Below are 72,089 nucleotides of genomic sequence, written 5' to 3' on the forward strand. Positions count from 1 at the left end.
ATTTGACTCGTCAGACATGAAAATAAACATGCTGTTACCCCGAGGATGGAACACAGGAAACTTTCAGAGGTTGCTCCCTGGGCATGGACATTGGCCTACATAGCAAAAAAGGGACTTCACCAAGCAATTTTGCAGGCAGTGGATGTGGGTTGTGGCAGCAACAGTTGTCAACAGTGGTGAAAAGGAGCACCTAACATCTAGTAAGCTCTACTCTGTATTAGGTATCATGCTAGCTGTCTTATAAATATTATTTCACTGTATCTTCAAAATTGGCATATTGTTCCAGGTTTCACAGATGAAGAAATGAAAGCTGAAGATGGTTAAGTAACTTGCATAGGCCTTACAGCTGGTACATGTTGGAGCCAGGATTGGGTGCAGTCAGTCTGCCTCTAGAACCCATGGTCCCAGAGAAAGGTGGACAGCCTGGGGAGGGGAGTGGATTCATGTGGCACTGAAGCTGGCAGGCAGTTGGATAAGAAGGTTTGTGGCCTCCCTTGAAAACTCTCAGGAACAAGGAGAGGGTACTCTGAAGAAAGAGGGGAAAGTCCCACTATTATGCAGACGTGGGCTATCCAACCTAGCAAGCATCAATTCTAACAGAAAGTTTCAGATGTATGCTATGGTCTGAATGTCTGTGTCACCCCAAATTTCATATGTTAAAACCAAATCACCAATGTGATGGTGTTAGAGGTGGCACCTGTAGGAAGTGATTAGGTCATGAGGGTGGAACACTCATGATTGGGATTAGTTTCCTTATAGAAGAGGCCTCAGAAAGCTGCCTTTGTCCTTCTACCAGGTGAGGAAACACCAAGAATGTGCCATCTATGAACCCTCGCCAGACACCAAATCTGCCAGAGCTTTGATCTTGCACTTCCCAGCCTCCAGAACTGGAGAAACAAATTTGTGTTATTTATAAGCCACCGGGCCTAGGGTATTTTGCTATAATGGCCTGAACCAACTAAGATACCACAGAACTGTGTCCACTGGGGTTTATACCTTATGAAACCATGTCAAGACTTTTAAAGATGTTTGAGGTGGAAGGTTCAGCTCAGCCAGTTATCAATGTTCCAGAAAACAGACATGCAAATATATTAATCTCAGGTAGGCTAGCACAAGAGGGGCACTGGCTGAAGTGCAGTAACTGCGAGCATGTTCATGCACAGCTGATTGAAGAAGGCAGCTACCTGAGCCTGTCTGAACTGAACGCAAGGCAGGATAGGAGTTATCAAAAGCTCATTTCCTGAAAAGGATCTCTTTAACCGTAGGAGCCACTACCTCCCAGAGAGATTTGAAGGTTTGGGTGGCTACAGATTACTTTGAGGCCTGCAAAGAAATCTGCCTCTGGCCTGAGAGTTTTTCCAGCTTCAAGTCCCGACTTCAGGCTCAAGGAGGAAGCAGGCAATTAGGCTTTGCCAAGACCCAGGACTGAGCCCCTTCCACTCCCCAATGCTTGCCCTCACTGCTCCTGCTCTCAGCTGGGAATGCCCCCGCCCCCTTGTCTACCCAGCGGGCATCGGCTCATTTTTGAAGACACAATTAAGCACCTTCTCGGAAAAGCCTCTCTGACACTCTCCTTTGTGCCTCACTATCCCCAGCCCGTGGTTCCCTTAGAGCTCCTCTAACAATGGAGCGGATTAATTTGTTCTCAAGCCTGCCTCCTCACTCTAGGCAGAAAGTCTCTTAAAGGCAGGCAAGAACCCTGTATTTTTCATCTCCAGCTCAGCACAGGATGCATTTCTTTTTTCTTCTTTTCAGAATGAAGGATGACAATAGGAGTAGGTAGAAACTTCAGCAAAGAAAATCTGGCTTGTTAGAAATCTTCAGCTCTTTTCTGATTTTCTGTACCTTCCCCTAGGCCAGAATTGCTCCTCCCTAACTACAGGGTTTATTTAGGAAAACTGGTAATAATATATGACAGATGGACATTGTCCTCAGAACATCTTCTGCAAGCCCTGGGCCTCAAAGGCACCCAATTGACAGCTCCCATGATGGATGAGATTGCTGGAAAAGGAGGGGCTGGCCAGAGCTGGCAGGGTTGGAGTTGATGCAAAGGGACCAGGACCAATGGGAAATTTAGGGATGTCAGAAAAGGGATCATCACTGTAGTCCCCATCCCTGTCTAATATGCCATGAAACAGGCAAGAACCATGTTCAGAGATGATTTCAAATTTGAGATATAAAGATAAGGTTCTCTTGAAAATAAAAGTAGGTGCCATAGCACTGTCGTTGTGATCACCAAGAGCTTGGGCATTCTTCTGGCATGAAGACATATCTTTCAAGAACAGCTTTCTTCATCTCTTTCCTAAGGATAGGGTGACGGAGGTGTCACAAGAAGAGGATTTGTTTTGGAATATTTATCCTGGCATCTTTTAATTTTGTTCTCTCTGCTTCGCTAGAGCCCTGTCCATGGTAGTAAGAGCTGTAACTTTCTAATCATTCAACGTATAGGTCCATCACAGCCTGGGCCACCTCTGTAGAGCTTCTAGCTTTTAGAAATATTTAATAAAATGTAAAATACAGTAAAAACAAAACTAATGTTAATTATATTAAGATTTTCTTTTAAAGAGAGTATAGGCCTTCCTGAGGCTTAATTATACCTAAAAAGGATTTTGTTGTGGAGGGGGTAGGGGATGTTAATTCACTATATTGATTCCTCAGAGACATCCCTTGAGCTATAAATTGACATTAAGTATTCATGGCCCAAAGAGGTCCTATATTGGGAGAAAAATTTTCCATTAAGACCTAATTCACTAGCTCAACATTTTAAAAAGTTGATTCCTGGGGTATCAGAGGTACAAATGTGTTCTAATCATGGCAGCGTGGGGGTGAGTCAGGCAAGCCTGCCACATCATGAGGGAAAATAGAGTGCAATTGACTATAAAGAGAGAAACAAACCAACAAAAATCTCTCTTTTGCCTACATTATTTACAGAGAGAATCATTATCATTATCACCATCCAGAAAAAAAGACTCTTGGCTGAGACCCCAAGATCATCTTCCTCGATAATAAAGGACTTTGTTCCCTCTCCTCAGATATCTTTTGTGCTCACCCTTCTTGTTTTTATTATTTCCCTACTAGGACAAATGTGCTTACAAAAATATTGCCCAATCTGGTTCCTCAGTAGGGAATTGACCACAGGTCGTGGACCATGGAATGACATACTACATTATCATCCAATCAAACAAAAAATAATAAACAAGAGGAACTAGCTACGAGGTCTTGAAAGCATAGACCTCATAGCCAGCTCTGCCTTTGATGTTTCACTTTTTTATTCAATACTGATGTGGTGTTGTTCTTAGCCTATGACCTGCATGCGGTCCCCTGCAGATGGCGGAGATCTGAGGTCCATTGTTGTAGAGCGTGTTCATTAGTATGAAAAAAGAGACTGTGAATGAATGAAACAAAATGTCAAATCCCTTCAGATTCTTTAAGAATAAAAGCAAACACACCAGATACTGAATACTGCTAGGTTTTATATGTGTTAGGGACCTGAATTTATGTTATCTATTAAATGTATTCTATCAAAGGGGGAAAAATCCGGGAACTGATCACCAAATTGAGTTTTTTATGATGTTTGCCAAATCTAGGTGATACTGTTACATCCTTTTAAAATAAAATACCATGTGTGCCATGTGCAGAGTATATACCAAGGCCTCCTCATGTGACTTTGAAAGGAGATGAAATTCCTCAACAGATGGAAGAAGAATGGATGCCACAGACAGAGATAATCCATATGCTAGAGAATGTTGCTAAATAGCTCACTTCATGAAATGGAAAGGTCAGTTGTTTGGATGAAAATTCAAATTTAGCAGGCCCGTCTCTGAGTTTATGTCTTCCTTCATTTATTCTCTCAGATGTTTATAGAGTGCCTGTTGTCTGCCAACACTGTACTCTGCCCTGTAGTTACAGCAACGAGGAAGAACGCATTCCTACCCTCAAGAAGATGACAGTCCAGTCTGGTTCTAACTGCTCATCACATTGTTGTCACCCTAATTATCTAGTTCCTCAAAGAGCGAGGAAAAAAGCAAACCTATTGAGGGTGTACAATAAAGCCTGACCCTAAAAGAACCTGTAGCCTCCATAGTTACAGTGTGCCAAAATTAGGTAGTCTACAGTAATTTTGTTAAGTAAGGTTTTTTGTTTCTTTGTGTGCTTTTAATTACATATAAGGTAGGATTGTTAAATGGTGCAGCCACTTTGAAAAGCAGTTTAGCATTTCTTCAAAATGTTTAACATAGAATTGCCATATGGTCCAGAAATTCTATTCCCAGGTGTATATGCTCCAGAAAATTAGAAAAGAACCTAGGTCTACACAAAAACATGTCCATGAATGTTTGTAGCAGCATTATTCACAATAGCACAGAAGCGGAAACAACCCAAATGCCCATAAACTGAAGAATGGATAGATGAAATGAAATACATCCACACAGTAGAAAATTATTTGGCCATTAAAATGGAATGAAGTACTGATACCTGCTACAACCTGGATGAAATATAAAAACATCATTATGCTCAGTGGAAGAAGCCTGACACAAAGGTCACATATTATATGATTCTCTTTGTATGAAGTGTCAAAAATGGGCAAATCCACAGAAACGAAAAGTAGCTTACCAGTTTCCAGGAATTGCAGCAAGGGAGACGCAGAGGGGATTGCCCATGGGCATGGGATTTCTTTTTGAAGTAATGATGAGACGAGAGAGATCCCTGACCCCTCCATGAGACTTGTGATGGGTGGTGGCTCATTTTGCTTGGCCACTGAGCTCAAGCCCCTTGCAGGAGGGGGAGCATGCAGATGAGCAGGTGCAGGAGCCTGGGTGAGTACCTTTAGGCACCGGCAGGAATAAACCCCATACCAGCCCTCAGCAGAGTCTAGCGGTTGCCTGCAACCTCTGAAACCCCAGAGGGCATGGGTTACAAACAATATTGTTTTAGCATTTGACATCTGCAGATGGCTCAGTGTTGGCCAGCTCAGTGAAGAGGCAGGGAGACATATACCCTGCCTCTTGGTACCCAGCTTCTTGTCTGGCACCCAGGAAGAATCAGGTCACACGGACTTGAAGGATGGTGAATGTGGAGGTTTTATTGAGTGATGGAGGTGGCTCTCAGCGGGATGGGGAGCAGGAAAGGGGATGGAGTTGGACGATAATCTTCCCCAGCAGTTTGGCTGTCCCTGGCTGAACTCTCCAACCATCCAGCTGCCTTTTCAATGTTCAGACACTTCTTTTCTCTCCTTTTCTGCTCTGCCACTCTGCTGCTCTGCCGCTCTTCTGCTCATGGAACCTGGGGTTTGGGGTTCTTGTAGGCACAGGATAGGGGATGGGGTGGGCCAGAGTGGTCTTGGAAAAGGAAACATTTGGGCACAAAAAAAGGAATTCCTGTTCTCATTTAGGGCCGTGGGTCCAGGCTTGAAGGTGGAGCCCTCACCAGGGATCCTGCCCTTCTGCCTCCTGTCTGTATCAATGAGATGTTCTAAAATTAGATATTGGCAATCACTGCACAGCTCAATGAAGATTTTTTTTTTTAAAAAAAGCACTGAGTTGTGCACTTTAAAGGGTGAATTTTTTTGTGATATGTGAATGATATCTCAATAAATCTCTCATGCAAAAATAAATAAGTCTGACCCATACTTTTAAGACTGAATGCTATTCCTTAATTCCTTCATTCACCTTCTACATGACTGCTCATCTCCAATGACCAACTGCTCAGGAAGATTAGTCCTGTGCCCTTTGCTTCTTCCCCTCTCCCATCCATAAGAAGTATCCTAGCAGTCGGGCATGGTGGCTCACACCTGTAATCCCAGCACTTTGGGAGGCCGAGGTAGGTGGATCACTTGAGGTCAGGGGTTGGAGACCAGCCTGCCCAACATGGCGAGACCCCGTCTCTACTAAAAATACAAAAAATTCGCTGGGCGTGGTGGCAGGCACCTGTAGTCCCAGCTACTCAGGAGGCTGAGGCAGGAGAATTGCTTGAACCTGGGAGGCAGAGGTTGCAGTGAGCTGAGATTGCGCCACTGCACTCCAGGCTGGGCGACAGGAGTGAAACTTCATCTCAAAAAAAAAAAAAAAAAAAAGAAGAAGATTCCTAGCTTTTTTGTGAAAAATAATTGAGAGAATGTGTAGAGAGTGACTAGGGGCAGAGAGTGGTCCAGGAAAGGGTGAAGTAGAGAGGAACAAAAGATGAGTGCCTGGTACCACAGCCCAGGGACCAGCTGGAGGCAGATTTGAGTGGGGATGAGAGCATGCATTGCTCTGAAACACCAGCAGCAGGGGAGAGATGTGGATGAGAAACTGAAGGAGAGATTTCAAAATACAGCTGTGGGTTATAACTTAAATTCCACCCAACATTATCTGAGAGATGCAATAACAACTGGAGTAACCTCACTCCTTTCTTTTCTTTACCACATCATGTGGGGACCAAAGGTGTTTAAGTTAATAGTTCTTACTCTCGGCCGGGCGCGGTGGCTCAAGCCTGTAATCCCAGCACTTTGGGAGGCCGAGACGGGCGGATCACGAGGTCAGGAGATCAAGACCATCCTGGCTAACACGGTGAAACCCCGTCTCCACTAAAAATACAAAAAACTAGCCAGGCGAAGTGGCGGGCGCCTGTGGTCCCAGCTACTCGGGAGGCTGAGGCAGGAGAATGGCGTAAACCCGGGAGGCGGAGCTTGCAGTGAGCTGAGATCGGCCGCTGCACTCCAGCCTGGGCGACAGAGCCAGCCTCAGTCTCAAAAAAAAAAAAAAAAAAAAAAATAGTTCTTACTCTCACTTTTCAGTCGAAATACAAAAGGCTCAGAGAAATGGGAAGATTTATAGGGTTGCATAGCTATTTAGGTAAAGGATTCAGGTTGGAATCTGGATCTCTAAACTCAAAGTCTTAGACTTTTTTGACTAAGAGCAGAGACTTGGGAGTCAAACTGCTTGTATTTGAATCACAGACCTGCCACTTACTAACTGTGCCTCAGTTTCCCCAATTATAGTCCCTGCCTCAGAGGATATTTGTGAGGACTAAGTGGGTTAGTATACAAAAACATTTTAGAACAGCTATGGTAAACACTCCATAAATGTTAGGTAGCAGCTGCAATAGAAGTAGTAATTAATAGTAATAGTAATAATAGTGATAGAAATAACAATAGTAGTAATATTAGTAGAAACCATTTGTTCACAAAAAATGTACAAGGATGGTTCTGGCTCCTTATACATAGGAATAGTAAATGCCACGTAGGCCCACTATAGATACACTGTGCTTTTGAAAAATAATTCCTCTGCCTTTGGAAACTGCAGGAACACCTAAACCCCTCAGCCATTGTATCAGAACAGTCTCAAGGAAACAAGGAAAAAGGTCTTTTTAAAACTCCTCCAGGCCAGTTGTAGTGGCTCACACCTGTAATCCCAACACTTTGGGGGACCTAGGTGGGTGGATCATCTGAGGTCAGGAGTTTGAGACCAGTCCGACCAACATGGTGAAACCCTGTCTCCACTAAAAACACAAAATTAACCAGGCTGGTGCAAGCCTGTAATCCCAGCTACTAGACAGGTTGAAGCAGGAGAATCACTCGAACCCGGGATGTGGAGGTTGCAGCAAGCCAAGATCGTGCCATTGCAAAAATAAATAAATAAATAAAAACCTCCTCTTGACAGAATAGATGAGGGGCTCAGTGGTTTGGTTATGTGAAACATAACTTCCCATTCTGCTTTCCTGAATAGGATGATGATTATGTAACCCAGGGTTTGGGGTATACACTGTGAAAAATTATCTGCTTATTACTGTTGTACTTTGAGTTCTTGTTTCCAAACTTTCCAGGAAGAATCTCAGCCCTTGAAAAACAAAAATGGGTCAGATTCAGAGATATCTGAGTTGGAGATGAACTTTGGCAAACTTCCTTTCTCACCATACTAAAATCCCTGCTCTGGAAGGAGCTCATTCTTTATTTCCTATACATGCAATGTATGTAGAAGTGTGGTCAGCAACTGCATCTGCACTGTCTTTATTCCACCTCTATGTACAATGACTAATAAAAGCCCTGGTTCCACCCTTGTTCAGGGAGGCACTGCTTTGGGAACCATCCCCGGTGTCCTCTTTACTCCTTCCTTGTTGCAAGTAATCAAATCCCCTTGTTAAATTCTTCTTGGTTGTGGTTATTGGACTAACACCTCCGAAGCAAGTGAACTCACTCATTTTGTGGGTAACAGTAAGAACTGATGATCTTGATACTTGTGAAAAGCAACACGATTTATATTAATTTTCTGCTAGAAAAAAAAAAAGAGAATTGGCCCCCTTGTTGGAAACCAAGACCTATAGCCAGAGCAAGTCTTACACTGACCAGACTCCCATGATGGTAAATAAGACAAAGAGAAAGCTGTTACTCATCCATCTCTTCCAGCATATGTGTCCCCCAGTTTGAAAAGGTATAAATTATTCCCTTCTTACTATGGCTGCCATCCACAGGCCCTCTGGGAGTAGGGCTCAGACACTACTCCACACCAGCCAATTTCATACATACCATCTCTTAATCCTCACACTGCTATCACATAGGCGTTGCTTATTCATGCTGTAACGTGGAGGAAACTGAGGCTGAAAAAAACATAAGTGCCTACACCAAGGTCAAAAGCCATACTTGGGTTTGTCTAAGATCACAAAGCTGGAAAGTGGCACGGAGTTCAAAACCTGACTCTTATTCAGGCCTCTGTGATACATCATAGCTTCCAAGGATGGAAGTAGAGGCTAGAGCTGGACTCCTACAAAAGAACAAAGATATCATTAGCTTCCAAGCCATCAGAGCTACCCCGAGCTCTGGTGTTTTTGCTAGCCTTCATCAAGTCAATTCTTCACTCTAAACTCTAGGCCTCAAACATCTCTCTCCTAGGTTAACAACGTTTCCCTGCACCCAACCCCTTATTTTACAAGCTATTTGATTAACTAATTTGAGTTTTACACCCTCCTCACATTCCCATCTGGGTAGCATATGTTCATTCAGTTACTGAACATTTATTGAACAATATCATGTAGAAACATCTTTGCTAGGTATCGATAGTATAGAGAATAAAAATGGATAAAGCAAGATCCCTATCCTAATGGTATTTACAGTCTGGTAAGGAAGAAAAGATGAACAGAAATGATTACAGCAGAAAGCACAAAGTGCGGAGTTCCTAAGGAGCATGACAAATATAAAAGCATGTGAACAGTGACCTTTCTGGAAAGAATGCTGCTCTAACATTTTAAGGCTCAGAGTCAGGGACACCCACAGATCAAGTCGAAAGCAAGTCAATAAAAAGTCAATAAAAATCTGCAATTATGCAAAAAAGGCAGGACAGACACAGAAAATCTACTGAACGTGTGCAAGGCACATTGCTACGGGAGCTGCACTCTTTCCAGAGATAGAGCTTTTACTGGGGAGAAAAAGGAAACATACAAAAAAACAGAGCTTGATATTGATCTAGCAACACGGGCCATCCAGGAACAGCAGGTTATTTTGTTCTAAAAATCTATAACACAATCAATTCCTGATGAAGATTTTATTATTCTTATAGAGATAATTTAGCATTTCTATAGCCATACTAACCAACTAATTTTCACTTATTCAATTTAAAAAGAGATGTCAACTATAGATGTCTCAAGAATAAAGAATGTACAGAGATGAAGCTGAGGTGCTTTTGAACCGGTGTAGTGCTCTTTTGTTATGAAAGCATATTGCTCCAGTGCCTAAATTTCATCTTTCCTTTTTTAACCTACCACACTTGAAAAAGTCTACAGAAATGTGAATCTATTTCCATGATCGTGAAGAATTTTTCTTTAGGCCAATTAGGGGAAACTGATGAAGGACATTAGATACAATGATGCAGGCGTAATCACTGAATTATGGATCTCCTCTTCTACCTGCTAATTCATTCCTGCTGATAGTCAGGGTTCTCCAGGTCTTAACTTTTTTTCAGGTCCTAATTACTCAATGTAAACAAATGAAGAGGAAGTATGGGTATTCAATGTGATTCATTTGAACAGAAGGTAGGAAACATTAGTATCGATGTATTCCAGGACTTGCAAGCAAAGCACAACTAAATTTAGCAGCCAGTGATATTGATTTGATTAAAAATGGTTTAAGACTTGTAAATGTCACCGGAACTTAGCAAAATGAATATTATTAAATCCTTCTGGTGATGGGGAAAACTAACAAAGGGATTTGCAGTGGTTTCTGTAATTAATTGCTCTGTCATGATTTATACTAACTTACAGTACAACTCCATTAGCTCAGACCTGTCATCTCTGCTCAAGGAACCACCAAGTAATCACTAGCACATTAAAGAATAAATTAGTTTTTGGCTTGGAGCCTAGTTGTAGAATGTTTCATTTGTGTCTGCTGTAGACATATGTACCTAATAAAGTTGGGACGAATGAGTTAAAGTACATATATATCAATGTCAGCGGGTTACATTTGAGAGACAATATGCTCAGCATTGTTCATTAGGGCTAATGAATCATGGTATTTCAGCTACATCACCTTGTGTTTAGCAAATGCCTTCAGGTAAGCTGAGATGCAAAAGATTCCTTGAAAATAGGTATGTCTCCAGAGAGTTTACCCTCTTAGCAGTCTGTGGCCTGTGGTTGTAATAATAGCTTCATGTGGTTTTTGTTAACACTTCATTACCCTAAAGTTGGATAAATTATCCTCCTGCTTCTGCCCTACGTGCAAAGGCAGAGCCAAAGCCTTAGCTACTACTACTTACCATAGATTATGAGGATTTGTAAGGTTCTATCAAATCATCTTTGACTTTGATAGTTGGATGATGCCTTAAGCAGTGCTTGATAGAGAACTGTTTTACATTTCAAAGAAAGCTACAATTGCCTTGAGGGTTTGTAAACTAAAACTTGAACCACTTCCTTTTCATTTCAGGCCAATGAAAGCTCAATTGGCACTCCCAGGATGATAACTGACACAAGAGGACCTGTGGGCAATGTCCTATGGAGGCTGTGTACAAGAAAGCTTGTGGCCCCAAGAGTTCACCAAATCTGCAAGGCTCCAAGGGCAAAGTCATTTCAGCTCAAGATCTCTGGGCACTACCCAGACGTTCATAATTTGTCCTGGATCATTTCTGCAATTGGAATCATCAGATGTCAGTAGCTCCTTCACAGATGCTATGCCTGCAGTGCAAGGAGCTTGCTACACAGGGGCTTCTCCTGCCTGGCTGAAGAGAGTGACAAATGTCCAAAATGCAGAAAGATTGCAGTTTTAGCCAGCTGGAAAATGCATACATTATTGAGGATAAAATATGTAGAGTGTGAGTCAATTTGTGAAATATGGGGAAGCTTACTTTTGCTCTTCTAATATGCTAAGTGATTAGATTTCATATTTGCAATGATTGGTGCTAATGGTTTTGTATTTAATTGGGGAGAAATCTGGAAACACCCCCAAAATTCTTCCATTTGTTTTCTGCATATTATTACATAGTCCTGACTTCATTTTAAGTAACTAACCATCTAAAAAAGAAACATTTGCTCCTGAAATAAAAGAAATTCATAAGAAAAAAAAAAAAAGGCAGTGGCAGGGGAGGAAGTGAAGAGAGACAAGACATCAGAAAGGAGGGGGATGATGACAGGGGATATGGTAACAGAGAGGCAACGGTTCAAGGAGAATATACAAGGATTTTGTAAAATAGAAACATATTTCTAAATACCGATTTCAGCTAACCAATAAGCAAAGAAGGAAATAAAACTAGGCTTTCCATGAAGTTTTTTCCATTTATTCATGTTGATATGATGCACTAACTAAAATCATCCCAGGTATGGGGACAAGATTTAAAATAATGTCTGTGAAATAACTTCTCAGCTCCACAGTCTCATATTTATTTTTATGGAGTATTTTTGATGATTTACCTTTGATCTTAACATATCAGCAATTAGATATAAAAATATGTCCCAAACTAGACTTCAATAGTAAAATAGCCAGCATTTAATATTTGTTCAGCAGTGAGTGAATCATTTCATCAAAATAAGAATAAAGTGCAAAGAGGGGAAGCCAAGAAGAAAAAAATAAAATCAATTAATCAGTCAAAATGATTAGATTGGCTGGTTACTTTTTATGAAATTGCCCCTTTGTTTTTTGGTCCCTCTTATTTTCAGTTGCTCTTGGAGAAAAGCCTCTGCGCTCAGAGAATTCGCAGGCTGGTGGGCAGATAGAATTAAGAGGGACTACGTGGAACACAAAGAGAATCTTTTCCTTAGGCGGTGCTTTGTGATTCCTGCCCTTTTGTTTATGTGTTTCCCAAAGGATTTGGAAATATCAAATATAGATTCTAAATCTATTAGAACAGTAGATTCCCTATGCACACAAAAAAAGAAGCACATGCAGATCAAACATCCGCATTTTTCTAATCTTTCCTTGATGGCTAACATAGAAGCAACTAGATTATCCAGTTATAAAACTGGGGTGATTCAGAAAGCATTAACGATTCCCATTTTCATAGTCTTTTGTTTTCAGCCAACTAATAATCTAGAAAGATAAATTAAAATATCTTTTTTTTTCTTGTTTCTCGCATCTGTTGGCCAGTTTTTTTGTGTGTGTGTGCTTGACAACTTCAAACAAATTATATCGCTTTCTCCCTTTTTCTCCCTCCACTTTGAGCTCTGGCGGAAGTTTCACATGCCGGGTTGAGCCCCAAGTCCTTCAGTAAAGCAAATGTTTCATTTTCAGCAGAGCCAACATATTCCATTCAGACTCCTTTCTTTCACTTCTAGATATAAAGAGCAGCTGTGTCTCCCTAGTTGCTAAAGAAGATCCTATGTACAAAGTTAACAAAACATAGCTCGGACAATGGATTTGATCTCTACAGCAGGGAAGCCGTACTTTTCAAATTCATCTCTTTCTGGCTCCAACAAATTACAGGTCCCTGAAAAGATCTGGTGACCCTTTTTAAGTGTGCTTGTTGAACAAGCTCAGAGGTGACCATATGATTTAGTGCAGCATGTTAACACTTTGCAAAGCACTATGGTCCAGGATAGACCATCTGTGGAGTACAGGCTCCCTCAGTTGGTGACATTAGGGGATCCATTAACTCTGCACAAACTGTTTATTCAACCACTTTCTACTGATTGATAGAAATGTTTACCTCTCTACAGACAGGACTGGATGCTAATATGGGTACCTCCTTTGACTCCCCACAAGATGCTCTTTTACCTCCTCAAAATGGTGTTGTTTAAACATTTGTTCTCCATTTATTTGATGGGACTGGGCAAGGCATACATTTGTTAGCAAACTTACATAGCCCTGTATTTACACACTTGGAAGACATATTCAAGCACTTGGAATATAAATAAGAAATAGGTCATTCCTCTGGAAGAGCACTGTGCTATATATTAAGTCTATTTCGAGTTTTCCACTCACTTCAGATAATGTGCAGCCTATGGTCTCAGAGTTAGAGGTGAAGTCTATGCAACTTGCATATGGACCTCACCAAGGATATTCAACAAAGTTAGGGCAAGGCTAGAAAAAAGGTATCACTTGAGTACGTAGCAGAAACAGTAGTGATTCCATCTATTTTTTTTTTCCAATAAGGAAGTGTATATGGAAACACAAATTGAAAGGGGCTGTGTTTCTGATTGAGTGCACTGATTTTTTTTAAGTCTCTTAAACAGTGGTGCTCTGATCAGCTGGTTGGGCAACCCAGTCCTTAATCTAGCTCTGCCTTTCTGTCTTCGAATCCAACCAAAGTTGCTCATCTTCTCCTGGGTTGGACTTTTTCTGACTGGCAGAAAAGGCACATTCCTCCCTCTTGAAGAAATAATTCCTGTTGCACAATTATTTCCACATCTTACTATCTGTAGATATACGTTTTTAATTATTTTTGAGAACTCATAAGAGATTGGATTCTGAGGTCTCTATTCTCTCTCTGTTCCTAGCCTAGGCTCTTGAATTCTACTATGTAAGAACCCTCTGGACATAAAATAAAGATTAATTACAATGATAATTCAACAAAGACCAAATTAGAATATTGTGACAAACAAAGGTCCTACCTCTATTCCATCTTTACTCACATTTCTACATGTTCTGTGAAGCCATATTTACATGTCTGATAATTATATGCTGGCTAAGATGATGTCCAAAAAGTGGCACCTAGTTGACATCAAATTTGACTCAGGTGGTGTAATGCCAGGGCAAATGTTTGCCCCCATTTAGGATTTAAAAAGAATCTATTCATGAGGATTATTTATGATCTGCACAATGAAAAATTGGTGCCCTTTGTCGAGAATTAATAGTAATTTGATGGCCTTAGACTCAGAAAATGTCAAATCGAACAGGAGATGTTTCAAAATACTGATTCATGAAGGCAGGTACTAAATTTACTTATATAATAACAAAATAAAATTCAGAAAAGACTCTGTCTATATTTAACTAATTAATCCTATAGAGAGCTTGACATGCATCAAAAAGAAAAAGTGCAAGAGCGGAATGTTCTGATTTAATAAGCATATTAGAGCATGCTCTCTCTCACTATCTCTTTGTTCTCTAAAGAAGCTGTATATGGTAAATATAAAAGATCCATTGTCTGGATTCATTTAGACAAAGGGCTGAGAAAAACAAAGTCATGAGTTTAAAATTTAATGCAGGTCAATCAGCTTCTTCAGCTCCCATGACTCAGAAGGTGCCCTTACCCCAGAGGATCAAAGTATGGCCTACTGGCCAAATAAGAATGTCAATAGAAGAATATGAGTGAATCAGCACAACAATGTTTATTCCCACATTTTACCTTAAATCAATATATGATTTTAATTCTTTTTATGAGCTCATAACTAAAAGGAGAAAAACACCTTTAAAGCACATGTCCTCTAACAATGATAAATCCTACATTAAATGCAAAGGCAACAAACATATCCTACAGGGATTTGGTGTAACTTGGCATGGACTTTGGTGTTTATTCAACGTAAGACTGTAGCTACATGACTTTGTGTTACAGTCTCCCAAAGCTTAAGTAGAAAATCTAATACCTCCTAGTGTTTTTAAAGAATTATTCAATAAGTAGTAATTACAGGTATAGGTATAGATTTAAATTCTATTTTAAAAAGGAATACATTGGAGATGCTCTCAACACAAGGCTTCATGTCTGTCTTGTTGCTCCATTGAGTTAATTCTCCATATAAACAAACAGCAAGGTGATTCTTGCCTAAGATTTCATTTTGTCTATTAATGTTTGGAAGAGCATTTTTGTTATGCACCACTTCAAAGACATAAAATATCAAATACAGGATATTACAACAGGTACATATCTTCCCGATAATGACTCCTCACTTCAAGTCAGTCATTTGCTGTTTGGGATAACTGCCTACATAGGGTCATTTTTGAACCTTAATCAAAAAACTTCTCCCACGTAATTTTACTAGGATGACTAAAGATTCCAGAATTATAACCATTCATCAACTACACAAAAGATTTCTTAAGCAACTAAAATGTTCTAGGGAATACAGATTTGATAATAAATGACATGGTTTGTTCCTGCCTTCAAGGACTATACAATCTAGCGATAGAGACAGACATATAAATTGCTATGCATTGTACAAGGCAGAATAAACATGGTTTATTATAGAAGAATAAGCTAAATGCTATTGAGTCACAGACAGTAGAGGGATGAATGATAAAAGAAAGTTCAGGAAAGGTTTCACAGAAGAGGCAAAATGTGGACTTCAATAGTGAGTAGAACTTGAAAAGTCAAAGAAAGGGATTTCTACAATGAGCAAAGATCTGGGGCATCAGTCACAGACAGCAATTTGGTATGGTGACAACAAAACCTGAATGGATAGATGCCAGGGTCAATGAGGCAGGTCATTAAGTTAATAAGAAAGGGTGCTGGGCCCCATGCTAAGGAGCCAAGAATCGAAGGAGTAAATGTAATCAAAAGTTTTAGAGAGGAGTCATAGAGACAAATCTACATTTTGCAAAAGAAAACCCTTCAGCACAGAGCTGGATTGGAGAGGAAAGAGCCTGGAAGAATAGGGAATGTTAGGAGTGAATACCTAGAAAAAGAGACAAGCCAGTGAAGCTAGGAAATATGGTATGCATTGGTAGGTAGAAATTAAGAACTCTTAGCAATTTGTTTGGCTGTGGGCTGGAGAAGCTGAGGTGTGGAGTGACAGGGATTCCAGCCTGAATGTGGCCATTACCCAGGGAAACCGCAAAGGAAGAGCAGGTTTGGGAAAAGGGAAATCACCAAGGTTGGCTTTAGACATTGAGGACAAAAGGATAGAAGAAAAAGAAAGAGGAAGAAAAGGAAAGAGGAGGAGGACAGAAAGAAAAGGAAAATAGCAAAACAAAGATAAATTAGACAGAGAAGGAGATTCATGTCCCAAAACAGAGTCAGTGTTTCAAAAAGCCAAATTCTTTGATATCACAAAGAGAGGAAAACCAGGTGATTTAATTTATCAATTGTATTTAAATGGTCAATTATAGGATTTATCACTATCTTTCTTGCAGTTTTATTCATCCATCACTAAACTAGTTAAATTTCAGATTACTCATTCAAAACCATAATGTAATGGGTCAACTATAAATGCATTCATTCATTTATTTATCTAACAAATATTAATTGAGTGTCTACTATACACCAGGCACTGTTGTAGTAAATCAAAAATCCTTGCTTTCACAGATTCTATCATTCTATCAAATGGGATTTTTGAATCCTTTGAAAAGCAAGTTGCTGGAAAATAAGAGTTGTCAAATTAAGGCCTTATTTCTCATTTTCACATGAAAGGAAATTAGAAGCACTCATTAATATTTACAATGTAAGTTCAGGGACATGAGATTTTATGGCTGCAGGAACCTTCAGTCCTTTTAAGGAATGTTGTCTTTTGTCAGTCATGGCTCTGTGCCTCGCCTTCACAGTCTCTGTACTCACTCACGAAAATGAGATCATTTAGATTAAAATGAGTGGTTTGCAACTGGCTGCTCATTAGGATTAGGGCGAGTCTGAAACAAACAGGCACCAGACCCCACCCCAGACCAATTAAAGCAGAAATCTTTGGGGGTGGGGAGTTGTCATTTTAAACCTCTCCCAGGTGATTCTAATGGTCATTGCCACGGTTGAGAACCACCAGTTGGACGAGGAATTCTTAGTTTCACAGAAAGGAAAAGAGAGACCCACACCCCTACCTACCACACTCTATAATTCCACTGCTCTACATGACTAATTTTCAGCCTGTTAGGTTTGGACACACTCTTTCTTTGAAGGTGCACTTCATTTTACATTAGTGAGCTGTTCATTCCTAGAAGGCAATGTGGGTAACACAAGCTAAAGTGGGGAGCTGGCAATTCTCCAGGAATTTCGGATAATTGTACAGCCAAACTGGTATAAATCAGAATAAAAGTGCATCACACATCTACTGACAATATATATATATTTTGTTAACCCTTTAAAGAAGAGGAAATACAGATTTTTAATCCTTAAATATTTGAAGAAGCCATTTACATAAATATTTGTTTGGCAGGAGAACATCTTCAAATAAATATTATTGATGACCTAGGGCAAGTATAATATTTCCTAAATGTCTACATATGCAGTTGACTATTGCATTTTCTTAATAATTTATTTGCTTTTACTTCAGTTAATACTGGATGGATCTTTCCAGAAAGAACTGCCCTCTTTAAGTTTTTAACTGAAACCCCATTCAGAAGCCAAAGGTCATATTACCTCACCACTAAAAACTATTTTTTAGGGAAGATATAATAGACAAAGTGACCACGGCCTTAATAAATGTGGAATTCTGTAGAATCCAAAGTAAAACTAAGTTTCCCTGATCACAACGCCAAGTTGATTATGTTACTTTGCAATTCATATAAAACGTCTTCTTTTATTCTTCTTTCAAATTGCCCTCACCGTCATAGGGCCCTAAGAACTCAGTGCCTCAAATGGTTTGATTAAAATTGATTGTTAAAAGTTGAGATCAGAGATTCCTCTTCATGCATTCACTCCCGGCTTCAGTGGCTTCTTGGCTTTACAGGAGGCTCATTAATAGACCAGCTTGCCCAGTTTGTCATCTATTTCATTATGCAAAATATATACTTTTCAATTACTTTTCCTGTGTGGAAATCTCTTAACTCTAACCTGATATAATGATTTCTTTGGGTTTCTTCTCAACCTTTGAATGGCACAGCTTTCCTAAAATCTCAACTGGGGGTAGAATACTTGGAAACCCTGATGAGAATTAATTTTAATGTAATGATCTTTATGTGCCCATTAAAATAGGAGTGAAATAGCTTGCAAAGCTGACCACTGGGCAAACCTAGTATTGACCTCAAAGGAAGAAAAAAAATGTTTAAAGCTTTCTGATCATTTTGTTTAATCTATTTAACATGGAATGTAAAGAAACTATTCCTAAAATAAAGCTTTGGTTTGCATCACTAATTTTATTTCAGTTCTGTGAATAAAGTGGAAAAAGTTAGAATGGGGATCTTCTTATCTTCTGATGGTCTTATCTAAAGTTAAATATTTTACAACAGTAGCAATCACGCACACACACACACACACACACACACACACACACACACACGGAGCCAGAACAGTTACTATAATAACAGGTATTTGGTGGAAAACTTTGCACTCACATTCAAAATATAGTTCTTTTATTTACCATATTTTCCTTTTCCTATACAAGAATCTAGATGCCCCAAAAGTTGCCCAAACATAGGTCTTTCTGGCTGTCTTCTAGGTAGACCCTGATGCGCTTACATGCCCACAATGCTTCTTACCAGGCCCCCATAATACATGGGTATATCAACCTGGATATCTTGGTTCACCTGACTCAAAAATATTTTACTTCTCAAGAACTTAGTGCATGATACACTTTTTTTTTTTTTTTTTTTTTTGAGACAATGTCTCGCCCTGTCGCCAGGCTGGAGTGCAGTGGCCCAATCTCAGCTCACTGCAACCTCTGCTACCCGGGTTCAAGCAATTCTTCTGCCCCAGCCTCCCGAGTAGCTGGGACTATAGTCACACGCCACCATGCTCAGCTAATTTTTGTACTTTTAGTAGAGATGGGGTTTCACCATGTTGGCTAGGATGGTCTTGATCTCTTGATTTCATGATCCACCCACCTCAGCCTCCCACATAATACATATTTTAAAAAGTACTAATACCTACCAAAATTATCTAGGTATTAAGAGGAGGCATGGAAAATGAGTCTTAAGATATTCTTTGATTGCCATGATTCTTCAAAACATGCAGGCAGTGCTGGCCCAAATGATACCTTTGTGAGATTTAAAGAAAACTGCAGCTTCCTCAAGACTGTTTACTGCTATCTGCCTCAAAATTGTTGCCAATCAATACATAAAACCTATCATACTATAAATGTGAATAATGTCCCCCTAGAGGTAATACACAACTTGCACAACTGTACATAGCTGCCCTGGAGAAGGAATTCTAAAAAGAAAAAACTGCTTCTAATTTTGCTTCTCTGGGGGTTTATCCTAATTCAGTCAGGTACCAGAAAGGAGCAACTTTCATTACACAAATTGATTATATACATATAGCGTGTGTGTGTATATATGTATACATATTCATCAGGAAGAAATCATACTTCTGAATTTTTTGATTTGGCACTTATAAAAAGGACTAGGGCAAATTTAAGGTGGTTCTTTTCAAGCCAGTAATAACCCAGAAAAATCCACCCTTATACTCCACATTGTCTGAACTGAAACTTGTTTGACAGCAGAATTGACCAAACCATGGAGGGTTTGAAGGGCAGAAAATAAATGTGCAGGGGAAGGAAAATTAAGCTTGGAAGACTCCAGGAGCAAAAAATCTGAAAATCTCAAGCTTGGCAAATATGATCAAGGGATTGCAATGGGAAGGCCAGGCAGGCTATGAGTATCACAGTAAATGCAGAAAGGATCATCTCAGAGACTTCTGGAATTAGGCAGAAGGCAGAGAGGCAGAAGGTAAAGAGCTTTGACACTATACATACATCATTCAAATCCTGTATCTGCCTCTTCCTCCCTGAGTTACTTAGAGAAAATAACTTAATTTCTCTGATTTCAGATTCTCTTCTAAAAAAATAGAAATAAAAGTAACCTTCAGGATACTCAAACTAGGCAAGCAGCAAGTTCCCTTTACCTTTCTGCTTTGCTATGTGAAGTATAACAAGTAATTAAACAGATCTAATGTGTGTGTTTATATATCTGATATTCATAATTTAGAAAGAAAGTGACATTATTTAAAATAAGTGCTTGTCACTAAACCAACTTCATACTTCTGGTGCCTATTCTTGCTTCTTATAAAAAATTCACTTGACACTAGCTATTTTTTAAGTACATGGATTACAGTATTTGACAAAATGTAAGGATAACCACAATAGAAATATTTCCCAGTAATTTATTAATTATATTTAAAACTGAATTACATCCATTTAGTGCTTTTCCTGTCACAGCAGACCAGTGTGCACCGACAAATTTACTGACATAAAGTCACTGCGATCTTACATAAAGAAACAAGGATGTCAAAAATATCCTACAGTTGCAAATGATAAAATAGGCAATGTCTGGAAATGAGAATGCTATTACCAAAAGTGCCTCATCAGTTACCAGAGGAAGCTGGCAGTATGCAGAATGCAATGACTTCACTGTGATTGACTATGACACATAAAAGCTGTCAGAATCAGCACCCACCCAGGAATTAACCCTTTACTTTCCCAGCAAATTACTGATGGCACCTCTAAGCAGAATGAAGCTTTGCCTTACATCGATTTGGCTGGATAATCCAGAAGATCTTAGCTGGGACAAGTCTGGAGGAAGAGTAGAAACTAAGTGTTTTATCAAACCCATTTCACATTGTCCCAGGGTAATTGGCACAGAAAATGTGCAAAATGGTTTGCCAAATCTGGCTGAGATCGACAGACTTTACCCAAATGACAGACAGACTCCTATTACTCTGAGCTAAACAATAATGTTCCTAAATGTACAGATGTTTACAAAGATATAAGTAAAAATGTGCTAAAAAATTTTCAAACCCCAGTACATTAGAGACATTTTGCTGGGATTTGTATAGGATTTAAAGAAACATATTTAGTGCCCTGCCTTCAGAAAGAAATTTTATATGAGCAAACCAACACTTAAATGTATAATCAAAGAAAGAGAATCATCAGTCAGTTTAGGGTAAGCTATGCTGCCTACACTCTTCAGCTGATCTTTTATAAAAGGTCCTAAAGAAAGTGCTTTCCATACCAGCTAGAGAGAGAAGAGGGTGCATCCGTCAGCTCTCGCTTTACAATACAATAAATCCAAGTGTCTTAAAACAACGAGCATTCATTACTTCTCATAAGTCTATGTGTTGACCAGTTGCCTGGATCATTTATCTTATTTTTGTCTTTGCTTATAAGTCTGAATTTGAGGCAGGATATTTCTCTGAACTCTTTGAGTGACTCCTGACAGGGGTGCCTCATTTACCCAGCCGCCGTTTTCAACTCCTGCAGGGAGGGAGAGTGTGAGCAAATGAGGCAGCAACTCGAGTGCGTGAATACCGGAACCAGCTGGCTGTTTCCGGGCTGGCAGGAGCGAACACTCCGCTCACTCAAACCCGCTAGGCTCCACCCCTCATGGGAGGGAGCGTGCAGGTGAGCGGGTGCAGGAGCTGGGGCCAGTGCTTTTGGGCACAGGCAGGAGCAAACTCTGTGTGGGCCCAGTGGCAGCATCTGGGGGGTGTCCACAACCCCTGAAACCCCAGAGGGTGTGTTACAGTGCCTTTTTAGTGTAACGTATTTTAAGTGTTAACAGCTCAGTGGGCCCTTTTGTGTCCTCATTTGTAGCTCCCGAGCTCTTGTCTGGCGTCTAGGAAAACTGAGGTCACACGAAAAATTGAAGGATGGTAAATGTGGGAGATTTTCTTGCCGATGAAAGTGGCTCTCAGGGGGAAAGGGAGCTGAAAAAGGGATGGAGCGGGAAGGTAATCTTCCCCTGAAGTCTGGTCATCTCCGGCCAGATTATTCTTCTCCAAAGTTATGCCACCAAGCTGTCCCTCCAAAGTCAAGTCACTTCTCTTCAACGTCCAGCTGCTTCTCTCTGCTGGCTTAGTCTGGGGTCTTTATAGGCACAGGATGGGGGCAGAGTGGGCCATGGGTGGTTTAGAAAAAGGCAACATTTGAGCCGGTAAACAGGGATGTAAGTTCTTACTTTGGGCTGTGGTCTCAGGCTTTTTGGCTTGAGGGCGGGGCTTTGCCAGGGACCCACCCCTGTGTGCCTAGAATTTCTCTGCCTCCTGACACAAGTGAGCTAAGGACTGATTGGTCTAGGCTAGCTCAGCGAATTGGCTGCAATGCTCAATTCTGTCTCAGGTGGCCTTTCCTCACTCAGCAGGCTATCCCACAGAGAAGGGGTACCATACAGAAAGATGTGTGCAAGGCCTCTTGAAACTTGGGCTTGATACTGGCATAAGGATACATCCACTGCATTCTATTACTAAAGCAAGTCACAAGGTCAGTCCAGATTTAAAGGGTGAGGAAGAGGCTCTGCCTCTTGATGGCAGCAGCTGCAAAGTCACATTGTAAAATATGTGGAAACAGGGAAGGGGGAATAACTGGAGTTCTTTTCACAATCTATCACAGTCTGCTCTCTGGCCACAGTTATTCGTATTCTTCCCATATGTTAAATCTACTTACTCCCTCGTATCAATGAAACACCTGCTCACTGAATTGTCTATTAACTTACACTAAGATCACTTTTTAAGCTTACATTCCAAGAAGCATAATAACATCTGGCACCACAAATAAGTTGGTTTAGGAAGAACTCTGCATGCATATGGAGCTAACTATTCATAGCCCCTAAGTTTGATCTGTCAGTGAATAATATTTGCCAAGGAAAAAATAAAGGAGGAAAAAGCAACACAACCATGGCCAGCAGTCATAGTCCTGTTATTTTTTTTAATATAAGTTTTGGAAGATGATAGAGGATATATATATATATACACATTCCCAGTCCATCCAGCCCATGGTATAATCAAGAAGCTTCCAGGTAACCTGTTGGGAGTGGCTAGGGAACTAAACTATAAATGATCTCTGCCGATCTGTCCTTTCATGTCACTGAAACACTTGGCAAATAATAAAACTATTTTACAATAGTAATTTAACACAAATTGAAAGATTGTGTTTCAATCAGAGAAGTGTAAATGTGGCCAGCTTAAGCAAGTTTAATTTTCTGCCCGAGCATTTGACCACCCAGAGACATGTAATGAAAAGCAATTGAACTTGCTTCTGTAAAACTATTTACTCCCTTCAGTTGCAGGGTTTATGGACCCATTGTTCAATAGTTCTCTCTTGGATTTCAACACATGCTTGAGTGGTTGCTAAGTAAAAATATAAAGAATGCCAAAAAGTATACTAGATATTTGGACAGATTAGGTGATAAAGTACCATAATTATGTAATCAACAATTAAAAGGCCAACTTGAACATCTAAAAGGCCAGGAGCCCAAGCTTTTGTTTGTGCTTATCATTCCAGTATATGCTTGGAAAAATGTACACCAACAAATGTTGGCAGCCAATTTAAATCTTTCAAACAGTGCCACCACTGTATTTTTCCTGTCTAGAATGCACTAAAATGTAATGCATTCTAATGCAATTTAATAAAATATATATCATAGAGGAGAGCTACTACTAATTCCAGGTTTATATGCAAATTTATGGCTGGTGAAAATGAACTTTCACAAACATTACTGAGAAGGTAGTGAGAGGTGCTACTACATAAGACATAATTTGTTGCACTCAAATTTTAGCTATATTAATTCCAAGTCCTAGGAAGTCTCTGGGAAGTAGAAGCAACAATCAACAAAACTTTTGTCACACAATATAACAGCTGTGGAAGATTGGCATAGTAATGATCCTTAATGAATGATACCTCTTTCATCTAGACCCTTGTATCATTCCCTCCCACACTGATTCTGAGCTTGGCCATGGGTCTTGCTTTGGCCAATGGAACATTAGCCAAATGACATAACCAAAGACTTGAAAAGTGCCTGTGCACTAGGGCTTGTTCCCTGGTAATGCAGGCATCACGTGAAAATGCCTGAGTTAGCCTGCTAAACACGCTCGGATGAGAAAACAGGCAGCAACAATTGCTAGGCATGTAGTGAGGCCATTTAGACCATCCAGCTCCAGTTGAGCCATCAGATGACTGTAGTCACATGAGTGACCCCAGCCAGAGTTGCAAAAGAACTGCCCAGCTGTACTCAGCCAATGTGATTAACGTATAGAATTGTGAGCAAATATAATAGTTGTTGTTTATGTGACTATATTTGGTGTGGTTTGTAACACAGGAGAGAGCTGATACAGCAGCAAAGTCTCACGTCCTCCCTTTGTTCTCTTGAGGTCTGATCATGCCTTTGCTCATATCCTGCCAGTTTCTTCAGCTTCCTAGACTGGCCCGTCCATCCTGTCATGTCTGTCCTTAGTCTCTAAGCTGGTATCAATTCAATTCAATCCAATTCAACAAGACTTTATTGAGCACCCATTCTTTCTTCAGCCTTCTAATAAATTACTAAAAATAATATCAGTTTCACATTCACTAGATGAGCTTCTATTCTGGGATAGCCTCTTTGTGCAAATATGTGTTGGATAAAACAAGTATTACAGAGTTAGGTTATTTGAAAAACAGTTGATTTTTACAAGAGTTTTAGCGTGTCAAGGGAGCTTAATATGAAAGTGAGTGTTGGAGAACAGGATACGCAGTGAGTGCATGAATGCGTAACTGTGGGTGGTGGGACTGAGAGAAGGATGGTTGGAAGGAAAATGAAGAATCTGCCAGAGAGCCATGGGAATCAATCAATAGCAACAAATGACATGCCTTTGCTTTATGTGTCCAGAAGTCCTCCTTCCTGACCTCTCTTCTTTATACCTCCTTTTTCTTCAAAGCACACTCTAAATATCATGCAGCTTTGGCATAAATGGAAAAGTTTGTAAAATTTATTATTTTTTTAAATGCTCACAGGAAAAAGCACAGTAGTCCACTGGCATCTCCCCTACCATAGTGTTTATATCATCATTAACCACAAAATCTGGTTGAAAGTGCAACAAAAATAAAGTGGTGGGTGAGGATGAGACACATGGCTGGACATGCTTTCAACAGCAGGCATCTGGCCAGCCATGTCAACAAATGTGGTCCACATGGCACAGAGTAGTGTGGTAAGAATGGGCCATGTAGTAAAGAGAGGAGAAAGAGCCAGTCCCTTCCCAATGTACAGGCTGCCCCCAAACACACACCCTTCTATTTAGTCAGCACCACCACATTACTCAATTCCAGGCAGACTCATCTGGAACTTTGCCATGTGACAGCTCTATTCTGCCTTAGGAATGAAAATTTAAACATGTTTCTTATATTTTATGCCTATTTATTTGCTTGACTGGCCATGTCGAGGTAGAACCTAACTTACATTGGGTCTTGGACGGCAGCACAATAATTCAGGATGAAGGAGGGCATTGCCATTTTGGAGATGGGGCAACAGAAACATGCCACCAAATTTTATTGGGCTTCTATATATCTAAGCAAGGAGAGCCACAATAACCAAAATCAATGCCGGACATGGTTAGATTGTCTCAGCACAGCAAATGAAGGACATTTTGTTTAGAAATTCTCAAGTGAAATGAAAAAAAAAGTTACAATTTAAAATACAGTATCTTAATCACTTTTTTTTTTTTTTTTTTTTAGACAGGGTATCCCTTTGTTGCCCAGGCTGGAGCACACTGGTGGGCTCACTGCAGCCTCAACCTCCCAGGCTCAAGTGGTCCTCCCACCTCAGCCTGTTGAGTAGCTTTTGGTAGAAAAGTATGAAAATATTCCCAAGTAGTTCTTCCTTTATGCAAGAATAAACAAGAAGTAATCTTATTCAAGAAAATTTATTGAATTGAATGATAAATCTAAATCTATAATGAACTCTACACTATGCTTTGTCTAAAAGAAAACTAAACCCACATGTGTTTATGAACTGAAATTATGTCAAAAATCACTTTAATTTAAAAATGGTTTACCTTCTCTAATTTTATTTTTTATTTGCTATTCTTTCCTTCACTTTTCTCTTTAGCTCCTTTGTTACAGTTAAGATTTTCTAGTAACACTTTGCTTACATTTTGCCCGTTATAGTTAGGCAAACAATTTCTGAAGTAATTTCTTATTTAATAAACACGGACCTTTAGGACCTGTTAGATATTCAACGCATTGTTCAGAGGAGGAAACTAAGATTTGGTCCATTTCATTGATTTGGCCAGACCCATGGGGAAAACGGTGGGCATGGTGGGCCCCTATCCAGGCTAGATTCCTGCTCTTCCTTCTGCACCATGCCTCTGCCCTGGAAAATCACCAGGTTTTTCCCCAGCCTGGTGATAGGACTGCTTCATGTAACAGAAGCAGACAATGTTTGCCCACAGGTATTGTCTTCAGAGGATATCTTTTTATTTGCTCAAGTTCTATTTTTGTTGTTTCTACTTATTTGTATTTACTGCAATCTGTTTCTCCAATTATAAATAAGTTGTATTTGAAATGTTCAGGTATGGGGACCTTTGTAAGAGAAAGACTTTTGTGGCTTATGTCAAATTTGACATGTAAACCATTGTGGACTATCTTTTCACTTTAGTATTTTATGATTTTCCTGGAAATTGAATAAATCAGCAATTCCAGTGTCTAAAAGAAAATGTGAAGAGAATGTGCTTTTTATCATTATAACTGTACCCCAAATTCCCAGAATGGAAACTTGAAAAATACCTTAAAACATAATTTGGGATTACATATTTGAATTACTTTTTTAAAATGTCCTATTTTAAAAGAAAGTAACATATTTAAAAGAAAAAATTCCTATAAAGTTCTCTTTATATTTAAAAACACATTTTTTCCATAAAACTAGTGGCTTTATAGGTCATCACATTATTAAATAAAAATAGTTGGGCAATAGTAAAAGTCTAAATTATCAAGGAATTTGGATTAAAAGATCAAAACAACCTTTCTACACTTAAAAATTATTTTCCTTTAAGAACATTTTTGCTTACCTATTCATAATATGGAATTAAAGTATATATTTCTTATCTAACATACAATTATATGTGTTAGAATGATTAAGTATGTTATATCTAATATAACTATTAAGTATTCTCCTTGTACTCTTTGTTATCCTTTAGAGATTTTAAATCCATAGTAATATTTAAATCAAAAAATCAAGCTAAAGATATTAGGATTTGCTTGTCAAATTTTTCCTTGAGAGTATACTACTTAAAACCTACACATTTTTCAAGACTTTAAATGGTAACACGAAGATATTTTCATATACAAACTTGAATTGGATTATATCATTTAAGCCCTATTTAATACTAATATGTGACATTCTCATAGTACTTTATCACTTACAAAGTAGTAACTTTTTTAAAAAGCTTGTTTTTAATTTCAAATCAAAACAAATATTTAATTCCAAATTATTATTTTTTCTTCTTAGTGAAAAAACCTACACAGAAACATTTGAACTGTTTTCAGCAGAGGTGACAGCTAAATGAAGACAGCAGAGAAAATAAATGAAAATGAAAACAGAGATCATAGAAGAAAGAAAGAATACTTTTAAAAGATGGAGAAATAAGGAAAGAGGTTTAATGTAAATGTGATACAGTCATGTTGATTTAACTCATACATAAGTGCACCAGGCAAAAAAAAAAAAAAATGGCAACATAAATGTGCTGGGTAAACTTTAAGGATCCAGAAAGGAGCCATTTATTGCTCTGTAACCTCAGCGGCAAGCTAAAATTATTTCCTAAATAACAGATTTCCAGTCTTGCTGAATTATTGTGTAACTGAGGGGCAATAACTTTCACGTAATCTCTCCCCTGGCTACCTGTAAAATGAACAACATGAACTAGATCCAGGTAATCTTAGATGCCATTTTCAGAAAATTCAATCTTGGAAACTTTTCTATGGAAAATCGAGTCACCCAACAATTCAGGTTTTGGGAGTTTTAATTAACAAAGTGGTTAACATCTAAAGAACAAGAGAAAATAGTATATTAATTTTGAAGTTTAAATAGCATATGTTATTTTCTTTTTCAGGCCCCATTATCAAGAAGAAGTAAGTTAAGTTTGGCCAGATATTTTTGAGAACTTCAATTGCTAGAAAAGTTTAACTCAGATGTCACATAAAAGTTTCTCTTGTGATACTGAGATTTCCAAATAATGCTTACATTTTCTAACAAAGTCATAAGTCAATTTTAAAATTTGCTTGTCTCTTAACTGGAACAAGGAGTAGAAAATGACAAATTCATATTGCTTCTTATATGCATTCATTCATACATGTACTTAATAGGTATTTTACCTAACTCAGATAGGTAGATTTGGCCAATGGAGCTTTTTTCTTTTAGTATTTATCCAGTTTCAAATTTAATACAACCTACCATTATGATTTCACCAGTTGATGATAATTTTGTCAAGCATTACAATTCTTACATGAGAATTCTTATGAAAATAAACTAGATATAGATTTAAATAAGTTCAGGTTATGCTTATTGATGTATAGGGCTTGAAAAATCTAATCAATATTTTTTCTCTGTAAAGATTTCAACTTGTTTTACAGATCCATATTGATGCATTGTAGTTTTTAAATAATGTTTCACAAAGCTGCAGAAAATGAAAAAAGATTGTTTTGATCCTGTATCTTGTAAATATGAGATTAAAAAATTAGAGTTCTTCAACCTGGTAACAATTTTGTAATTTAGGTGACTAAGTTGAGCCATCCTTTAAAGAACTGGGTAAGTGTTAAAATTTTCAACCCTTAAGTCTAGTTCTAGTTCAAGAAGGTAAATTGGGCACACACTGTGGTCAACTATATTCCCTGAGAATATATTGTCATATAACCTAGACTTTAAAAAAAAAAAAAAAATGAAACAATGGAGAAACACTATACCCAAAACTGTTCTATCTTCAAATCTGTGGAGAAGGTGGATGCTGAGCTGTTGAAATAATAGACAGACTTCTATTATAATAGTTCAGAATTGCAAAAATTCTATGGAGGGAAGGAGTTATAAACGAGGTGAAACATTGAGAATTAATTGAAGGCATCTTTATTGCATCAAGCAGTTGGCATTTACTCCCAGGCCGAAAAACAAAAAAGGTTATCGGCGGGTGGGGAGGGCAGGGTGGGAAAGGGGTCCTGTAAATAAGTGGCAGAAAATGCCAGTAGAAAGCTGAGGAGTCAAGTGAAGATATTGGTTCTTGGAGCAGCTGTAGTTCTAGAATTTGGAGAGTTCTTAACTTGTCAATAAGAGTTTTTACCCACTCATTCTAAAGTGAAGTTTTCTAAAGGACATGACTCACCCTATTCCACTTTACTTCACATAGAATCACCAGTTACTAGAGGGACTTAATGGGAAAACTGTCTTACATATAGAACAGTAGAGGAAACTCACACCATTCTATATATAGTATTTCTTCTTAAAATATAAGTGGGCAAAACAAGATATTTGAGAAGAATCAGTAGCATGGAAGAAAAAGACTAAGATGAACAGAGATAATTCAGGGAATGGAAGAAAACATATAACACCTAGCAAATATTCAAGGAGACCAAAGAGATGTTACATCCATGAAACAAGAATGGTTTGCAATAAAAAAGCCTTCATCAGAGACCAAGGCAGAACTCTCAGAAATGAAAACTAACTGGAGAAATTTAAAATTTTAATTAGAAAATTAATACAGTTAAGAAAATATTACAGAATGTAGAACAAAGAAACAAACAGAAAACAAATTAGTGAAAAATATTACACACACATACACACACACGCACACACATACCTCTCTCTATATATATTTAGTTCAGTACTTGCAATATAGGCATCCTAGAGATAAATAGTGGGCAAAGTAGAAGTAAAAATGATCAAGGAACTAATAAAGGAGATTTTCCCAGACTAAATGCAGTCATAAGTCTGCAGTTGGAGTTTGCTTAAGTGTCCAGCACATTAAATTATAAAAGGCTCACCACCTAAACAGATTTTTGAGACATTTGAACATCCAAATGAAAAAACAGAAAATCCTAAAAGCTTTCAGAGACAATAAATAACTACAAAGGAAGAAAAATATGATAAGCAATAGACTTTCAGCAGCAACATGGAGGCTAGAAGGCAATGAAGCGATGCCTTTAAAATTCCAAAGGAAAATTATTTCCAACCTAGAATTCCATACCCAACTAAAGTACCAACCAAGTATGAGGGGAAGTTATAGACATATACATATATGCATGGGCTTACAAAATTTAAACCCTTTCATTTTTCTCAGAAAGTTAGCTGAACATATACTTCTGTATATTAAAGAGGTAAGCTATAGATTCATCCCAGAATAGTAGACAAATCCTGAGGAATGGCAATACAGCATGTCGTAGAGAGAAACCCTGCCAAAGGAGAGTAGGAGGAGAAAGGATAAGCTTCATAAAATGAAAAGAGTAGCTCTCAGATAAAAATAATTAATAAGAGCATACATAAGCCTCAGGATTCAAAGTAAATTACGTAGAAACGATAAGTCAAAACTTTATGAAATGTCAGAACATTTTTATCAGAAAGTCTCAGACTAAATATAATGCAAACAAAAATGTGGTTAATGCAGGGGTCCCAGGCCCCCTGCCCGCACAGTGGTGGGCAAGCATTACTGACTGATCCCCACCTCCTGTAAATCAGCAGTGGCATTACATTCTTATAGGAGAAGGAACCCTGTTGTGGACTGTGCATGTGAGGGATCTAGGTTGCATGCTTCTTGTGAGAATCTAATGCCTGACGATCTGAGGTGGAATAGTTTCATCCCCAAATCACCCTCCTCCACCACCCCACCGCCACCCTCATCTGTGGAAAAATTATCTTTCGTGAAACTGGTCCCTGATGCCAAAAGGTTGGAGATGGCTGGTCTAATTGATTACAAGAAAAGAAAATTCACTTGATCTTCATGCTAGCAATAGTCTCCTTCTACTGGCTTGGGACATTGGACCTGACCTGGCCCAAGAGGGAATAACATTTACAAACTCACAGATAATATATATATAAAGATATTATATTAATATATGAATATATATTAATATAGAAATATATATTAATATAGAAATATATATTTATATATAATTATTTTATGCATGTATATGTTTAACTATTCATTTTTTAATTTTTAGGTGAACATAGAAAAGCTTGGAATAAGAATTCTCAGCTGTGATTGCAGGATAAACTGTAAACATTACCAACCCCAAGAATATAAAAGCAAAAGTGCAGCTGACAATATGGGATGTGGCAGATCGGGGCAAAATTACTCCCACCATTAAGTTTGCAGAGTGAGGAAATATTGTCAAAATTTAGTGAAACAAGAAATAGAAGTTTAAGTGTATTTTTAAAGTTATAAATATAACAAACTAAAGAATATAAGTATATAATGATATATAATGAAAATCTAATTAACAAATATTGAGAACAGGATTGAGAGAGGTCAACATGCAGTGAGCGACATATGCACCTTTCACAGAAGGTGTTCAATAATGTGGCATAAGGTTGTTGAATCTAGAAATTTTAAAAAGTAAAAAAAAAAATTATCTAGAGATATGAAGATAGTCAATAGGGAACTTAAAAATGAAAATGGTTGACTTTCTCTCTGTGCAAGCAGCCTGGGGAAAGCTGTGACTATTGCTCTGAATTGTATGTCCTCCGACAAATACTATGTGTTATTTGTCAAATGAACATTTGTTACTTTGATACAACTATTCCTTTCAAAAATAAATGAATAATTTTAAATCATCAAGATCTTGCTTGGACATGAAAAAGAACAGTCTAGACAACATAATTATGGACTGGTTTATCTACTGGAGAAAATGATCATAGTTGCCATTTCCTGAGCACCTATTTTATATGAGGCAGGATGCTGAGTACTTTCTATACTGAAGATCACAACAAGGTAGAAATTATAATGCTTATCTCAAAGATGTGGAAACTGAGCTTCAGGGAATTTAAATAACTGGTCTGAAGTAATAAAGCAGTTGAGTAGTAGATCCAAACCTATTCCAAAGTCTAAAAATATTTAAAAACCAAATGATAGAGGTCACATTAAATGGTCCCTCAAAGCGTATTTCAAGTCTGACATTCTCTGATTCCAAAGCAAAATAAGATAACATTCTACTCAATTTTTCACGTTAGCCTAAAAATCAATACAGAAACCCAATATAATGTGGGTAACTAGACAGTTTCATTTTCAGGGGTTGCGTGTAAGGGCCAAAGGGTTTATTATCTAGCACAAGTGCCGGAATGTTCACTTGCAGGCCCTTCGTACATCTGGTGTGCCTGCGTCACACTTACACATACTTTATTTGATTAATGTTTTCTTGAGCCTACAACATTTCTGCATGCAAAAATATTACACTGTTATAGGAAAACAGTAAATCAAACAAAAAGGGGTCCCTTTATCAAAGCCTAGTTTATGTTTATTTTAAGAGTGTTCAAAAATCCACTCCATGCAGTTACGTTTTACGGCTCATGAAAACAAGCTCCAAATGTACAGATATTTCATAACATTCCTATCAGCATATAAGAGCTTCTTTCACAGCTGGCACAGAGTGTCCTTTCTTCTGTCTCTTCTAAATCGGTAGGAAGCTCCTTAGATCTCCTTTTGCGAACATTTTCTCTCCTGGCAGTGGGGAATCACAAAGGGGACGCTATTGATCTGGCGCTGAAGGGAAAATTTCCACACGATGAGATAGCTAACATAAGTACAAGTTCAGGCAGGAAACCAATGATTTTATTAATTATTGCTGGTCATGTCATTATAAAAAATACTCAGGCTAGAAGGAAAAATACAGAATGCTAGTATGAGTGTGTGTGTGTGTATGAGAGAGAGGAGAGAGAGGAGAAAGAAGGGACGGGAGATGGGAATGAATGCCATCCTGTAGACACCCCACCAGCACTCACCAGAGGAAATCAAGTTGCCGCCAGTTTGGCTGGGGTTCAGCGCCATCTGCATAGTATTTAAAAGTGAGAGCCAAACTCTGAGCTATTTTATTGGAGTTAGTAAGGAAGCTCTCCAATCTATATCTGAAACTCAACCGTTCCAGCTTCTGAGCATCACTAAAAAGAGCTTATGGAGGTCAAGGAACTTAAAAACAGCACGAGGAGCCGCTTTGCAGTCCATATAAAACTAGGAATCAGGAGCCTGGGCATTTGCAGAGACCACTTGGTCTCTAATGAATGGTGGGAAAATCCTGAGATGGCTCTTGGGAAGAAGATTGTGAGATAGAGGACAATAATAATACAGTATTAATAGGTAAACTAGACACAGAGTACTTACTCTGGGCCAGGCAGGGTTTTGAGGGTTTTAGATTCATTAATTCATTCAATATCCACGGTAGCTTCATGGAGTATTATTATTATTGTCTGTATTTTGCTGAAGAATATTCCAGGATGAGTTCCTACATTATGAATTCTCTTCCTAATGTGATTTTTAATGTTTGTTCCCTCAGAATCCAAGACTGTACTTGTTTTTTGTTTCCAAGTGACTCAGAAGTATGCAAATGTGATTCTCAGTTTCTTTCAATATCCATGAAGCCTTTAAGAAAAACACAGATTTGAATGGATTAATAAGATTTATTGACAGATATAGTTAATAGTGATAACAGCTATTTATTGAATGCTTTCTAGTGCCAAACTCTCCTTTTCATGTAATAAATTAAATTAATCCTTATAACAAACCTATAAGGCAAATGCTGTTATGACACCCATCTATCAATGAGGAAACTAAGTCACCAAGTATCAGGTAGTGTACCCAAGAACACAAAGCTAGTAAGAGGAGGAATTAACCCAAGGCCACAGACTCTAGAGTCTATTCTATTGTTCTCATATTTATTGTTACCACCCCAAAACTTAGTGGCTAAATCCAATACTTTATGATTATTTCTTTCTCAGTTCTGCAGAATAACTTGGCTCAATGAGTGGTCTCACTGGGATCTCTCAAGAAATTATAATCACATGGCAGCGAGGGCTGGAATCAAATGAAGACAAAACTGGACTGGATGTCTAAAATGCCTTTTCACTTACAAGCCTGAACCTTATCAACGATGGCTGGAACTGTTGGGAGTCAGCTAGCCTCTGCCTCTCTCCCCATGTGGCCTCTCAGTGTAGGTAGCTTGGACTTCCTTACAGTGTCGTGGTCTCAGGTCTGTCAGATATCTCATATAGCCTGTGGTTTTGCCCAAGTGAGCAATCCAAAAGACCCAAGACACTGTAGCAAAGTTTCTGTTCACTTAGCTTTGGAGGGATGCAGCATCACTTCCACTGCATTCTATTAGTTGAAAACAAGTCACAGAATCAGCCCAGATTCAAGAAGAGGGGATTTCACAACAACAGTGTAGACACTTGGAAGCATGATTCACTAGGGGATTATGGTTGGAGACCAGTACCATAGCTCTTAGCTACATTTATTTGCTGCTTATTCTGCAAACTGGAGAGCTGGAGTTTTGGTTTTAGTTTGAATGAGGCAAAACAATGCTACTGAAAATAAGTATGTAGGAAATCCTTTCCAAAATAATAATCTTTTTCTACTAGAAAAATCTGCAGAGGTGGCATTGAGTCGGCCTCAAGATGATAACAGCAAGAGGAATTACAAAAATGTCTGGAAAGACTCTAAGCCTCATTAGGTAAGATAAAAATTAGCATTTTTTCTAACTCCTTCATTCTTTGGAGCAAAGTTTAAAGTCTCCCTAGAATGCAGGCGTTTTCCTATTGAGTTCTTGTCCTGGCTCTGCTGCTAATTAGCCTTGACCAAGTCACTTAACTTCCCAGCAACAGTTTTCTCTTCCTTTAAAAGCCAATTATAAATATTTTCCATCATGGAATTGATGGGAGGATCAAATGAGATTACGTACATAAAAGTGATTTGAAAACTGAAAAGCAAAGAACTTCTTACTATTGGATCTTGCTATTGGCAGACTATTAGTTTGAAGGATGTATCCTCTCTTAGGCAGTAAGCTCTGGGATATCAGGGACTCTCTTGTGCAATGTCCTCATTGCCTAGAACAGAGAAGAGCCCATAGTTAAGGGGAGCATATTCTTTAACATCCAAGTAGGAATACTTTTAAGGGTGAAGAGGACATTTTTAATAATTGTGCTACACAAGAGAAGGTATAAAACAGATGTATGGAATCCTATCCTAGTAGACACTCAATAAACATTTGTTGAATATAAATATTATTTGTATTATTTATTTTTATTTTTGTACTTCCTCATTGTAAATTTCTTGTCATTCTCTCTTATCTCATCCTTCCTTCACTCTCATCCAAGTTAATCTTTATTTCCAAAGCCAGAAGTCAAAGTTGATCCCAAATCTAATAGCAAGGTGGCTCTTTCATTAATAGATTTTCACTACTCTGAATGTCAACCTACCTCCCAGAAATTAGAGTGACATTTTATTAATGCCGTATGTAATTTTTTAGTACCTATGACATAGCAAGCTCTGTCATAGCTGGTCAGGGGGAAGCAATGGCTAAGACAAGAAAGATCCCTGCCTTCAGAGAACTTACGTTCATGTGTAGGAAGACAGATGATATACATATAAAGATAATGATCTCAGATTCTCCGTGTTGTAAAAGGTAATAAAACAGGAAGATTTGGTAGTCAGTGATGCAGGTTTTAGAAAAGGCAATCTAGAGAAAGGAGGCGTTTCAGCTGACATCTGAATGAGCGAAAGATCTAGACATCTGAAGAGCAGAGGAAAGTGCTCAAAACAGAGAAAGCAGAAAATACACAGGCCCAAGGTGGGATGAGCTGGACAGTGCACTGAGGAAAGGAGAGCTCATGTGGCCAGAACCTAGGAAACCAAGGCAAGAGGTACAATTGTGATTGGAGAACACTGGCTTTGAATTCACATAGACCTCTGTTAGACCTTCTTATTCCTATGGTATTACCAATTATACCCTCCAAGCCTACTTTTTAGAATTAATGTGAAGATTAAACAAAAGAAATGTATTTGAAGGCTCCTACACAGTGTAGATGTCATACAAATGAAGAATGCCAAAGAGTTTCAAAATTATCTTAAGTTTCTCAAATGAATACTCCTGAAATAATTCATGAAGGGCTGTATTTGTAACCCACTAATCCAAGGACTAGGTGTAAAAATTAAAACTAATATCATCTGTAAGGAATTGGAGGTTATATATTTTTTTCCTGATGGTTGTTGAGAACTTATGTATGTGGTCGATCTGAATACAGATTAGCAGAATACAAATTTGAATAACCTGGCAATCATTTGTGGGAAACTCCTCTTGCACCCTTCTCTTGTGCCCTTTTCCTGTTTCCCAATCTCCTTGTCTCAGTGTTTCTTACACATACTATTAATTTTCCCACTAATATAACCGGGGCTCAGGCATTAGGTTCCCCATCTTCTTTTTAACCCTCACCACAGCCTACTCCCTTTCATAGAATAAAATACTGCCGTTTCTAAAGAAACCTCAAGCTAGTCAGTCCATACTGAAAGGGTTTAAGCTTTCTAGTTAGAACTTGGCCTTTTTGTGCTTGTCCTGCACTGCACCTGTTGTGCAGATGCCATTCCAGCCGCTCTCCACTGAAATGGACAGTGTATGAAGTTCTTTGTGCAACTCTGCAGGTGCATTAATTATAGACTACCTGGATGCATCTAGAACATTTGGCAGTAGCAAGACTGCAGTTAATGTTCTGTTAAACAATGTTTCCAATGGTGTATATTGTGGAGAATTACAAGAGACAGTCAGATAATGGCTTACTATAATCCAGGAGCCATCTGATCACCTCAACTGCATCCCTACTCAATTTTGTTGCAAAATAAATCTTTTTCTTTGATAATGAGTCTTCAAAATTGGTAATAGGTATCTGCCTTGGAATAACGTATGAGAGAGTAATATTTACTGCCACAAAAATAATTTCTAGTCAGGGAAATTCATTAGCATTACTGAAATGTTGGCTCTTGTATGAATGTGCCCTAGCTCTTCTCTGAAGCCAGGAATCCCAAAGGCATTTTCTTACTTTGATTTGAAATGTGGAAAAACTCAGCACTGCCAAAGATTGCATTTTTTTAAAAAGGTGAATCTGAGTGGATTTTCCACCAAATGCATAAGAAACCAAAGCAATTTGAGTGACCTGTATTGAAAATTTAAAAGCACTCATGTGGAATAGTCAGCGTGTAGATCTCTCATTTGAAAAAGAATAAAGGTAATTAAATCATCCTTTTTTAGTTAGTCCAAAGAATACCCACTAAGATGAAACCAGTTTGCCAGCTCATTAGGTAAAGTACATAAAGGCAGCCAAAATCATCTTAGCTCCCCGGAAGCTCAGAGAGCTTCAGGGAGTGGACCAACCAATACAGAAAGATTGGTCAGGTATGTGTCCTCTTACCCAGGGAGAACAGCATCTCCACTAGAGGAATGGCCTGTTTCCCTAGTCTTTCAACTAGATAAGAAAATGTTTTTGAGAGCAATTCTTTGACTCAGGGAGGAAGGTGCAGGTGACAGCAGGGAGGGGCTGGAGTTTTTTTATTAGAAGGAAAAGAAACTTAAGAAATCACGCTGTTGAAACTCACTATTTTCAGAGAAAGAAAGTTTTCAGTTACTCATGTTCAATCATCTTGTAATAACACTGAAGGAATATCAAGGAAGTATTCCTAAAAGAAAGTTATTTAAGGCTAAGTTTGGGCAACTCCTTCAGTTACATTGGGCCATTAGAACCTAATGATAGAAGCTGTCTTGAATATGAAAAGGGATAAAGCAGAAAAAACAAGAAAGGAATGCTGGGAAACAACCAGACGTAAGTCAATACTTCAATTTCATACTTGCACTAGTTCCTCTGCTTTTCTTTGTTTCCTCTTGTTCTTCCATGTTTACCTCTTCCAAAAAAAATACAGCCCAAATCTCACCAGAAAAAAAGCTAACTTTCATGTCTCTCAGTAATTTTATTTAAAATACCATCACCATAGACTAGGAAAAGCTATTTAAATGAAACAGCATAACAGTATTCCATTTGCCTCTGGAATCATGAAATCAAATATAAGAAAACTATTTTTTTTCAAGTTAAAACCTTGAAGTTTCCATGGAAAACGAAGATCATATTCCCTAATCATTAACAACTATGTTGTATCCCAGCCTCAGTCTCAAATTTATTGAGTCCCATGTGTACAGTATGGGATATCTCCACTGTGATCCCTTCAAAACCAGCATTTATACTGAACCTATAACCTCCTCTTCAGATTTTTTGTCATGGCATACACAGATTCCCAGATTCTCATACTCCTACCTCCGGGATCATTGTGGAGCTACTGCTACTCTCCTTCACAAATAATTCAATCCCATATACTTCACTAAATATGTACTGAACTCTATTAAGTGCCTGAGAAATAAAGCTAAATAAAAGAACAATCCTACCTTCCAGAGACTCAGAGTGTGGTGTGAAAGAAAGACACATATGCAAGTGACTACAACACAAGTTGGACTAGGATCAGCTCTAGCGTAGACATGCAGAATGAAATGACTGAGGAGTAGAGTTTCAACAGGCAGAATGTGAGGGAAAGCATTCGAAGCAACTGTGACAACACGAGTACAAGCACAGCGTGAGAGACTAGTGAGTATATTCAAGGAAACGAAAGCGCTCGGTACATGGCGTGCCTGGTAGAATTTGGTGAGAGAAGAGGCTGGAGAGCTAATCCACGCCCTCTGTCCATCAGAGCACAGATCACACCACATGTGATCCTTCCTTACCCTGCATTCTTTTAACAAATCTGTTCCTATTCATGTTGCCAGGAGGAGATTTTTCAGTCCGTTCATCTCTTCATGTTTGATCTGCCTGATTACATTATAAATCCTTAAGGAAAGAAATCATGTCTCTTTCCATGTACTCCAAACAAAAGCAAGTATCGTGCACAAAAAGCATGCTTCACTTCTTGGAGATTCTAGTGGAGATACTTGGCGTATTGCTCCAGAGCCCAGGGTTTTTAAAGCAATTTTCTTCACATGTGAAGACTTCAGTAGAGAAGAAAACATCCTTAGGAAGTATCATGAGTTACCAACATGGGGGCAAGGGAGAGGAATCTAATTTTTGCTATTTAGAAGCAGGCCTGGAAGTGTACAATATTCATGATTCCCTGATTATTACAAGATAGGAAAAATCATGGAATGCTAAAAAAAAAAAAAAAAAAAAAAAGAAAAAAGAAAAAAGAAACCTCCTACTGTCTAAACAACCATCTCAAGCTAGATACAATAGATTATGAAAATCAAACTTCAAGATCTACTAAAATCATCAGTCTGAGACATCTTATTCTCTTTTTATCTCCTCCCTATAACAATATTTCACAGTTCAAGTTTTGTCATCACTTGTCCTTTTTACAATCTTTTTCACAATTTTAAAGAATGTAACATGCGTTCTGTAGAAGAAAAAAAAAGACAGGATTGCACCAGATTTACTCTGACCTTTTTAAGGTTCCAAATTTAGTTAGTTAGCCATTTCTATCCTCCTAGCTTTTCAGAAGCTCATGTGTTAGAACTAAAAATGGCAAACCTCTCCAAATTACCAGCATTTAAAAGGTTAAACAGTTTATTTTTATCCCACTAGCAGAGCATGAAAGCTCCAGTGTGTTCAGACTTGCTATGACAAAGATCACAGCAAGAATCCAGAAATTATCTGTTTTTAACCCTTTCCATTTACAATCCTCAGATCTCAGTCTGGGGATTTTCTTCCCAAATTTTGCAAGCTGTTAGACGGTGGCTCTCAGAATCAGTCAGCTAAAGTCCTGTGGTGCAAGGCTACTACCTTTCTTCCTCAGAGTAGATCATCTTGGTCCGTAGGAGTCCAGAGTGCAGAATTCAAAGACTCCTAAGTATGGAACTCTCACTGCAGCATATGGACTCCACCCTCTGGGCTACTTCAAGGAACATCTGATTTTTCTATGTAGGGCAGTTTTCCCTCAAATGAACATTCTGATTTAGGTAGATAGATTGCTTTTTTCGTGGCCAGAAATAAATATTTTCAACGATATTGAGTGAAGCAAGAACCAGACTCACATACCTTTTGTGTAAGGAGACACAATTTCATAGAAAAAACCAGGAACTTTGGAAGTAAATACCATTTACAAAATATATATTTTGCTTCTCGCTCTCTCAAACTCTCTCTCTCTCTCTGATTCTCACAATTGCTTTTTAAAATTCACCATTTTAGGGCACACAGGCAAAAAGCGAGAACCCCGACAGTAATAGCAGAGGCTTTGTCTTGATACCTATCAATTACACTTGTGTAAGACTTCTTTTTAAAGATAAATGGGGGTCACCAAGAGGGAAGGCTTGGCAAAGGAAGGGAAATTAATCTACAGGTGCTCCTCGACTTCGCATGGGCCTGCAATCCCGATACAGTTCTTAACAGCCTTGTTTCTTGATTCCCTTCCACCTGAGTACTTTCAATTTTCTACCAAAATAGCCATGGCTTGTCTTTTCCTACCCATTTCGAAACCTGCTTTCAGAGCACATAAATGGGTGGCATAATTTTCAAGCATGAGAAAAGTGAACTACCCACTCTCACAAAACAAAGCCTGCTGGGCTGTTAAAAAATGAAAGAATTAAAACAGAGTTTTTTGTTTCTGATACGAGAATGCTTGGTCTGGCCTTCGGAGGCATGGCTTAGGCTTTTGTGACCTATGCTCTGAAAGCCAGACTAGAAAGCAGAGTCAGGATGTGTAGTTAAAATACAGGTATTAGATAAAGAAATTCACGACTTATGCAAAACTGATTCTCTCTGGGGTCCTAAAAACTACGCCTCTATTCTCAGAAAACGAAAATGTAAGTGATAATAATGTGTTACATTCCTTGAATATATCAGCCGTACAAAACCACTGCTAGCCTAGGTTTTAAAAAATGTATTTGCTCTCTTCAAGGAATCTTTCTGCATAATATAAAAGTTCTCTTTTTTGCCACCTTTTTGAACACAGGGATGATGAAAACGCAGAGAAGTCAAATCTTATGTAGAGTTAAGTTCTAAATTCAGGATGTAAGGTGAAAATTACATAGTTGAAATTACCCTTGAAAATCCCTCAAATTATCCATAAAGTAGAGTATACATATTTTTGTATGTACAACATTATACAGTAATTTTTATTCATGCTAAATTATGGGAACTTCAACACTGGATTAATGGAAGGAATAAAAAGAAAATCTATGCAACTCTCTGGACATTCAAAATATTCTGTAGGAAAAGATACAGCATTGTAAATCTTCTTTTTGCTTGCTTGATTTGCTCTATATCCCCTTAATATTTATCTTCTATAACCCTAATACATGTTAATAGATTTTTTTGTGTGTGCGAGGATTATCCAAGTTAGTAGAGCCAAATCCTACCCCAAAACATATGTATGGAGGCTTGATATCATCGCTTGTGATCAATTATGATTTTATAATCCTAACAATTCTAATAATGCTATAAAATGTATTCAAATTCATTACATTATCTGCCTCTTATTAAGTAATGGGGACAGGTATGAGCATTGCCGATTGTAGATGAAGGGAAGATGACCTGGAGTTTAAGCTTCTTGTTCAAGGGCACACTGCTCATTAAGGGCAGAACAGGGGATTAAAACCAGATTATCTCATTCCTAGTTTAGTGCTTCTGCCAAAGGATCAGAAGAAGGCAATTGACACAGAAACAATGTACCTTCATTTGGGAGACTGTAGGGTATTTAAAAAAAAAAAAAATCAAGAGGAAGGAAGAAAAAGCAAAGCCTGTTGTGGTCACCCACTTTAAGATCCATCTTTTGGAGGAGAAAAGGATTTATGAATTAACAAAGACAAAATAAAAAATATGGGTGATTTATGAGGATTCTAGGAAAAAAAGAGGAGATAAAATCCCAGTAATCTGGCAATGTTTGGAATGTCAGTTATTTAGAAAGACTTACACTGACACCAACCACAGCTGAAATACTTTTTGCACATACCCTTAAAAGCTTTGCAAAATATATCAAGGGAAAAGAAGAAAAAAGAAGGAGAATAAAGAAAAGAAGGAGAATAAAGAAAAGAAGGAATAGAAGAAAAACACAGAGATATATCCTCAGGGATAATTTCTGCTGAACCTAGAACCCACTGAGAACCTACACCCTTCTCTCAACTACTCTCATCTCTCAACTACTCCTTACCCCAACACTCACATGCAAACACACAATAATCACCCACATTTATGTTTACGAAGTGTGGAGAAAAGGGAATTCCACTTTTACGGTATTGAATAAAAATTGACATGATTACATAAGCACCCAAAGGGTTGGTGTTCTATAGGAAGGTTCTGTTTTAAAGCTGGATGAGAGAAAGGACTGCTCTTTGGTATTGAGGAAATCCATTCTGATTTTATCCAGTTTCCATTTTGCTTTAATCTAATGAGAAAATAGTCCATGCTGGTAGTAACCAAAGGAGTTATTTTTTTCCAGATTAGGATTACCTTGCCCATTTTCTTGAATTAGATGCAGACATTCTCATTTCAGTTTCCATAACGAAATAAAAAAATTAGTTGTGCCCAAATTCTTCTTGGAATAATCGTACAAAATAATCTGTTTTGCTAAAAAATAAGAAAATTATTTTATCATCCAAATAAACAAATGCATTATAATTAGTATGAATGTGGACTTGAGGGGATCCAGTGCATCACACAAGGAAATGTTACCCACTCATATTTGTAAGGAGGTGAAGAATGTAAGGAGTGCTACAATTCTGTTAGTAAGAAACTCGAAGGAAAGAAAACATGGATGAGAATGCTGAAAACAGAGGAGGAGAGAAGAATCAGCAAGAGGGAATTCCAAAAGAAAGTGGCCAGTGAAAATTTTACTATGGTGGAGCTACTGAAGAACATTTTAAGAATGAAATTTTCTAACATTGTTATCATTTAAATTGCTTATTTGATTTAAAGCTTCCCACTCTCTCTCCCCATTCCAATATGTGTATGCATGACCCTGTGTGTGTATATGTGTGTGTGTGCATATTACATTGTAGTTAAAGTATATTATCTTTACAAATGTTTTGTATAAAAGAGATTTTGGTGAAATCAATGAGTTGAGTTTCTCATTTTTGTTTTATTCTAAGAGTAGGATAAAGCAAACAGAGAAGCAGAGGCCACAGTTTGCACTCATTCCTCCATTTAATCAGAAAATAGTAACTGCATACTTGCTATTCTAGGCAAGGAGGATGGAGACAGAAGTTTCCTTTCCTCATAGGGCTTCGATTTGAGAAAGTAAGAGAGCTAACAATAAATCAAAACATAAAATAATGCCAGGAAATACTAAGAAAGATTAAAAAAAAAAGTTAAAGCAACTAGATAAAAAATGGTATGTTACAAGGAACAATAAGTATTTCCACTGACTTCTCATCTGCAAAAGGTAAATTCAGAGGCAACGGAACAACACCTCTAAAGTGCTAACAAACAGTAATTGTCATTTCAGAATTTTATATCACAAAACTATCTTTCAAAAATAGGGTGAAATATAAACTTTTTCAGATTTAGAAAAAGCTGAGCAAATTCACTGCTGGGAGATGTACATTAAAGGAAGTTCTTCAAACCAAAGGAAAATGAGACCAGATATAAAGCAAAATCTATAGAAAAGAATGAAGAGCAACAACAATGGTAATTAAGTGTGTAAATGAAAGACTTCATTTTCTTCTTGAAATTTTCTTAAACGACCATTGAATTTTTATAACAAAACTATGGTGATGAAGTGCAGTGGCATCTTGTGTAGAGGAGCAGTGATACAAATGTTTTCTAGCTTGATCTACATAGGATTATAGAGTGTTTACATAAGTTAAAAATTCATCAAATTTATGCAAGTTATACCTCATTTACTGCATGTAATTCTTCCTCAGTAAAGTATTATTAGAATAAAAGACCATAAGGACACAGAAAGATTTAAAGTTCAGTGATAGAAAAAGATATAACAGGAATATATAATAAAAGAAAGCAGTGTGGCTGTGTTAATATTAGTCTAAATGGTCTCTAAGGAAAAATTATTATAGCTAAAAAAGATGTGTTATATAATAATAAAATATTTAATGCACCAAGAAGATTTTAAAATGTAACCTCACAATATAAAGCAAGAATGAACACAACTATGAAATAAAAACAGAAAAATCTACCTCCAACATAAGGTACTTCAACATATCTTTCTCAGGAATTGACAGATCAACAGAAGGAATTTTAGTAAGTTGTATAAAATGTAAACAATAGGCCAGACGCAGTGGCTCACGCCTGTAATCCCAGCACTTTGGGAGACCAAGGTGGGAGGATCACCTGAGGTGGGGAGTTCAAGACCAGCCTGATCAACATGGAGACACCCTGACTCTACTAAAAATACAAATTAGCCAGGCATGACTGTGCATGCCTGTAATCACAGCTACTCGGGAGGCTGAGGCAGGAGAATAGCTTGAACCCGGGAGGCGGAGTCTGCAGTGAGCCTGAGCCGAGGTCACGCCATTGTACTCCAGCCTGGGCAACGAGAGCAAAACTCCATCTCAAAACAAACAAACAAAAAAATGTAAACAATACAATTAATAAGTTTGATCTAAAGGGCATATGTAGACTATTCAACACAATTAGAAATTGTATTAGTCCATTTGTATACTGTTTAAAAGAACTTCTCGATACTGGGTAATTCCTAACAGCAAGAGATTTAATTGACTCACAGTTCAGCATGGCTGGGGAGGCCTCAAGAAACTTACCATCATGGCAGAAGACAAAGAGAAACCAAGGCACCTTCTCCACAAGGTGGCAGGAAGGAGAAGTGCCAAGTGAACAGGGAAGAGCCCCTTACAAAACCATCAGATCTTGTGAGAACTCACTCAGTATCCCATGAACTGCATGAGGAAAACCACCCCCATGATTCAATTACCTTCACCTGGTCTCTGTCATGACATGTGGGGATTATGGGGATTACAATCCAAGATGAGATTTGGGTGGGGTCACAAAGCCTAGCCATAGCAGAGAAGCTCTTTTTTTTTTTTTCCAGGTACAAAGGGTACATATACAACAACTGACTATGTGTCAGGCCATAATTATAACAAGCCTCAACCAATTCCACTGATTGCAACACAATTAACATTTAAAAGTCAGTCATCAAAACCCTAGTAGTTAAGAAATCTTAAAAAACGCATTTCTAAAGTACTCATGCATCAATAATAATAATGGAAATAAGAGAATCAAATTTGAGACTTTTGCCATCAATTAGACCAGAGAATGGTGTGGTTGTTAAAAAAGAAAGTGGAATTCATTTTTGTCTTAAGACGGGAGATATGGTGTGTTTGTGTAATGATGAGGAAGCATCCTCAGAACGCAGGGAGAAATGATGATGCTGGTAGGGTAATGGGAAAGGCAGAGTCCTTAGTCCTTAAGTATTGTTAGTATAAAAATCCATAAGGACACAGGAGGACTTCACTTTAGGGCAAAGTGAAATGGAATAGAATTCTGCCTGCAGGTGGAGAGGTTTCCCTTAACGTCCATCCATTCAAACGTGAAGAAAGGCAGGGGCTTTGGGAACACAGGTGGGTAGATGGGGACATTTAGCAGGGAACAGATTAGAAGTGATCCTCTGATTTTTTTTTTTTTGAGAAAGAGTCTCACTCTGTCACCCAGACTGGAGTGCAACGGTGTGATCTGGGCTCACTGCAAGCTCTGCCTCCCAGGTTCAAGCGATTCTCCTTCCTCAGCCTCCCGAGTAGCTGGGATTATAGGCGTGCACCACCATGTCTGGCTAATTTTTATATTTTTAGTAGAGACGGGGTTTCACCATATTGGTCAGGCTGGTCTTGAACTCCTGACCTTGTGATTCGCGTGCCTCGGCCTCCCAAAGTGCTGGGATTACAGGCATGAGCCACCATGCCCGGCCAGTCCTCTGATTTTTAAAAATATTTTCTCAGTAAAATAAGCAGCAAGGCAATCAGTTGTAGTGAACAGTAGAGAAGGGATGTTAGAGACTTCAGGCGAAAGGACAATGTGTGTGGTCTTTGTCTTGGAGAGTGGGATAAGAAATTGGCCAGGGAAATACAGTGAGGCAACTATAAGAGCCCTCTTGATTTTATTACTCATAAATTTAAAGGGAATCCAGTCAGCTAGCCAGTCTGTTTCTTTCCCTAGCTGTGATAAACTGTTCCGCGGCATTGTGAAGTGTGCAGTGACCTGGACATATGCCCAAAGGATGGGATTTTGTCAAGAGAGGAAGGAGGAGAAATAAACCATCAAGAGAGAGGACAGAAGAGATCACAAAGATGAACAGAGTCTAAACTGGGTAAAAGGAATGTAAGACACAAGGAATGAAATCAGTAGTGTAACAGCAATTGGGTCAAATGTGATATGAATGTATAAGTCCACCAGTGCATTTCAGAAGTCTTCGGAGATTTTTTTAATCTCTTGAGGTCATGGAAATAGGGATTCTAGTTTATTTTCACCATATTTCAAGAAGCAAGGGTGTCACCTGGCATCTAAAATGGAAGGTTTTAAGCCACATTATGTATTTTATCAAATTTGATTTTCAGAACCTGAATAAATTAGAGTTAAAATCCCTAGTGGGCAAGAACTATTGTTTATCTTGATCACCGCCATATTTTTGGCTTTTAGTCAAGTTCCTGGCCCACAGTACGTGCTTCATAAGTATGTGTTCAATATATTAATTAATCCCAAATTTACAGATTAAGAGATGGAAGTCAGAATGGTTACAGAACTTTTCCAAGGTCCAAGAGACAAAAATAAATGAAGCCACTCTAGGACTCAGTCTTATGACTCTTCTTAGACCAGCTCCCTTTCCACTTGCTGGTGCTACTCTCGGATTATACAAGACTGAGAGAAAGGTGAAGAACTGTCCTAAAGAAACCAGCTTACCCTCCTACGTTATCCCTTTGTACTCCTTGTACTGTCTAGCTAAAGTACGAGGCATCTGAGGGACTGGGGTAGACTTGAGGGGGAAAACACAGCAGATGATCTGATACAGATGCATATAGAGTGGTGGCTTTCAAAACTTTTAAACTGTGATCCACTGATTGTATATACATATTATATCACAACCCAGCACAAGTATTTGCATACACACACACACTGAAAAAAAGTTTCCTGAAGTAATACTTACCTTGACTTCTGATTACTAACCCTTACTTATAAGAGATAAACTCTGATATTTTCTGTCCTATTCTATTATTTCTATATTATTCCATTCTTTTAAAAATGGTAGTAGCAACCAACATATGATTTCACAACCTTAGCAGGCAGTAATCTAACATTTGAAAAATACTATGTAGAATGATTTATGTAAGTCCATGCCATTCTTTCCTCCTGCTTTCCAAGTTGAAGGAGTGGTCTCAACAGTTTTTTACAGACTACAGGATAGCTCATAGTCATCATCATGATGCAGTCATTCTACATTTGTAAAATATTTTGTCATCTTCTGAATGCTGATTCCCACTTTCTTTTCTATACAACACCCCTAGACCTGTGATTTAGGCAGAGAGATGCATTATCCATATTTTATAGCTTAGGAAAATAAAGTTCAAGATGCTAAGTAACTTGACCACAATCACACAGTCAATTAGCAGCAGACCTATAACTGGTAACTGAGTGTTCTGCCCCCAAACCAGTATCTCTTTTAACTGTGTCTCTATCACCAAAACCCAAATTGTTACACAAGGAGCACTGAATTCTACCAGATTTCTGGATAAAGTAAAATGTGGATAAAACAAATTCAAAAAGGAATTTGGCTGAAAGTCAAAGGAGTCGGGAAAGGCCTGCTCTAAGGCATCTGGGAGGCCAAGTAAATGCAATGCCCTATAGACAAAGGGATATCTTAATGCATATGTATACGAATACATGCAAGGTAGCTAGTTTATTACCAAGATCACTTAAACCTGTAAGTGCTTATTTTTACTTGTTGCCTGATTTATGTGGGACTGGCATTCAGACTTAAAATAAATCTCTTTGTACTAAATATAAAGTTAATCGATGTTTTCAACAATAAAACATGAAAAAGAAAGGAGCTATTCAAAAAACGTCTTGCCATTCTATTTTTTTAAAAATCATGTCTTCATTTTCCTTGGCATCCTGAGAAATATTCCCTCAGGAAATTAAAAATCGTCCACCATTGTATACTTATCTTTCTACCCTGTTACAATTACAGAAGCGTTGAGATTCAAAAGACAAAGGCTTAACTGTTTTCAGAGACAAATTTATTACCTGTAAGAATATAGACCATTTCTTGTATTCATATACACCTTTCAGATCCTAGGTAAAATAGATGGTGATAACAAAATAAGCCCCAACTTAGACTGAAGAATCACAGAATATGAACAAGCACTGGTTCCAGATAAAGAACAAAAGGAAGCACATGTGTTTTCCTCACAACATTGTCTGATGTTGCTAGAAAGCTCACACACAACAGGAATACATTTTGGGAGCTCTTTGCATTGCCAGCCTTGGTGAAGCAACTTCTTTTTAAGATTTATCAAAGCATAAAGTGAGGCCGCTTCTACAAAGGATAAACTACTGTGGAAATGCAGTAATACCGATCAAAAGGTTGTCTCAAGGAAGGTTTTAAGAATGCTCATTGGAAGCCAATAGATGGGTCAGAACTTGGAAACTACATTGAAAGAATCTTGAATTTGCAATTCTAGGAAACGCTTTCAAGGTGACATAAGGACAGCCCTTTGGAATTGATTTTAGAAAATGGAAAGCAGGTTTGGTGCCTCCATATGGGAAACCAAAGATTTAATTGGAAAACAACTTAACATTGTCTGCTACGTTATAGTGGTTCTTTTGTTATGTAGTGTTTTTATTATTTTTAACTACTCTCTTTGTATAATCTTGTCCTGTGTTTACTCTACAGTTTCCTTTTGTTTTCTTGTCAACACACTGACTACAGACAAGAAGACTATTATTTTAGCTTACTCAGTGGCTCTTACATTGTTCATTGAGAAGATCACATCACATCTTAACACAGATGTTGGCAACATGTCTTGCCTGAAAAATGCGAACTGATTTTATTTTTTCATTACAGCATTCAGCTCATTTATTTTGTAAGTGGACTCAAACGTCCTTTAAAAAATCTGAAAGTTTTGAAATATGAGATAATGTGAGTATGCCGGTTTTAAATGTCCTTTATTAAAGTTAGGAAAGAGACATAAATATCCACGATACTATTAAGATATACAAGCCATTTTCTAAGATTAGGAAATACTCTACATAAACTCCCCCTTCCCTTTCTTCCTTACTTCCTCCCCTTCCCCTTCCCCTTCCCCTTCCCCTTCCCCTTCCCCTTCCTTCCTTCCTTCCTTCCTTTCTTTCTTTCTCTCTTTCTTTATTTTTTTTTTTGACAGAGTCTCGCTCTGCCACCCAGGCTGGAGTGCAATGGCAGGATCTCGGCCCACTGCAACCTCTGCCTCCCAAGTTCAAGCAATATTCCTGTCTCAGCCTCCCGAGTAGCTGGGACTACAGGTGCATGCCACCACGCACGGTTAATTTTTGTATTTTTAGTAGAGACAGGGTTTCACCATATTGGTCAGGCTGGTCTGGAATTCCCGATTTCAGGTGATTCACCTGCCTTGACCTCCCAAAGTGCTGGGATTACACGCATAAGCCACCTCGTCAGCCAGCCTTTTTTTTTTTTTGAGACAGGGTCTTACTTTCTCATCAAGGCTGTACAGTGGTACAATCTTGTCTCACTACAGCCTTGACCTCTCAGGCTGAAGCGATCCTCCCACCTCAGCCTCCCAAGTAGGTGGGACCACAGGCGTGTGCCACATCTACCTAATTTTTGTATTTTTTGTACAGAAAATTTTTTGTACACCTTATTGCTTAAGCTGATCTCAAACTCCTGGGCTCAGGTGATCCACCCATCTTCATCTCCCAAAATGCTGGGCTTACAGGTGTGAGCCACCTCACCCTGCCTGCATCCCACTTTCAATTACTAAGCCTCCACAGTGAAAAACTGTTATACCATGTGGAAACCTCAAAGAGTTTTTATTTCTAGTCCATGTGCTTCAGGGCAGGCTCCCTGTCTGTTTCAGAAGTGACCGCAGTACTGCCCTGTGAATCCTGATTGGTTCAAAGTTGGGCATGTGACACAGCGAGACCAATCTGAGGGATTTTTGCTCTGCAGAACTTTTGCGGGGATGGTTAGGAAAAGGGCATTCTTTCTTTTTTATCTGCGATAAAAGTGGTTCTAGACCTTACAGGTACCATCTCTACCAATGCATGAAGAGAGTCTGCCGGAGAAGGAAGCCAACTTGGAAAAAAACAAAGCCAGAGTTGGAAAGAGCAGTGCCCTAATGATAGCATTTCACCTTGTATTAATGGATCCAGCTATGCTGGAAGCTGGATGTGGACTTTGAGTTCCTCGCTTTTTTTTTTTCTTTCATTGTTTTTGAGACAGAGTCTCACTGTGTGGCCCAGGCTGGAGTGCAGTGGCGCAATCTCGGCTCACTGCAACCTCCACCTCCCAAGTTCAAGCGATTCTCCTGCCTCAGCCCTTTTATATGCTCTGGATTCCTGTCACTTGCAAACAAAATGTCTCTGGCAAATGTTATAGATAGCCAAAAAGGTTAAGCGTTGCCTTTCATTCTATGCCACCTTCACAGAAAGTGACTGAAAACAATAATGTGTGGGGTTATTTTTGTTTGTTTTTTTCTCCCACTGGCCCTTTGGGCTTCCTTTTCCCTACTCTGGGTCTCCTCTTGGCCCCATACCAACTGCACTTCTACAGTTCTCTGTGCACCAGTCTCCTCTTATCCTAATCAGAACCTGCTCACAAAGGGAGCTCTGATAGAAATCATTTCTATTTTAGTGTAAACATATTCACTAACAACCCTCTTAGGACTATTTGCATGTTAAGACTGATCTCCAATTATAGAGCAAAAGTCATATTAGGGCATTGCATGTGATCCTATTTTATTTCTGTGACACAAATACCTAAGCCCCAGGCCTATAAATCTCAGGTCACATTTTGCTCTGTTATCTTCTTCATCTTCAAGAACCTAGTATCAAGTCATAATGTTTAAAAGTTCATTTGCATTATCTTTTAAAGTTGCCTCTTTATCTCATTCAACTTCTAACATTTAAGCCCTAGAGAATTTATTCTTATAGTTAATCTCCCCACCTTGCCTCCTTCTTATTTATCCTATTATCAAAATAATAATTCTCAATCATTCTCACAGTGTCATATTAATGGAAGAGGTGGCCCATCGGGAGTGGCCACTGCCAAGATGCTGGCTGCAGTGAGGAGGCATGGCCAGGGCTGTGTGCTCTACAGAGCAGGCAGGAGCCCCTGCCCTCTGGGGCACAGCTGCAGCCACTCAAGCCATGGCTGTGGACCCAGACATCTCTGCATTCTCAGGGACCCAGGAAGGATCCCCCTGCCCCTGCAGGTTTGGAAGTGCCTGCTCCTGCTGCCAGGCCTCTCTCCACTCCCAGCACCCACTCCAATCTTAGTGCAAAGTTGAGGCCGAGCCCAGGTGCTATAGCAATCCAGCCAGGTGTGTGCACGCTCAGGGCAGCACTGACACACTAGCTCCCTGACACCTTGGCTGTCTCCAGACTTTAGGTACCAATAAGCACTGGAAGGAGGCCCAGGGGGTGCTGAGGGCAGCTTAATGCTGACCTGCAGGCACCCCTTGGCATGAACAACCTGGACACCATGAACAGTGGCAGGAGGCAGACAGGCTCCAGAACAGAAAGAAACAGGTCCCTGGTGAAGACCCACCTTCAAGCTGGGGGAAGGCCTGAAACCTGGGGGCTAGGCTGCCAGTCCCATGGATCAGAGTAAGAACTTATGGTCCTTTTTCCAGGTCCATCCATGGCCTCCTATGGACCAAACAGCACCCACTTCCTCCCCTCTGAAGCCCATAAAAACCCCAGACTCAAACAGCCTTGAGCACTGGATGGGACGACCAGCTGTGGAAAGGAGCTACTCACTCTAGGGTCTCCTTTCTGCTAAGAGCCGAACACTCAATGGGGAGACCTGCCTGCAGAGAGGAGCTAAGCACTCCAGGGTCCCCTCTCTGCTGACAGCTGAACACTTGTTGGGACACCTTGCCTGCAGAGAGGAGCTACCCACTGTGGGTCTCCTCTGAGCTGCTCTGTTGTTTGATAAAGCTCCTCTTCAACTTGCTCACCCTCAACAGGTCCACATACCTTATTCTTCCTGGACACAGGACAAGAACTCAGGACCTGCCAAGTGGTGGGGCTAAAGGAGCTATAACACAAACAGGGCTGAAACACACCCCTTGCTTGCCATGTTGCGGGTGACAAGAAGGAGAGAAGAGAGAAGGAGGGAAGAGCTCCCTCAGGGAGCCCAGACCTAGGAAATTCCTGATACAGGGCTGTGACACTGTCTTTGGGGCTCTGCAGTTCCTGGTGTCCCCAAGCTTCTGGCCACCACTGTATTCTCCAGTGCCAGCTGTGGAAGCTGCCTGCTTACAGTACACCTGGTCCAGCCACAGTCTTTCAGGGAGCAGACACCTATGCTGGCTCCTAGATGCCCAAGCAAAACTTGGGCAAAGGTGCCACTGGCCACAGAGATTTCCATCCAAAGAAGCAATACTCCAAGAGTCCCGTGACAGTATTAACAGTGATCTCATCTTCCCAGTTACTCAGGCCTAGAAACTAGGATGAAGCACCTATTCTTTTGTCATTCTTTGCATTTAGCTGGGTACCAAGTCCTGTCCAGTCTACCTACATAAGGTCATCTCTAAGTATGTTCACTGGAGGGGCTGACAGATGAGAAGATAGTTTAACAAAAAGAAATGCAAGTAATCCTTAGCCACATAAAATCATACTCAGTTTCATTAATAATAAAAATGCACATTAAAATTGCACCATGAAGACCTACTAGAATGGCTATATTCACATACACACACACAACAGAAAATCACAAGTGTTGACAAAGATGTGGAGAAATTGAAATTGCTGTTGGGAATGTAAAATGGTACAGCAGCTGCGGAAAACCATTTGGCAGTTCCTCAAAAAGTTAAACATAGAATTACCATATGGCCCAGCAATTCTACTCCTTTTGGGTATGATATATACCCATAAGAATTGAAAACACGAACTAGACATTTGTACGCCTATGTTCATAGCTGCATTATTTACAATAGCCAAAAGGTGGAAACAACCCAAGTATTCACGAACAGATGAATGAATAAACAACATGTGGCACAGAGAATACATACAATGGATTATTATTCAGCGATGAAAGGAAAGAACGTCTGATACAACATGGATGGACCTTAAAAACATTAAGCTAAGTGAAATAAGCCAGTCACAAAAGGGCAAATACTGATTGCACTTATACAAAATATCTAGAATAGGCAAATTCATAGAGCCAGAAAATAAAGTGGAGATTAACAGGTGTAGGGGAGGGAAGATTTATAAATTATTGTTTAATAGTTACAGAGTCTCTATTTGCAGTGATAGAAAAGATCTGGAAGCTGATAGTGGTGATAGTGGTTACACAACACTGTGAATGTACTTAATGACACTGAACTGTACACTTAAAAATAGTTAAAATGCATATTTTGTGTTATATATATTTTATCACACAATGTTTTGAATTATGCTATGATACTTCTCTGCTGTTAAACTGATGAAGGTCTAATAATCTGACACCACAGTTTTGTGTTGAAGCCACATAGAAATTGGTAGTACACACAATGCCAGTAGGGATGTAAAAAGGCTACAACTCTTATATACGAGAATGTTTAAATATCTAGCAAAAATGTCAGATGCCCAAGGTGGCTCATGTCAGCACTATTTATAACAGCAAAAGACTGGAAACAAGCTGAATGGCCATGAATAGGGAATGTAGTTGACTCTTGGGTTCCTAAACTTTCTTGATTCACAGAATTCTTAATGAGTCAGTAATTTTTTTTTCTTTTTAATGGCACAGTTTGACCAAAAGAAATACTTAACAGTTTTGTTTATTAAGTAGCTGGACCCAAACAACTTAACTATTTCTCTCTTAACATCTTAGTAGCTATTTGAAAAAAATACACATAAGTTGAAATAAAAGACAATATTTCTACTTCATTGTTAAATAACCAGAATTACTTAGCTAGACAGTGTGTATGCCATTTGTATACAACACAGTTTCTTAAACCTTGAACTCAGATTAAATCCCACCTGATTTTTATGGCACATTGATTTTCATGTGGTATTTGCTTTCTATCATAGTAACAACCAAAAACCCAGCTTTGCAAAGATAAGACACCATCAGAAGGAAGAAAGCACAAACTACTGTTGAAACAGTGATTTACCTAAAGCCAGTTTTTTGTGCAGTTCCTGACAAACACTAAAAATTACTGTGTTTCTGTAAATAATTTGAAATACCCCACATTGCCCCTGAGAATTGACTGTGGTACGCTGGGGATCAATAAAACGTACATCCACCCAAAGGAGTCACATATGCCTTTCACAGGTGTGAGGGATATCTTTATGTTCTCCTATAAGATAGTATTCGGTATATGTTGCTAAATAAGGTGAGAAGAAAAAGTATATAAAGCATGTTAGCAAAAGGAAGTAAAGTGATGAATATAAATGCATCTTTCTTATATCTAAGAAATAGAAGGAGAAGCCATAAAACTGTTTCTAATATTTACCTATAGACACAGGAAGGTAACAGAGTGGAGAGATCTGAAATACAAATTAGACTTTTCTAAATATACCTTGTTTTGCACATTTGACTTAGGAAGCTTACACATGTTTTACATAATTATAAAACAATTTTTGGAAGCAGTCTCTAAAAATAGAAAGCTAAATGAAGCAAATGATCTTAACTGCCTATTGATTTTGTGACATAACTGCCTATTGATTTTGTGACATTATCACACAGTAACTATTTCATGTGATTTTAAAATACAAAAATTAAAAACTAGTGGGAAGCTCCTCAAGATAATAAGAACTGCAAAAACATATTAAGCTGTTGTCAGTAATCACATTATTTATGACAGTGTTGGTATTATTATCCTGAGACTATTTTGTGTATATTATGGGTTTAAATAACTATCTTGATGTCATTAAGAACTGGGATTCTTAATATGAAAGAAAGTGGATACAGATTTAAGCTACAGGAGAATAAACAAAAAGTCTCTAGCCCTACAGTTGTCTTGGAAGAACCAATATGAACTCATTATGTATTTTGTCCTAAAATATACATACAATTCTTTACCTCCGTAGCATCATCCAGCATCAGTCTTGCCCTACAGAGATAAGCAAATGTAACACCTTGACTAGTTCTTTCTTTTCCAATTTGATGAAAACAGTGTTCTCTGGGCCCTCTTGGGAAACAGTTAACTGGTATGTTCTCTATATTTTATATAATAAATCCACTCTATTATCCCCACTTCTATTAGTCTTTTACCTCTTTCTCAATTCTCAGACAAGCTAGTTTCAGCACCTCAATCTCATTTACTGTAAGCAAGTTTTGTTCTAAACTTCAAGGAACCATCCCAGCAGTGTAATAGGATTCATTCCAGGCATACTAGTCAGAACACTAAGTCCTGAGTCACAGAAGGGTGTTCATATATCAGCGCACTCTCCATTATCCAGCTTTACATTCTGTCCCTCTACTACAACACTGTGAAGTCTATTCCAAGACACTTTATCTTGGTTTCTGCAAGGATATTTTAGCCAGGTCCTGCAGGTTTTTCAGTGACTAAGCCCTTTCCTTCAATAACAGGGACAATACTTTTCAATAAGGCCAAGCCGAGACCTTACCTTAGTTATTGGTTCAGATTAATATTGGAATGTAAAGGCAGATCCTAGGAGGATGAGTGCTTTTTTCTAAGGCTACTGCCTTAGATGAGGACTTTGCATGGTCTCCAGGCAAAAAGAAGCATCTATCTTCTAGAAATTAGGAGTGGGTGAGTGGGTCAACAGAATTGTTCCAAAGGGTAAGGAAAATCTGAGAGTTGGAGGTTTTTCAGGCACTTCCACCCAAATATCCCTCTTCCTTCTTAAAGTCTCATCTCTTCCCTAAGGGAGCAAACTTTACTATAAAAGACTGTTGGGGCTGTAAATATAACCTTCCTTCTAACTTCGTTAATCTCACAATAAGGTGCTGGCTTAATTTTCAGCACTGTCTGCCCTCTTACTTCAGAATATGAGACTCTCTTTTAATGCCACCCTAGAAGCCTTCTGACTTTCACAATGTACCCTATGTTGATAGTTGGCTAATCAGAACCAGTCATTTTCTTTCTTTGACACATTTGTGACACTTAACAGCAACCAACCAAATTTATATTTTTTTATAATTGCAATTGCCCTCATATTTGTCAACTAACAGAAAATTTGTATAAGCAGTGCATTTCCTTCCATCTATTCTCAAGACAATTAACCAAAGGTAATTGTGATGTCACAGAATATCAAGCACTATCATTACCTATTTTCATCAGAAATTTGAATTACCACCATGTGGTCAACAGTTGTCCAATTCTAGAATCCCACTGTCATTATCAACTGTCTTAGTCTTCTCCAGAAGCAAACATTCATGAAAGGATATAAGTGCAAGCATTTTACTTTTTAAGTGATCCTAAGAAATATCAGTAAAGTGGAGATATAAGGTATGAAAGAGAAGGAAACCAGTAAAATGTGCATTATCAAGCAATTTACAATTGTGGGCAACTGTAGCTTAATCCCACTAGGAGTCACTGAGAAACGGTGCAGAATTATGCCTCAGAGTATTCTCACCTGAGAACCAAGGGTTCTGTCATTCATTACTTATGGGCTGCATAAACAGAAGTGAAGCACATTTATTCCCCAGAATTTTTACCCTGCCCACAAAAGCTCCTGTGACCAGAGATAGACCCAAGTCAAAGAAGTAAAGAGGGTGGCAGTTGGAAACCACCAATCATGAACTGAATCTGTAAGGGAATAAGAATACGAGTGGGGCATTTCTAAGTCTATTTCTTTTTCTCACCTACAAAGCATCCATGACCACTCTCTATTCCTTAAGACAGAGAGTTCTTCTCCACACTAGCAGATTTTCTCAGGCTGTCTTCTCTCTAAATAAGGTTCTCCTAATCTTTCCCCATGCCTGATTGGATCTGTAGAAATCCTGCTTTGGTTTCAAGGTCTCATTAACCTACCAAGTCTTTCCTTATCATTTCAGTTACAATTAGTTCACCTGTTCTCCACCTTCCCATAGCTGTTGCTATAGAACTTTGTTTATATCTCTATCTCATAACTTTGTACATTTTGTACAGTAATAGAATTACTTGAAAAATATCTATGTTGCCCACTAGATTTTAGCTATTCAAAAGCAAGGTCTAAATTATACTGTCATTTCAAAACTTCATAAAACCAAAATAATACTTAAAAGAGTTTTATTTAATAAGCAGCAATTAAATTTTTCCATTCATTCATTCAACAAGTATTTATTTAGTGTCTTCTATGTATCAGTCCTAATGCTAACTACCTGAGATATAATGAAAATCCAGAAAGACATGGAAGCCACTCTCTCCCCTACCAAGAAACTTCAGTTTTTCTCCTATTACGCACTATAGTAAGTCCCGAAATTTTGGGCCTTTTATGATGTGTATTACCTCTTTTATTTTACTACTTTTGCACCACTTTACTCTCTCCCATGTAATTATGATAATTGGTAATACGTATTTTACATACACTTCTCTTACCTCCATCCACCTAAACTCTTGAGCTAAGTAATTGCAATAAATTGTATCTTTCTTTGACATGGTGCTTATGTTTTTTATTGAGAGCATCTTAAACACTGGCTTTCTATGTTTTGAGCTACGGAAAAAAATGATTACCAATGGTGAAGTTTTGATATTAAAAATTTCAGTCCCTCATTATCTTTCTTTGATGTTCTATACATCTACACAAAAACATTTAAACTTTTCTTTGAAATACAGGCAGAAAAAAAACCGCAATGGGTAAAACCTTTCTTCCTTCAATTCAGATAAATTTTTGTTCAGATATTGCTCTCATTTCCTTAGGTTAAATAATAGGTCATGGGGGTGGGGTTAAAATGTTATTAGAGAAATAAAAAGCTAAGTGTTCTCAGGAAAAGAACAATTTTGACATTTAATCAAATGAAAAGCAAAGTACTTTACTTGTAAGGAGCAATGGTAAAATTAAAACAAAATGTAAAGTGAAGGGCAATAAAAAATTTAAAAAGAAGAAATTATTATTTTATTTTAGAAACTTAAAACATATAGCTTACCAGAAGTTATTAATGATTTTTAAAGCCCTTTCTAATATAATTTATAATAGTATTTAATTAATTATCAAGTTCTAAATTGTATTGGTCACTAAGGCAGCCTCTATACCATACACATACTAAAACTTTGTTAAATATTCTTAAGATTCTATTGTAATGCCTGATATGGAATTGCAGTACTTAAATGATTCTGGCCTGCAGCTCATAATCCCAGGTTGTGCATTCATTAAATCTGAAAAGAGGCAGGGAATGATTGATTTTGGATAGGAACCATCTAGAAGAATTAGCAGGTTGGCCCAGGAGTTCTATTGGGTGCCTTTAAAGAGTGATACCACACCTTTTCCTAGGTAAGAAGTGAGTGTTTCAGCATACAGTGCCTACAAACCAACATGCACTCTCTTGGTTAAAAAAGAAAACAGCCTTTAATCACCTAAGCTTTCCAAATGGAAATTATCCAACTGTCTTATCCACCAATGCCATATTATTTATTTCTTATTCTTGGGCTTCTATATAACATAAGTGCTATGCCATATTTAGTATTTCAGGTTGGAAATGTGAAGTGATGCATAGACACTGTACTTAGTCTGTGAGATGATTACAGAATACTGTGACTTGTAAAGGGTTCTCAGAAATAAGTAAGTCCATGAGTTAACTTCAGGCCTTAAAGATAAAAGAATGACAGCCAATGAAATTGTCTGCAATTTCTGAGAACGTGGCTTTCTGGTGAGATAATATTGGATTCTGAAGCTTCTCTTACTCACAATGAAGTACACTTGAAACTGGCTTTAAAGATTCATTTTGTAGGCTTAAAAATCTACCTTTAGGAAAAGTGGGACTGGCAGGTCACCTAGTATAGAAAAAGAAAGAAATGAAAAAAATACATATTCACTCTTCCTGTGAGAATTCCTCGCCTTACAAGTAATACGAAGAGACAGTTTGCTTTCCTTTTCTTCCTAAAATGACCATAAAGTGGTAGTGACCTCAGGAGTCTGTGTGTGGCCCATCTGATGTGGTTTGGGCCTAAGGAAAAGCTAAAGGCTAAATGTATTTTAAGTGGGCTAAAACCAAGATAAACACATCCCTGAGGTCATTATTTCCATTAGTTGACAGTGCATATACAATATTAAAAGCATTGTAAAAACATTATACATTTTTCCAATGTTTTACTTTTGAAGGTCGTTTATCCACACCCAGTTTCTAAACACCGACTCAAAGTAAAAGTAACTTTCATTTCACTGGGGAAGCAATGTTTAAACAAACAAGCAAACAAACAAGTTTAAAAACTATGGTTTACACAATAGAATAGCAGGCTAATCATAGTGCACATTACATCTATCAAACTTGCAGAGGAGTTTTTAACAGTTTTTAGCAGATTGTATAGTTATTGATCTCTATAAAACTTATCCCACTTATTTCTAAAATCAATTTGATGAGGCAGGCTCAGTGCTCAATATAAAAAAATAACTGTAGGATGGGCACGGTGGCTCATGCCTGTAATCCCAGCACTTTGGGAGGCCAAGGCAAGCTGATCAGCTGAGGTCAGGAGTTTGAGACCAGACTGGCCAACATGGCGAAACCCCGTCTCTACTAAAAATACAAAAAAAAAAAAAATAGACAGGCTTGGTGGCGCGTGCCTGTAATCCCAGCTATCTGGGAGGCTGAGTCACAAGAATTGGTTAAAACCAGGAAGCAGAGGTTGCAGTGAGCCGAGATTGTACCGTTGCACTCCAGCCTGAGTCACAGAGCAAGACTCCATCTCAAAAAACACAAAACAAAACAAAATGAAAAACTGTAGGGTTTCTCATTTTTATTTCATTCACATCTCAAATTAGTTTGAGTTAAAAAGAATTTTACATTATGATTTTAGTGTGGTCCTTTAAAAATCAACAGATATTGGCCAGCCATGTGTAAATACAGTTGTGGAAGCTGATTGTACAAGTCTAAAAGCTGTAATCCCATTATACACATCAGATTTATTTGATAACTCTAAGTCAACAATAAAGATAGGTCAAACATAACTATTTATCCCTTTGTGAGGATTTCCTGTATCAGAGAGTATATTTTCATATCACTCAATATCTCTGTGCCACATGTAGTTGTAAAGATTTAAATGGTTCACGTGACTCTGAAATGAAGCCTAATAACCTTATCAATCACCTTTTCTTTTTGAGCAACTACAGATCTGTTTAAACTTGTCTATTAGGCATTTGCTGTTTGTGTTTTCTAAGAAATTTAAGAGGAGTGTATTGATTTTGATGACATTTATTGTATTTCTATTACACTTAAGCTAGTTGTATTTGTGACTAAGCATGCCATTTTTCAGAAGATGAAGGGCAACTTTTCTTCAAGTTACTTATGTGTACATCAGAATGGCTAAAAAAATAAAGACCAGAATACCAAATATTGGCAAAGATAAAGAACAATTGATGTATTCATATACTGCTAGTAGGAATGTAAAATATTACAACCACTATGATAAACTATTCAACAGTTTTCACCAAAGGTAAACATATGCCACAGTGTGACACAGCAGTTTTGCTCCTAGGTTTATTCCTAACAGAAATGAGTGCATGTTTAGAAAAGGACATTTACAGAGAAGTTTATAGTGGCTCTGTACTTAAAATCCACAAACTAGAAGCAACCCAATGTCCCTCAGTAGTAGAATGGATATACCCAAGAACCAGGTGGGTGACATGTCTATCTGTGATCCCAGTAACAGACCCACTGACCTCAGTTCCAACTGTAAACCCTGAAGCAGCCCTTTGACCTTGCCCCAGCCTTGGTCTACCTCATTCCAGGAGCAGTTCCACCTGCCCAAGAATCCAGCAAGAGACATGCTCTCCATGCCCCTGGTAACAGGCCGACTGATCTTGGACCTGAGTGTGGACCTGAAACAGCCCAGTGACCTAGCTCCAGCTCCACTCTACAGCAGTCCTAGAGGCAATCCTGCCTATCCAGAAAACTGCCCAAAGACCTGGTGGAAACCCACCCAGGGACCCATGGGAAACCACACAGATTTATACCTCGCCATCTGCAAACCTGATTGCAGACCCAGCAGCAACCCTATGACCCAGCTCCAGCCCTGCTTGATCACAATCTCAGAGTCAGGCTCATCCACCTGGTAACCTGTTGAGAATCATGCCCAACTATGACCCCAATAATAGGCCTACCACAGACCCTATTGTGGACCTGGCAGCAGCCACATGGCCCAGCTTCAGTCCTGCTCAACTGTGATCCCAGAGACAGTACCATTTGTCAAGGAACCTGGCAGGAGAAGGACCTTCCCTGTTTAAACCAGCCTGTAAACATGGGAAGAGGAATTTTTTTCACCTTCATATGCACAGACACCAATACAAGGCTACATGGATCATAAAGCATCAGACAAACATCACATCACCAAAGGAAACTAATAAAGGTCTAAGTATCTGTTTGTTCTCACATTGCTGTAAAAAATACCTGAGACTGGGTAATTTATAAAGAAAATAGGTTTAATTGGCTCGTGGTTCTATAGGCTGTACAGGAAGCACGGCGGCTTCTGCTTCTGGAGGCCTCAGGAAATGTATAATCATGGCAGAAGACAAAAAGGGAGTGAGGCATCTCACGTGGCCAGAGCAGGAGGAAGGAGTAGGGAGGTGACACACACTTTTAAACAACCAGATCTTATGAGAACTCACTATCACCATGACAACACCAAGAGGGATGGTGTTAAACCATGAGAAAACATGATCCAATCACCTCCCACCAGGCCCCACCTCCAACCTTGGGGATTATAATTCAACATGAGATACGGGTGGGGAAACAGATCCAAACCAAATCTCTCTAACAGCCTATCCTAAAGAAATTGAGATTCATAAACTGCTTAATAGTTTAAAATAATCATCTTAAAGAGCTCAACGAGCTTATAAGACAACACAGACAAGTTAACACATCAGGGAAACAATACATGAACAAAATTAGAAGTTTAATAAAGAAATAGAAACCATAAAAAGAACTAAATGGAAATTCTGGAGCCGAAGAATACAATGACTAAACTGAAAAACTCAATAGAGCTTCAACAACAAATCAATCATGTAGAAGAAAGAATCGGTGAATTCAAAGGTAGGCCATTTGAAATTAACCAAAGCAACAGAAGAAAAAAGAGTAAAAGAGAGAACTCATGGGACTTATGGGATGTAAGCAACCAAACCAATATACAAATTATAGGAGTTCCAGAAGGAGACAATAGGAGAGAGAAAGGGCATAAAGCCTATTTACAGAAATAATGGTCAAAACTTTCTAACTCAAAAAAGAAAAATAGATATCTTGATTCAAAGCCCTGAAATAGACTGTGCTCAAAGAGGTCTACAAGGAGACAGATTCTAATTAAACTGTCAAAGGTCAAAACCAAAGTATATTTTGAAAGCCAAAAAGAAAAGCAACTTGTCACAAGGAAGCCACTATAGACTATAAGCAGATTTTTTTTTTTAGCAGAAACCTTGCAGGCAAGGAGAGAGTAGGATGATGTATTCAAAGTACTGGGAGAAATCTTTCAACCAAGAATACTTTACCTGTAAAATACCCTTTAAGAATGAAAGAAAAATAAAGACTTTCCCAGACAAAAAAAAAAAAAAAAAATTGAGAAAGTCATCACTGCCAGAACTATGCCACAAGAAGTGCTAAAGGGAGCCTTCAAATAGAAATAAAAAGATGTTAAACAACAACATGAAAGCATACAAAAGTATAAATCTCACCCTAAAGGTAAATGTAAAAATAGAATATTGTAATACTGTAATGTTGACAAGTAAATCACTTTAAACACTAGTATATAAATTCAAAGACAAAAGCAGTAAGATTAATTCCAACCACAGAAACTTATTTTTTTTTTTTTTTTTGAGACGGAGTCTCGCTCTGTCGCCCAGGCTGGAGTGCAGTGGCCGGATCTCAGCTCACTGCAAGCTCCGCCTCCCGGGTTCACGCCATTCTCCTGCCTCAGCCTCCCAAGTAGCTGGGACTACAGGCGCCCGCCACCTCGCCCGGCTAGTTTTTTGTATTTTTTAGTAGAGACGGGGTTTCACCGCGTTAGCCAGGATGGTCTCGATCTCCTGACCTCGTGATCCGCCCGTCTCGGCCTCCCAAAGTGCTGGGATTACAGGCTTGAGCCACCGCGCCCGGCCCAGAAACTTATTAAAGAAAACAAAATGTTGAAAGTAAAATCTGATATCAATTACATAACAGAGGTGAACAGTAAAGTGTAGAGTATTTGTATGCAGTTAACGTCAAGTTGTTATCAGCTTAAAACAGCATGCTTTGGGAAGCCAACGCAGGCAGATCACCTGAGGTCGGGAGTTTGAGACCAGCCTGATGAACATGAAGAAACCCCGTCTCTCCTAAAAATACAAAATTAGCTGGGCTTGGTGGCACATTCCTGTAATCTCAGCTACTCAGGAGGCTGAGGCAGGAGAATTGCTTGAACCCGAGAGGTGAAGGCTGCAGTGAGCCAAGGTCCTGCCATTGCACTCCAGCCTGGGCAACAGAGTGAAACTCCATCTCAAAAAACAAAAACAAAAACAAAACAGCATGCTATTACAGTTGTCTGTTCTTTGACAAGGGTGCAAAGAACACACAACGGGACCAAAATAGGTTCTTAAATAAGTGGTATTGGGAAAACTGGATATCCACATGCAGAAGACTACAATTAGAACTTTATCTAACACCATATTAAAAAAGTAACTTAAAATAGAAAATAGTATGGAGGTTCCTCCAAAAATTAAAGACAGACTTATCATATGATCCAGCAATCCCACTACTGAGTATATATCCAAGGGCAGTTAAATCAGTGTCTGGAAGAGATATCTCCGCTCCCATATTCATTTAAGCATTATTCAAAATAGCCAAGATAAGGAAACAAACAAAATGTGATCTACAGATCACTAAATAAATAAAATATGATATAAAGATAGAGAAAGATACACACCATGAAATATTATTCAACCCTTAAAAAAGAAGGAAATCAGTTACCCAGGAGGCTGAGGCAGGAGAGTCGCTTGAACCTGGGAGGTGGAGGTTGCAGTGAGCCGAGATTGCGCTGCTGCACTCCAGCCTGGCTACAGAGCGAGACTCCATCTCAAAACAAAAAACAACAACAAAAAAAGGAAATCCTGTGATTTGCAACAACATAGAAGAACCTGGATGACATTATGCTAACTGAATAAGCCAGACACAGAAAGATAAGTACTACATTATATCACTCATATGATGTCTCAATCCATTTTCTCTTACTATAACAGAATACCACAGACTGGGTAGTTTGTAAAGAAAATAAATCTATTTCTTACAGTTCTGGAGGCTGGAAAGTCCGAGGTTGAGGGCCACATCTGTGAGGGCCTTCTTACTGCCTTATAACATGGCAGACGGCAAGAGTATGCCAACTCAGGTCTCTCTTGCTCTTTTTATAAAGCCACTAGGTTCCATTATGGGTGCCTTAACCTGATGGCCTTTTCTAATTCTAATTACATGCCAAAGGCTCCATCTTCAAATGTCATCAACAGATGAATCTGGGAATTAAGTCTACAACACATGAAATTTGGGGTACACATTCAAACCATAGTATTCTACCCCAGCTTCCAAAGTGTATGTTTTTATCACATGCAAAATACACGTATTTCACCCTAATAGTCCTAAAGCCTTAACTTGCTCCAGCACCAACTCAAAAGTCCAAAGTCCAGAAAAATCAGATATAGATGAGACTTATGACACAATTTATCTTATGGCAAATTTTCTACATCTGTGATCCTGTGAAATCAAAGTAAGTTATCCACTTGCAAGCTAGTTCCAAAATACGATGGTGAGTCAGGCTTAGAACAGACATTCCTATTCCAAAAGAGATAAATAGGAAAGAAGAAAGGAGTAACAGGCCTCAAGTAAGTTCAAAACCCAGCAGAACAGAAATTAAATCTTAAGACTCCAGAATAATCTTTCACTCCATGTGCTACCACCTGGAGGGGTTGGGGCCCCAAGGCATCAGACAGCCCTACTCCCAAGGCTTTTCTGGGTTTAGCTTATGTGGCTGCCCTCAAAGGTTAGAGTTGCACACTGCCTAAACCTTTCCCAGGAGGGCATTGCATACAGAAGGCTGTAGAGTTCTGAGATCCCAAGGCAGCTCCACCTGTGACCCCACATTTCTGCCTGGCATTGGCCTGGTGGAGGCTATCAGCAGTGACTCTGCCTCTGTAACAAGTCTCTGCCTAGGCTCCCAGGCTTTTTAATATTCACTCTGAAATCTAGGTGGAAGTCACCGTGGTTCTTGCCTTCTGCTCCTCTGCAGAATTAGCACCATATGGTCCCGTCTGAGGCTTACTGCTTGTGCCCTCTGGAGCAGCAGCATGAACCACATCTGGGCCTGCTTGAACTATGATGTGGTGTCACCACAATGTGCAGCTTGTATCTTCTGGAGCAACAGGTCAAGCTGCACCTGGGGCCATGTAAGCCACAGCTAGAGCAACCAAGGAGCACTGCATCAGGATCCGGTACAGAGTCCTGAGTCAGCCCTGAGCAGCAAGCTTATACAGGGTGCCCAGGCCCACCCTGCGAAACCATTCTGCTCTAATAGGCCTATGATAGGAAGAGCTGCTTTAAATACATCTGAAATGCTTTCAGGATCTTTCTCTTGTTGTCCTGATGAATAGCCTCTAACTCCTTTCTATTAGTTCTACTCTCTTTAACAAACAGTTGCTTTGCCACACTCAAACATTTTTTCATCCTTAGGTGGCCAGGCTGTAAATTTTCCAAATTCTTACCTTCTGCTTCTCTTTTATTTATAAATTCTGCATTTCAGCCATCCCTTTGCTGCTGAACCTCACTGTAGGAGGCCAAAAGTAACCATCCAGTGTCTTGAATGCTTTGCTGCTTAGAAACTTCTTCCACCAGATACCCTAGCTCATTCTCAAGCCTTTCACAAAACCTTTGGGCATAGACACAATGCAGCCAAGTTCTTTGTTACTTTATAACAAAGATGGCCTTTCTTCCAGGTTCCAATACTTTGATTTTTATTTCCACCCAAGACCTCATCAGAGTAGCCCTTACTGTCCACATTTCTATCAGCATTCTGGTCATAACTGCTTACATAATCACTAAAAAAGTCTAGACTTTCCTTAGTGTTCTCTTCTTCTTTTAAGCCCTCATCACAATCACCCTAATGCTCCTTTCACAACAATACAGGCGTTTTCTAGCCTGCTCCTCCAAATTCTTCCAGCCTCTACCTATCACCCATTTCCAAAGCTGTGTCCACATTTTCAAGTATGTGTTATTAACAACAGCCCCACTTCTTGATACCAATTTTCTTTCTTAGTCCATTTTCTGCTACTATAACAGAATACCACAAACTGGGTAATGTTTAAAGAAAAAAATATTTCTTACAGTTTGGGAGGCTGACAAGTCCAAAGTTGAGGGGCTGTATCTGGTGAAGGCCTTCTTACTGCATCATAACATGGCAGAAGGCAACACATGGCAAGAGAGCAAAAGCATGCCAGCTCAGGTCTCTCTTCTCCTTACAAAACCACCAGTACCATAACAGGGGCCCAATGTTGACTACATTATCTAAGCCTAATTACCTTCCAAAGGCCCCACCTCCAAATACTATCAAATACGAATTTGAGGATTAAGTTTCTAACATATGATATTTGGAGGACACATTCAAACCAAAGCATATGGGGAATCTAACAGAGTTGAACTTATAGAAGGATAAGTAAAATGGTGATTTCCAAGGCATTGGAGTGTTTAGAGAAAATGAAAAAATACTGATCAAAAGGTCCAAAGTTTCAGTTATGCAAGATGAGTAAGTTCTGGAGATCACCATGTACATCATGGTCACTACAGTAAATCACTACTGTATTTGCAGAGTCATGGATACCCCACCCAGGTTACTTAAGGGTATAAGTCTGCTGCTTGGACCCTGAAGACTGGATGGTGAGCCAAGGCCCTGGTGCCCAGCTGAGGAGCGGGTGTCCCTGAGCACTCAAATATCCTGGAGCACACCTGGGAACATACCAGGAAAAACAGTCTCATTGCAAACAGTATGCAAAGAGCCAGAAAAATCAGCTTATATGCAACTTAGAGATGGGTGGTGGGGTAGATCTGCAAAGCTGTCCTGTTGCCACCCAAGGGTGCCCTGCACAAGTCCTAATAAACTCATGTACTCTCCAAGCTGGACTTGTCTGAGTAGTTCTTTGGTCTCTTGGTTCCTTCCCAGTTTGGAAGGATGTTTCTCTATATAGTGCCTGGTTTTTCCTGTAACAGTATTATACACTAGAAATTTGCCAAAAGCATAGGTCATAAATGTTTATAACACACACAAAAAGTTTAAGGTGAGTTTGTGAGATTATAATATGTTAACTAGTTTGATTGTGGTGACCACTTCAAAGTGTATATGAATAGCAAAACATCAAGTTTACACCTTAAATATATATAATTTCTATTTGTAAATTATACACAACCAAGTCGAAAAAACTAAACTGAAGATCTACCTTTTTTTGAACAAATAATATACCAGTCTCCCCTTATCCATCAATTCACATTCCATGGTTTCAGTTACCCTTAGTCAACTGCAGTCTGAAAATATTAAATGGAAATTCCAGAAATAAGCAACTCATAAGTTTTAAGTTGTACACTATTTTGAGTTGTATGATGAACTCTTATGCCCGCTATGTCCTGCCCGGGACGTGATTCATCTCTTTGTCAAGCATCTCTACACTGTACATACTACTTGCCATTCCTTAAACATTCCCACATCTCAGAAATCACCATTCAACACTCTTCTATGAGTTCAAATATTTCATTTAGTAGCAGTCTCATTATCAGATTGACGGATGCGATAGCACAGTGTTTGTGTTCAGTTAACCCTTATTTTACTGAATTGTTTTATTTTATTATTGTTGATCTCTTAGAGTGCCTAATTTACAAACTGAACATATATTATAGGTAAGTATATATAGAAAAAAACACAGAACATATAGGGTTTGATACTACCCACAGTTTCAGGCATTCACTGGGGGTCTGGAATGTATGCCCTGCAGACAAATAAGTTACTGTAGTAGAATGGATAAACAAGTTATAGTGTGTGTATATATACATATATATATATATATATATATATATATATATATATTTTTTTTTTTTTTTTTTTTTTTTTTTTTTTTGAGACGGAGTCTCGCTCTGTCCCCCAGGCTGGAGTGCAGTGGCCGGATTTCAGCTCACTGCAAGCTCCGCCTCCCGGGTTCACGCCATTCTCCTGACTCAGCCTCCCCAGTAGCTGGGACTATAGGCGCCCGCCACCTCGCCCGGCTAGTTTTTTGTATTTTTAGTAGAGACGGGGTTTCACCATGTTGGCCAGGATGGTCTTGATCTCCTGACCTCGTGATCCGCCCGTCTCGGCCTCCCAAAGTGCTGGGATTACAGGCTTGAGCCACCGCGCCCGGCCCAAGTTATAGTATATTAATCCAATGAAATACCACACATTAGTAGTAGTTCTCCCTACTAATTCTATTAGTTCTGTATTTCTGGAGAACCCTGAGTCATACACCATCTGACTCTAAAACCTGTTAAATTCAACACCCATTTCAGAGATTGTGAAAGTCTAAAGTAACTTGCCTCAGGCAAACCACCAGTACATTTGGACTCAGCCTGTGCTCTTTTCACTAGGCTACGTTTCCTCTCAGCTTCCTCATGGAGCAAACAACATGACCTATGCGTCCCTGTGCTGCCCCCTCAAACACACTGCATACTGCTCTGAACATAACGGAGCAGCAAAGAGCGTGAGAGCTGGTGGGCAATTTCCAAACAGAGTAGAAATCTCTCATTTTGCACATTGTGAATACTGAAGCGAAGCTACACAGCAAGAACCAGCTCCAAAGCACATCTCTCCCGAAACCACGATCTACATTCTTTTTCCTTTCTTCCTCCACCCAATAAATGTTTATTTTGTCCTATTCCAGACCTGAAGAGAAGAGAAACGTGAGGGAAGAACAGGCGGTGGCAGTCAGATGAGAGTGGGTGGCACAGTCCCTGCAACTCTTCAGAGAAAAGAAAGGGGCGCTGGCCCAGGCCCAAGAAGTGTCCCTGGGGGCCGATGTCGGCAGGAATCCCCGCATCTCCACATGCGGAACTGAGAGAAGTGCCTGGCAGATTCAATCATACAGTGACTCAAATGTCACAGCATGACTATAGAGAAAGAATAATAGTGGAAGCATCCCGGCCAATTTTCAACAGAAGGGCTCAGGATAAGGAAGCTTAAGAAAATTGCCGAAGAGAATGATAATGACAATAATAAAAACAAATAGCTACCATTTATTGAGCACTTATGTGTCTGGCGCTGTGCTACACACTTTACATATCAACCTGATGAAGTACAGTTATTATCCCCAGTTTATGAGGAGGAAACTGAGGCGTGGCAAGGCTGAGGAAGTTGCCCAAGGGCACACAGCTTGTGAGGTTAAGTCTGGGTACCTTAGCACATAATCACAAGAGCAGGCATTCCGTATTTAAGGCTGTAGCGAGTGCTTGGAGTACGCCATCTCCTTTCCTTCTCATAGAAGCCCTGCTAAGCGTGTATTAGTCTTTTCATTTTATAGGCGAGGTAAATAAAGCTCAGAGAAACTAACTGTTCAAGGTCACACGGTGAATGAGTAGCAGGGCAAGATTCCACCTCCAACTGGTTTTATTTTGAAGCCAATCATAAGCGTGGAAATAACTGCCACAAAAAGTTAACATACCGGGCTACTGGAATAAAATTTTAGTGGAATTTGTCCATTTGATGTATTACTCATAACTAAATCTCAGTGACTCTGATAAGCTGCCTGCAACCCAGGGCCTAAGGTACTGAAACAAGAGAAGCATGAGTTTTATATAGCCATTTTTCCTCTGAATGTCAAACCATCTCTCTCCACAACCCTCACCATCCTAAGTGTCAACAGCAGACACTTGTGTAATCATCAGCACTCTTAGAGTAAAGGCATTCATTCTCTCCTACAGGATCTTGGTGTAACCCAAAACCACTTTTGGTAAGAAAAAAAAGATATAATAAAATATAGAAGATAGACACAGCAAGAACCAGAAAGAATTTCTCTTTCTGGAAAATTATAGAAATCATCCTAATAAAGATCCAGTTCTATGACCCTAAAGACTTCTGCTCAACTAGTGTTAACATCTTTCATGCATCAACAATTCAACAAAAAGGAAATATTAATAAATATAGCTCTTAAATATCTAAACAAATGCTCCTCCTCAATCATAAAAAGAAAAGGGCAAATTAAAAGCACATAGCAAGATTAACTTTAACCATAAAGTAGTGGCAAAGTTGTGGCGGAAGGGAATCACTCTTACGAATCGATGGTAGGAGTATATAATTTATAAGACTCTGGGGGAGGGCAACTTTGCAGCATTTATCAAAAATAAAATGCAAGTACCATTTGATCCAGCCATCCACTCATAAGAATTTATCCTACAGATTTACTTAAGTACAAAATGACCTGTTTACAAAGTTATTTATTGCAGCACTGGTTTTAATAGCAAAATATGTGAATCAATGTAAATGTCCATCAGTAAGGGACTGTTCACAAATCATGGTTTGGCTGTGCAATGGAACACTGCTCACCACGGAAGGAATGAGAAACTCTTTACATATAGAGATTGTAGAAATCTGACATCTATTATTAAGTAAAATATGCATGGTACAAGACAGCGAATGCTGTATTCTATAATATAATATGTATAAAAAGTTAGGCGGATAATAAAATATGCACTCGTATATGAATAAAATGCATTTGAAACATATACAAGAAAGTGCCAACATGCATTGGCTTTAGGGAGAGGAAGCTGTTATTTGGGGAACAGAGGTGGGAGGGAGATTCATCTAGCCCCTGTACTACATGAATTGTTTTTCCAGCTTTACTGAGGTATAATTGACAAATAAAAATTGTATATATTTAAGGTGTACAACTTGGTGCTTTGATATCCATATACTATACCTTTAAAATTTTTAACCATGTGATTATATCTCCTATTCTAAACATTAATAAGTTAAATTAAATTAAAATAAATTATTTTAAACTTGCTTTCCCTACAGTGGGTAAGGTGCAGAATAAACAAACAGTAGGGAAAGATAAGTTTCTTGATACATTTCTGAGTTGTTATAAATATTTAAACTTTTTAATTTTAAAAAATTCAATAAAGATTAAGAAGGCAATTTTTTTCATAATTCCTAAGAGAATTTTTTTGACTATTAAAAGAAAACATAGACTATTGTGCCCTTATATTTTCAAAAAAGCTGAACCAACTATATTCTTTTCCCCTTAAGAATGGATTTCCCTTATTTTCCATTTGGTAAAGATTTAGAAGGGTTGTTTTGTTTTTTTCACCCCCCTAGGTAACTGAAAGCCCAGTTCAATACCTCCTTAGCAAAATAGTGATGCTTGGATCACTAGTGAGATGTGGCTGGAGGTTTCAATGCTCCTATCTGTGGCTTTCATCTGTACATGACAGTGTCCTGAAATTTGGTCACCCTGGTTATGTTCTGATCATTCCCCTTCTTAGAAAATACATCACAGAAATTTCTATATTTTCTCTGTCATTTGGGAACATGGCTCTAGAAAGCTTTTTAATTCTTTAAATGTTTCCAAATGTTAATTGAAGAGCACAACAGCTGCACCAAGTCATAAGTAGCATATCTTTAAGACACTCTATCCTTTATGAAGTGACATTTCCAACACTTCCAGGAAAGTATGAATAGATAGAAACTATGCAGCTACTAAATCAATAAACAGATAGGTGTTTTTTGATATGTTATTTTAATGTACACAAAACATAAGAAGCTTCCCATTAGAAATGAACCTGGTAGAACAAAAACTGAGTTAGTGGCCAATAACACTACTATCCTAGCTGAGTTCCCTGGAG

General features: G+C 38.7%; 1 long non-coding RNA gene across 1 annotated transcript; it reads left to right on the plus strand.

Moving 5' to 3' along the window:
• Nucleotides 1–21,568: 21,568 nt before the first annotated feature.
• Nucleotides 21,569–28,066, plus strand: LOC139356569 (uncharacterized). Its single transcript, XR_011608591.1, has 3 exons — nucleotides 21,569–21,582; nucleotides 22,322–22,440; nucleotides 27,434–28,066. It is a non-coding gene; the product is annotated as an uncharacterized lncRNA (long non-coding RNA).
• Nucleotides 28,067–72,089: the final 44,023 nt, after the last annotated feature.

This window comes from Macaca nemestrina, chromosome 10 (assembly GCF_043159975.1).
Source record: "Macaca nemestrina isolate mMacNem1 chromosome 10, mMacNem.hap1, whole genome shotgun sequence".
In the NCBI taxonomy this organism is placed as follows: domain Eukaryota; kingdom Metazoa; phylum Chordata; class Mammalia; order Primates; family Cercopithecidae; genus Macaca; species Macaca nemestrina.